The sequence below is a fragment of the Culex pipiens genome, chromosome 3 (genome assembly GCF_016801865.2).
Source record: "Culex pipiens pallens isolate TS chromosome 3, TS_CPP_V2, whole genome shotgun sequence".
Lineage (NCBI taxonomy): Eukaryota > Metazoa > Arthropoda > Insecta > Diptera > Culicidae > Culex > Culex pipiens.
Window position 1 is genome coordinate 24161380 of NC_068939.1, and position 70179 is coordinate 24231558.

At 38.6% G+C, this 70179-nt stretch overlaps 6 protein-coding genes across 8 annotated transcripts in view; 3 read left to right on the forward strand and 3 right to left on the reverse strand.

Annotated features, from left to right (window-relative positions):
* Nucleotides 1-389: 389 nt before the first annotated feature.
* LOC120420661 (ras-related protein Rab-8A) lies at nt 390-23633 on the forward strand. The gene is made up of 5 exons (XM_039583755.2): nt 390-1111; nt 10370-10569; nt 10634-10726; nt 22192-22305; nt 22361-23633. Exons 1-5 carry the CDS (start codon nt 988-990, stop codon nt 22487-22489), a joined length of 660 nt encoding a protein of 219 aa, XP_039439689.1. The 5' UTR covers nt 390-987; the 3' UTR covers nt 22490-23633.
* A 336-nt stretch (nt 23634-23969) lies between these two features.
* Nucleotides 23970-28295, forward strand: LOC120420682 (dnaJ homolog subfamily C member 22). The gene is made up of 4 exons (XM_039583778.2): nt 23970-24215; nt 26791-27347; nt 27406-27610; nt 27671-28295. The coding sequence occupies exons 2-4, from the start codon at nt 26795-26797 to the stop codon at nt 28149-28151; spliced, it is 1239 nt and encodes a 412-aa protein (XP_039439712.1). The 5' UTR covers nt 23970-24215; nt 26791-26794; the 3' UTR covers nt 28152-28295.
* LOC120420684 (serine/threonine-protein kinase Nek8) lies at nt 28290-31338 on the reverse strand. The gene is made up of 7 exons (XM_039583779.2): nt 30290-31338; nt 29954-30237; nt 29633-29901; nt 28828-29573; nt 28633-28773; nt 28480-28583; nt 28290-28420 (listed from the first exon to the last, which is right to left on the reverse strand). Exons 1-7 carry the CDS (start codon nt 31013-31015, stop codon nt 28306-28308), a joined length of 2385 nt encoding a protein of 794 aa, XP_039439713.1. The 5' UTR covers nt 31016-31338; the 3' UTR covers nt 28290-28305.
* Nucleotides 31339-31461: 123 nt separating this feature from the next.
* LOC120420673 (apyrase-like) lies at nt 31462-33313 on the reverse strand. The gene is made up of 2 exons (XM_039583770.2): nt 32811-33313; nt 31462-32759 (listed from the first exon to the last, which is right to left on the reverse strand). Exons 1-2 carry the CDS (start codon nt 33294-33296, stop codon nt 31488-31490), a joined length of 1758 nt encoding a protein of 585 aa, XP_039439704.1. The 5' UTR covers nt 33297-33313; the 3' UTR covers nt 31462-31487.
* A 704-nt stretch (nt 33314-34017) lies between these two features.
* On the forward strand, nt 34018-38237 carry LOC120420686 (apyrase-like). Its single transcript, XM_039583781.2, has 3 exons — nt 34018-35172; nt 37257-37505; nt 37568-38237. Exons 1-3 carry the CDS (start codon nt 34233-34235, stop codon nt 38017-38019), a joined length of 1641 nt encoding a protein of 546 aa, XP_039439715.1. The 5' UTR covers nt 34018-34232; the 3' UTR covers nt 38020-38237.
* Nucleotides 38238-40815: 2578 nt separating this feature from the next.
* LOC120420678 (uncharacterized) overlaps nt 40816-70179 on the reverse strand; it is a 57496-nt gene continuing 28132 nt past the window's right edge. For 2 of the 3 annotated variants that reach the window (XM_052710271.1, XM_052710272.1), the window contains 7 exons: nt 55123-55303; nt 44483-44612; nt 42583-42723; nt 42419-42488; nt 42167-42345; nt 41900-42107; nt 40816-41483 (listed from right to left, as the gene is read on the reverse strand). In XM_052710271.1, the coding sequence (XP_052566231.1) occupies nt 41327-41483; nt 41900-42107; nt 42167-42345; nt 42419-42488; nt 42583-42723; nt 44483-44612; nt 55123-55303 (1066 nt within the window). In that variant the 3' untranslated portion in view covers nt 40816-41326. Of the gene's footprint in view, nt 41484-41899; nt 42108-42166; nt 42366-42418; nt 42489-42582; nt 42724-44482; nt 44613-55122; nt 55304-70179 lie in introns of those variants that run through there. The other variant, XM_052710273.1, reaches the window with a different exon arrangement.

A 70179-nucleotide genomic window follows, 5' to 3' on the forward strand; every position in this document is an offset into this window, starting at 1 on the left:
GTTTTGTTTAGCTGGCTTTTGTGCGCATTTTTCCAGAAATTTGGTAGAAATCGTTTGGTTGGTTGTATGGAATGTTCAAATAAGTACACATAAGGTTCTATGGATGAACCCTTTACAAGTGGCAATAAATCAAGCCCAATCAAAACAGTTTACAATCAATTACAGCAACAAACTATTCACTACAGTACCCTGTCTACGTTTGGAGGCGTCTACGTAAAGGCGAGCAAACATCAGGAGTCCCTTCAATATCCCACCGCGAAAGCACTGCCCCGTGAGAATCTACTGCCAACAGATGATGTAACGCATGCGCCCCGGCTTCGGGGTATCGATTTTTCCGTAAAAATTGTTTGTTGAATCATACCCTGCCCTGTTCGGAGAGATCCCACACACGGGACACTCATTCGCTGCTGGGAAACCGAATCGGACGTGTGTGTGCAGTTTTTCGCGTTTTCGCGATTTTTTTCCCCCGAGAAGGATTTTTTTGTGTGGGTCTTTTGGGGCAGTGTGCAAACAAGTTGTGACTGGATTTTTCCTAGGATATTTTTTTCTCTGACCATGTAATCTGTCCTCTGGTCTGGAAGCTTCGCGGGCTGCATTATTCATGAATTCAATTTGGGACCAGAATTGGTCGTGACTTCAGTGTTAAACAAAGAACGGTGGAAATCCTGGACTCGATCCTGAAAATTGTTAATCGATTTTGCAGCTTCGAAGAACATCAAGCCAAAGGGTTAAACTCTAGAAGCAGTACAAACTAGTAAAAATCAGTGACTAAATTATTGAACATCTCGTTCAGTGAGTTAAGAGTCGTCTGCGACGCAATAACAGAGGGGAAATTCGTCGGAAAAGTGAATCCTTTTGCACTTCAGTGCGGAAAAACATTCGCCAGACGACGTCAAAGGGAGGCTGCGATTAAGAAGAGAGAAAAAACAGGAAAAAGGACGAATTCATCCCTCAACCTGGTGGTGGTGAAAACATCAAGGATTAAGGATGGCTCTGGATTTCGCGGCCACGTACAAGGTCCTGGTGCTGGGGGATTCGAATGTTGGCAAGACCTGCATCGTGCACCGGTACTGTGACGAGAGATACTACGATACATACATTTCTACCATTGGTAAGTGGACCCCGTTGAAGGACATGGAAAACTTTAGGTTTTTTCATTCAACTAGTAATCTTCACAAGACATTGAGTGAAATTAAAATATTATTCTTTTCGATATAAACCCACCTAACACTTTAGGGGTGATGAGATCATTTAGCAGCTGCTTAGCGGAATTTGCGTAAAATTGTGTTACACACGTTACTAAACCAAACGAGCCAGAACCGGGAAGGGCCCGCAAAGTGGTTTGTATGTGAGTGGGTGTGGGAAATTGATTCACCCGGCCAGGGTCTCCTTCAACGGCAAATCAGTGATGACAGGAGGGTAGGATGGAGGACAGGATAATTGGCTTTCCTGGTTTTGCGTGTGTTTGCGATTTCAGTTGCTGAGAAGATGAGGAAAGGATGAAAGCATAGACTGGATGTATTTTAGAAAGTTTATGGTGAGAATCAGAATGGAATCGATTTTGCAATCAAACCATTGCAAAATTGACACATCCAAAAGTTCTTAAAATTGTATTAGATTTTGGTAATATTATTCTGAGATTATAAGTGGTTTTCAAATGAATAATAAGGTATGGAGAAATTCTCTACGTTATCTAAGATCGATTGTTTTGTACTTTTGTTATTTGGATGAGACTTTGTACATGCAATTATTATGTCAAAATAACCCAATTTGCCTTATTTTTTTTTGATACAGGCCTCCATACGATTTTGCGGGCTGATCATAAAAAATGGCTGTATCTGTATCTTGATGATGAATTTTTAGATTTTTGAATTTAGAGTAGGGGAACAGCATCTAATTCCAGCGTGCCTCTAATGCACTATGGTACATTGGGTGGCCAAGTTTCAAAAAAGTGACCTTCTCCAAATATTTTTTGGTATTTTTTTCTCGAAAGTAAACATTCTAACTAAGAAAAATCCAAATTTTCAAAGCTCTAAGTTTGTTCATTACGGAGATACGCAAGCTGAAAGTCAAAAAATGGAGTAAAAATCTAGCGTTTTTTGTAAAAAAGGCTGATTGTTTAATTTTAACATAGCTCAGCCATTTTAAATATTTTATTAGGACAATTATACATCGTTGGAAAGGTAATGAGATAAGCTTTGAAACTATTGATAGATAAAATGTTGTTTCCAAACCAAAAACTGAAGTTTTCATCGAATAACTGGAGCATTTTTTTGACAAAACTTATTTTTTTGTGTTTGTTAATCGAGTACTTTTTTTGCTAACCGATGCTAAACATGAAACTAAGATCACTTGAAAGATTGGATCATAATCTAACATTGCTGAAATTTCCAGCCTGCGATTTTTTTGCGTTTTCGGAGATATGCCATTTTGAACATTTACGTTTTATCAAAATTTGCTGCAATCTACATATGCGCCCGTTTATTTCACTTGCTTTGCTACCTACTTCGTGGGCATCGTCGCTTCAAAAATCAATACCTGTTTTCAAAAAGTTCGAAATGATTTTATTGGAATTTTCTGTTACCTACATTTAAAATTGAGTGCCTTAGTCAAAATGAGGTATTCGTACCGAAATTTCTCAAGCGAAACTGGAGAATCTCAGTTTGATACCGAAAAAAGTATTCAGCAAAATATTGAGTTAGCATGATGAATTTCTGCGATCAATCCATGAAACTGATCCACATTTAAGTTCTATGTTGGTTAGTACAAAACATCATAAAAAGTACCTTTAACATATCCTGAAGCTGTCAGAAACTCTATAATCATATGAATTTTCATGAACAAGAACATTAGGATTAGTAAGAATATGGTTTGTATTTTATCGTTTTACTTCATAATTAATATTTTGAATGAAATCAATTTTCTGTTATTTGATTTAACAATTAAAATTTTCGAAATTTATGCCTGTAAGGGTGGGGGGGTCTCAAGTTATATGGCATGGACTCACAAAAAGAAACACACAGCAGTAAATAATAAATATTTGACTTAAAATGAATTTATTACGCTTAACAAAATTTTGTTGGGGAGGAGGGGAGGAGGGGAGGGGGGGGGGGGTGAAAGACAGAGGAGGGAGGGGTTGTGTCCTTAAAGTGGGGATGCTAGTAGGGATATTAGCTTATCCATAATTTAATAATATAAACTTGCAATACAATATATACCTAGATATATACGCAATTCTGTTGCACTTGCTAATGTATGAAAAGACTATTTATTATAAACAATCAACTATTGAAAAACATGAAAACTCATAAAAATCGACGTATATCATTTCAATACCATACAATTACCCAAATTTGTATGAAAAAAACATTTAAAAAGCAAAAAAATAATTTGGCCGCCTGTTTGTATGGAGATGGCCCATAGTGTAATGTTGGCAGGTCAGAACTTTGACATTCAATTAAAGCTACTTAAAAGCGTTTTCAACTGAAATCGAGTGATAAATAGCTCAATAAGAACTGAGCATGCAATTTTCTATCAAAAGTTTTGCCAAATTAGTTGTTTAAATAGTGAAAATCAACAAATTGGATGGAGTTAGGAGCGAGTGCTTAACCTGCCAAAAATACGAGAATTTTCCCCAAATCAGTAGTCATCAAGTAGACACTTTTGGTTTTTAACTTTTAAAGATATTTGTAATTTTTTTTCAATAACATATATTGATGGTAAGTACTTTACCGTAAAAAATAAAGGAAATATGAGTTTGGTGTAATGCCAGCTTACGAGCAAAAATTTAGTTTTTGCCTTCATTGTATGTCTGATCGCCAAAATCAAACTCAGAAGGCTGAGAGCCATTTTATTATTGCTTGCCTTGTCTCATTGATAACTACTTTGTTATAGGACTTTTCATGAAAATTAGTTTGCTGGTTTTTATTTGACTCATTTTCACCCCTAAAAATGTATGGGACTGAAAAGGCATATTTGTATTCAAATTTAGGATGGTGCATAATCTGGGAAAGGCACCCTTTCGAAAAATATTTTCAATTTTTTTACAATTTTTCATTTCAGATTTTGTTTGTCGAACTGCAGGTTGCGAAGATACAGCCTCTCGATGTTAATGTTTGTAAAAAATCTTTTTCAGCTGTCAATATGTTAGAACTACTGGTGGGTAGCCATAAATTTTGAAATATCCAGAATGTCCAGAAGGCTTTTATGATGTCAAATTCAACATTTCTAAATTATTTGGAAAGTACAGAAATCATTAGAAATGCTTAATTCTATGAAAATCGACCCAATAGTTTCCAAGATATTACCAAAAATGATTCTAGTTCCATTTTTCAATATTCAAAATTGAACTACAGTTATGCCCCAGTTTTGCACGTCTCGGATTTGCACTGCCCTGGTTTTGATTCGTTCAGCTACCTCCATCATTGTCATGATTTTTTGTTCAAAGATATAAATTTTGCGTCGCTTTCAATATTTTGACAAAATTCCTTCAACAAGTTGTTTATAATAGTGCCCTACACATGCTGATTCCTTTTGGTAACGATTATTCCCATTCGTCATTAATCATTGATAGCCAACTAGGACGTCAATTTTGAAGCACTTTTGATTTAGATCAAAAATTCTTTCAGTGGCTTCAAGAAGGCAACAACCGGCACATGCTGATTCCTTTTGGTGCTGAAGTTCGTTAAATTGAATTTAATACATAATATTTTATAGTGATGATCAATTTTATTCGAAAATGATCAACGGCTTCACCTTAAGCACGGCCCATTGTTTAACTGAAGCACAGAGCTTTTGGGATTTTGGCTATATGGGAGACATTGGCTATGATCGTATGAAAAATCATAGAAACATCAAAAAATTACAGTGTTTTGGAATCAGGATGATGTCAGCTATCGATTGCACTTATAATTACATGAAAATTTTCACAAAAATACGTATTTTTCCTGTATTTTTAAAATGCAATGTTTCTCGCAAAAGTACTCAAAATTATTGTTAGCAATTTGGGCATCAAATGATCGGATTTTTTCGTACAATTCAAAAGTTATAACACATTTTTTTTAAATACACAATTTTTTCACAAAAACTACGTAATTTTGAAAATAAATACTCAAAATTTTAATTTTTTACGATATGGATATCAAACGATCGGGATTTTTTCATACATTTCGAACGTTATGACACAAATTTCTGAAAATACTAAAAGTTTTCATAAAACTACGTAGTTTCGAAAAAAATACTAAAAATTTCATTTTTCACAATGTGGTTGTCAAATGATCTGATTTTTTTTTATACATTTTGAATGTAATAACAACATTTTTTGAAAATACTAAAAAAAATCACAAAACTACGTGTTTTCGAAAAAAAAACATTCTAAAAAATTAATAAAAAATTCAATATAGGTATCAAACGAATGAGATTTTGCCATACATTTCGTATATAGTACCTTTTTTTAATAACTCAAAACACCCGAAATTTCAGTTGTTTTTACAATATAAAAAGAGTTTTTTGGATATCAAACGATCGGGAATTTTTCATAGATTACTAAAGTTGTAACAATTTTTTTTGAAAATATTTAATTTTTTCATTAAATTTCGTATTTTTGAAAAAATGCTCAAAATTTTAGTTTTTCACAATATGGATTGTGATTGAGGTATATTAATAAATTTCAAAAGCTATAACATTTTTTTCAACAATATTCAAAATTTTTTGGTCTGATTGAGCGTTTTAGCAGAATGCATTACTATGAATACAAAGAGACGGAATTAAAAGGCACAACTCGTCTCTTTGTACGCAAAATTTTCACAAAACTACGCATTTTCTAAAAAAAAACACTCAAAATTTCAAAGTTTCAAAATTTATTGACCGATTCTTAGCAAAGCTACACCAAAATGTCACATTTTTCAATTTTCAATATGATTTTTAATATGAAAAAAATCATTTTTTTTATGATGCAATAATTGTGCTTTAAATGCGTTTTCTTACCTTAAAAGCCAAGAACATTTACCAAAAGTGGTCTGCATGGCATTGTACGGGAGAGGAGTTTTTTCATAAATCTGCTCCTTTCGTTGTCCCGTCACGAAAAGAAATGGCTGGCAAAAACTCAAATTTCATCCAATTCTTTAAGTTCAAAGAGCAAAAGATTCGTTTTTTAATTTGTGATAATGTGTAGAAGAGCAAAAGTTTTTAAAAATCAAACTGGCAAAACTGTAGCGATTTTTGTAGTGTGCCTTTTAAAAGTCCAGTTTTACGATGTTGTCCCGTCACGCTACATTTTTATTTCAGGGGAAACACAGGTACTATATGGTTCATTCTGCATGATATTTCTTTGTAGGAAAATCAATTATCTTTCCAAATATGTAATAACATTGGGGGGTTTCTTCTTTTGTTTTGCCACTACAGCCAAAACGCTGAAAAAAACTTGGATTTTTTTTGAAAAGGAGCCGAAGAATTGGTCATTAAATTCGAAATGTTTGAAAAAATTCGGATCATTTGTTACCCGACTTAAATTTTGAGTGTTTTTTTAAATACGTAGTTTTGTGAAAATTTTGAGTTTTTTCCAAAAAAAAAAAAAATCCGATCATTTGATACCCGTATTGTGAAAAACTAAAATTTTGAGTTTTTTTTCCGAAAATACGAAGTTTTGGGAAAATTTCGAGTAGTTTTGAGAAAATGTTGAGTACTTTCAAAATATTTGTATGACTTTTGAAATGTATGACAAAAACACGATCATTTGATACCCATATTGCATTAACAAATATTTTGAGAGTTTTTTCAGAGTTTAAAATTGCAAATTGCACTAGCCAATATCTCTCATATAGCCAAATCCCATAAGCTCTGTGCTTCAGTTATGCACGCCTCGGTTTTGCATCCCCATATCCGGTGCTAAACCGAGGCATGGCTGTAGTAGTTTTCGAGGTATACAAAAAAAAATCAAATTTACAATATGAGTCTTGGTTTTAATATGTCAATGCAATAAAAGTTTATACTTCAGTGTAATTGTATTACAGCCATCAATTTTCAAAAATCTACGTTTTTAGAAAAAATGTTGCATGAAAAAAATGCACTTGCTGTTTAGATTTAGAAACGAGCATTTTTCACATGGTTTACTCTTTGTTTGACTTCGAATTAATTTTCATATTTTTCGAGTCTGCGATCAGCAGAGAAGCGAGTCAGACGTGCGTCCCTCACAAACCAAAAAAGTGCTAAAAAGTGCAAAAAATGCCTCACGGCAAGAAAAAGAGGCGGTCCTCACCAGCAGGATCGGCAGATTTGAAGAAGCTAAAGAATGCCGAAGCGCTACCTGCAAAGCCAGGCAGTTTGAGCAAGGACGCTCAAAAATTGTCTGGAAACCAGTTCGCTACCCTCCCTGTGGACGTGAGCGAGAAGGAAGAATTTGAACGACGGGAAAAGTTGCCACCCATTTTTGTGAAAACATCGTCATCGGATTCGGTGCGAAAGTGGCTGACCGGGTTTATCAAATCTGGTGCTTTACGAGCTTCCATTCGCTTGTGTGCTGATGGACTCAAAATTCTGCTACCTACCAGAAAGGATTACAACTACGTTCGGGATTTCCTGAACAACACAAAGATTGAATACTACAGCCATGACGATCCAGGTAAACGCCCCATGAAACAGGTCCTCCGAGGCCTGTACGACATGGATGTGAGTGTGCTGAAAGAAGAGCTCAAAACTCTGAAGTTGAACGTGATCGAAGTCTTCAAGATGACGAGACACAACAAGGACATCAAGTATCGTGATCAACTGTACCTGGTTCATCTCGAGAGAGGATCGACAACGCCGTCTGAGCTGAAAGCAGTTCGGGCAATTTTCAACATCATCGTGACTTGGGAACGTTATCGTCCAGTGCACCGTGACGTGACACAGTGTTCGAACTGTTTGCAGTTTGGACATGGTGGAAGGAACTGTTTCATCAAGAGTCGTTGTGCAACCTGCGGAGGTGAGCACAAAACTCAAGCTTGCGAAACAATCAACGAGAACATCGAAGCGAAATGCTTCAATTGCGGCGGCGACCATTCGACCAAGAATCGAAGCTGCCCAAAACGTGCTGAGTTTGTGAAAATTCGGCAGCAAGCGACGACGAGGCACCAACCAAATCGACGCAAAACATCACCAACTTTCACGGACGTGGATTTTCCTGCTTTGGCGTCACCTGGAGCGGGATCTGCTCGAGTGGTTCCAAATCTGCAGCCATTGCCGTTGAATCAGTGGCAAAAAGTTGCAGAGAATACAACACCTCCTGGCTTCAGCCAGCAACCGAGGGAAAACCAACCAGCATCAACGGATGAAGGCAGCAGTGACCTGTTTTCACCACAAGAACTTATGAACATTTTCATCGAGATGACAACAACACTGCGTGGTTGCAAAACTCGTGCGGAACAAGTAAGAACGCTTGGAGGATTTATCTTAAAATACAGTTCGTAGTTTACTCGTTCTAATGATTTTGAATATTTCAATGAATTTGCTTTTTTAGTTTTAAGTTAGGATTAGTTGTTAAAGTGATTTTTTTTTCTTTTTTACCCAAATGTATTCGATTCAATGCAAAAATGTAAAACAATTTGAAGTAAATAAATGAATGCGAACAGTTAATAAGAAAACGAAAAATAAAACAAAGATGAAGAGCATTTAGCCATACCACTTAGAATGTAAATGAAATGTAATTATTATAAGAATGTTCAATAAAGACATATTTAATTTCAAAAAAAAAAAAATTCATATTTTTCTTAGGTACACTGTACACTGAAAATCGCACTTTGCTGAGTTTGTTTTCGCACTTTTTCATACGAATTTTTCAGTTCGACGAAAATCGTATGAAAAAGTGCGAATACGAACTCAGCAAAGTGCGATTTTCAGTTACAGTGTATACGAATATTGTGAGATTATGCTGTTTTGCATGCTTCGTTAGAACCCTTTCAAAAACGAATTAACACATTTCCCGTTGCATAAATCCACTCAGACGCTCGTCGTTACGGCTGGAGTGTAATTTCGCAACAAACCACCTCCAAGTTATGCTTTCCTACGTCGAGCTTTGATGTAGGCGTCTGCATCATTGGCGTGGGTGTTCATCTCAGTGGTATGGGCTTTACCAGGTAAATTCATCACGGTTTTATTTGATTTACGCAATGCTGAAAATCTCTGAACTTGAAAAATACCAACCAACCTCAAATACTTGGGTCAACATAATTCTGCAAAACTCGACCAGACAGAATTTACGACGTTCTTGTAGAATTTTATGACTTTGGGTTGTAAACTTCATTTTGTCGTTTCGCGAAAGTTGAAATTTACAGACGTGGCTCTCCTCATAAAACCGGAAATGTGACCTGGCCACGATAATGCTGGATGGCAAACATGGCTGGCTTTTTTTCAGGAAAATGTCAATATGCTGTACCCGCAGCAGAAATGCAGCCTTGCAAGTGCACATTTTTTCCAAAGACCATTACATCTTCAGAGCATGAGAAGGAGAGAACCACTAAACTGACTAACGAATGGCTGCACATATCTCATACCCTGAACTTAGTAGTTAAAGTTAAGAGAAGAAAAAAGAGCTGCTCGAGCCTTCCTGGAAGGATTGTGAGTTTTCTGGTTGATGCCGCCGAGATGTGCCAGGGAAGGGTCTAGTGGGGTTGTGCTTTGTCGAAGTCAGTTTTCCAATCGTGACATGGCACAGCAGCAGTGACACAAATAGTTTTCTTTGTGTGACAGGGCACAGTGTATTGAATGCTTACGAGTTTTCTCTCTGTGCCTGACAATTGAACAGGTGAGGTTCAATCAGGATATTGCATTTTTCAGAAGTCAATTTGAAAATTGTTGGAAACAAAACTTGGAAAACAAGTACAGTACTTGTTCGGTAACTAGGCTGAGAACGTAGCCCAGTCACCGATTGCTGCTCGCTAACTGGGCTGAACAAAAAATAATGAGGGGACCACCGATGCATGATATTTTTCTGATAAAATACAAAAATAAAAGTTACTGAAATTTATTTACAATGCTTACTTTTCATATGTTTTTAATTATGACTTAAAATTAAATAAATGTATGAAAAAGTATTTTTTTATTTATTGAACAGGCTTTTGGCATCCATTAACCCCTCGGTCATTTCGGTTTGTTTTGGTTTTTGACGTTTGTCTGATTTTTAACTGGGCTACGGCTCAATTATCGAGCGACCAGATAAAAAGCAGCCCAGTTAAACAACGCTCAGTTACCGAACAACAACTGTGGTTGCCTTTTTTCATAAATCTTGGAAAATATTTTTTTCAATCGATTTTTTGACAATTTAATATTATTATAATACTATTTTGACGTTCATTTTAAGTTGATAATAATTTTTAATAATTTCGTTCATTCTCAGGTATCGACTTCAAGCAGAAACTCATCAACCTGGACGGAGTGCCGATCAAGCTGCAGATTTGGGACACTGCCGGCCAGGAGAGGTTCCGGACGTTGACTACTGCCTACTATCGGGGAGCGATGGGCATCCTGCTGATGTACGACGTCACAAATCTGGAGTCGTTCAATAATCTGTCCTATTGGCTGAGGAACATCCAAGAGGTAGGTCACAATTTTTAACAGTGTATTGATTTGATAATTTTAAACTTTTCTTCTTCGTGTACAGAACGCTTCACCGGATGTGGTAAAGGTCCTAGCTGGCAACAAGTGTGAATGTAATCCACCTCAACGAGCTGTCGACAAGGAGCGGGGCGATAAGGTAGGTGTCCTTATTTTGGATCCTTCGAATTTTAAATGTCTTTTGTTTTCGTCAAAATTAAACTGCTGTAACGTAACTCAATGAATCACCCAAACCACACAAAGTAGTTCGGTTTAAATTAATATTTATTACATGGTTGGCCAATCGGGGCGTCGCGACGCCAATCGGTTGTGCCCGATGGGAGTTGGGTAGCCTGTGAGACGCCTTCCCGTTTGTTTTTGTTGCTGTTGTGGAAGGGTGGTTGTATGTTTTGGCGTGGCTTGAGTTTCCTTCTTTGTGCATTGATGTGTGTTCTAAGCAGCTAAAATTATGCAGTCGATTGAAGCCATTTATTTAAACGATGGTGTACGACTGCTATTGCTCATGTAGGAGCAATGAACTGGATTACGTGAGTTTTATTTTTTTGATGCATCGATTGTTGCTAATCCTAATTTGTTGAAGATTTATTAATAAAAAAAACAAAGACATAAAAATAAAAACAAAAAAATGTGACTTGAAGTAAAGTAAACGTAAATCATTCCCTGTTTCTAAGGGGAACACTCGTGGAGAGTATCGGGGTCGGCATTTACAAAGCGGATTCAGTTTCAGTCTATTAATCAACTTAATGTTAACATGTTAAGGTTAATGTTAACATTCCATAGGTTGTCTTCGTATGGTGTCTTGATCAGGTCCAGTTTGTGACGATACACTATCTCTACTTTACTAAGCAATCGAATCTAGAAGGGAAAAGATCACCAGTTGTGTTGGTCCGAGCCGGGATTTAAACCCCGACCGAGGCGGAAGCGTTACGGTTGTGACTTGAAGCTCAGGTTTGTTTTGTTTAAAGACAACTGGATGAAAATGCATAATACAAGGATGAAAAATAATACAGATTTTTTTTATTACGATGTAATTGAGTTGAGGCGGCATTACATAAACTTGGGAAAATCGCGTATTAAAAAACAAAAAGATAACAAAAAAAAAATCCATTGCTTAAATATTCATAAACTATATTTTTATTGAGATTATCAGAAAATTTCACAATTTTTTTCATTTTCAATATGGAAATTCAGACCAATAGTTTCTAAGATATCGTCAGTTGAAAATAACAAGCTAATTAGATGACACATAGATAAATTCATCTTCATCGATTCAAATTCTTCGTGAGGATGTACCTCAGAAACTAGATAATTGACCGATTTTTAAAGTTCCAAAGATAAAACTATATAAATTTTCTCAGCCATAAAAACATAAAATTTCGATGGTGATTTTCCTTCAAGATTTTTTTAAATGCATGAAAAAAGATATTTTTTCAAATGCAGAAAAAAAAAGAAATGAGAAATGAAAAATAAATACCCTGAAGCAGTGCTGAAAATGTCAGGGGTCATGACGCGAAAATCGGCGACGCTTACACGATTATTTCATATGGGTAATTCTCCGCCAACTCACACAGCAGTTGCCCCGACCCCTCTTCGATTTGCTTTTGTCCTAAGGGGTAACTTTTGTCCCTGATCACGAATTCGAGGTCCGTTTTTTGATATCTCGTGACGGAGGGGCGGTACGACCCCTTCAATTTTTGAACATGCGAAAAAAGAGGTGTTTTTCAATAATTTGCAGCCTGAAACGGTGATGAGAAAGAAATTTGGTGTCAAAGGGACTTTTATGTAAAATTAGACGCCCGATTTGATGGCGTACTTAGAATTCCGAAAAAAACGTATTTTTCATCGAAAAAAACACTAAAAAAGTTTTAAAAAATTCTCCCATTTTCCGTAACTCGACTGTAAAAATTTTTGGAACATGTCATTTTATGGGAAATTTAATGTACTTTTCAAATCTACATTGACCCATGTTTACACACAAGACGATGATTCTAGTCAGAAACTTCTGTACTGTACTGTTTCTTGTAGCTTTTACCGCAGTTCATGTTGGTCAAGTGTTCACGTCTACGCAGAATGTAATCACACTTGTATTTGTAATCTACAGAACACAATCTGAGCAGAAAAGGTCAGTGAACTTGACCTGACTGTACAGTTTCTTCTAGGAATGCAAACCGAGATCAATTCTATTCCATTTCTGACCGCACAGCAAGACGAAAGTGCTTCTACAGCATCTGTGCAGACCAGCTACGGGCGGGTTCTGTACCGACTGACGAATAAACCAGAAGATTAAGTTAAGTTGTTGTTTCAAAATACATTTTCCGTACTGCTAAACTTAAGAATCTGTGTAATTTGTGCAATAAACTGTTTTCTGTGTTTGACCGCGAGATTAGTTGTTCACTTATTAGCAGAAACGACTTACAGTTCGGATTACGGTTTTCGATGAACCACAGACGTTAGAGTGTGCGTTAACATTTATGGTCCTTCGAACCGGATTTGGCACGTCGAAAAGCCAGATCAAATCGGAAACCGCGCAGGAAAAATCCGTGTCGTTTGTCGTCGTATATCCGCATTCCGTTCAGTTTACAGTTCCGTGTCGTGTTACTGCACTGAAAATTTGCAATGGCGGCGTCGCGCGTTTGTTCGCAATGTCTGCTGAAAATTCTCGATGGCGATCGGTCCGCGAACAGTACCGCAAACGAGCAATCAAAATCGCGACGGGCAACAACCTTCCGAAGTCAGCAGAAACGTTCGTAGAAATTCTGTATTGTCTGCTGAAGAAAAACCAAACATTTTCCCAACAACGGTTAAAAACTGATGAAAGTTCGGACCGGACCGCGAAGAAAGCTGGAATCAAAACAAACTGGTGAAGAAAAACTGACGGTGTCAACGGTGACAGCCGTGACCATCGTGAAGTTGGCTGCAATGCAGCGCAATTCGGTAGAGAAATCTACCACAGGGGAAGCGTGTAGCTAAGGGTGCGTTTCCAATGCACGTCCGTAAAAAATAAAAACCACCAAGTGAAGTGTTGTAAATTTGTGAAATAGTTTCCTCTAAACGTGAAATTTTGTGTCTTGAAATTTAACTAAAACGATCCTGGCATCTGCACTGCCAACCACTCCACATCCACATCTGTCTGATTCTCCAATGTCTGCACCAAGTCTGCACTGCTAGAACAGAAGTCTGCAAGAAGTCTGTCACACACTGTACGCAGTTCACCACCAGGGCAAGAATGACAGCTGAAGGAAACGTCAAACGGACGAGCGACACAGAATCATTCCCAAAAATTCATGGTGGTGAGAACACGTGGAGCAGCAAACAGGATGGCAGCGAAATCGGCGATGAAGTTAGAGGATCGGTGGCTGCTGGAGATGGCCGGAGCGCTGGCGCTTCTTGTCGAGCCGTCCGGGCTGTTGGCGGAGAAGAAGCTGCGTTGGCTAACGGAGACACGCGAGCTTGTTAAGGCGTTACGCGACCAGGTGGTGAAAGACATGCCGGCGGCTGAGCACGCTTACGAAGAGCGTGCTGCCGTAATCGGACCGATGGAGACGCTCCTGCTCGACATCGGTCGTAAGATAGCAGTCGCGGAACCGGACGGTAACGGACCGAACTCGACGGAAGCAGACTCAGACAGTGCAGATTCAGCGAAGAACGATGCAGAGGCGGAAGCAACCGGAACAGCAGGAGAAGCGGATGTGGACGGAACAGAACGAGCGGATGTGGACGGAACAGAACGAGCGGATGTGGGCAAGGCAGAATTAGAAACAGTCGAAGGTAGGAGCGAGATGAAGGCAGGCAGCGGCTCACTGGCGCGGAACAACAATGATCCTGATTCGACCACCGCAGGCAATCTACCGCCGCGTGCTGCTATGGTGCGGCAGGCACGAGACGCGGATCGGAAGCCAGCTGTATTGTGCTTTTACTGCCGGGACCCATCAGATCTGCACCCGATCTGGTCGTCGGTGTGAATACAAAATAAACGTTGAGAAACAGTAACACGGTGTTTTGAGATGACCGAAACTCTTGGGTTTTTTGGTGGTTTTTTCTCCCTGAATCTCTCTGCTGAATAACAACTCTCTGCTGAACAATGTACTGACGAACAATGGGACCAGATTTGTCAGAGTTCGTCGACTGGGGACGTCTTCCGATCGATCTGACTGAACTGAATTGAACTGAACTGCACTGGAGCTGATCTGACTGACCACTCGCGAAGCAGTCACACCGACTGTCAACATCTACCATCTTCGCACGGGGAGAACTTGGACTCCTCCAACGGCGGAGGTCGGAAGGCCTCCGCAGACCAGGGAAGTCGTTTATTTCTTAACCTTTCAAAAAGCTAACGGAATGTCTTTTACAGCTTCATCTTCCCTGAGTCTGGCCGGTGACCTCTCACGCAAGAGCAGGTCATGTCAATCCAAACCCACAGCTGTTCTACTGTACGGTAATCTGTGTTGTTACTGTCCCGTGAAGTCCACATGTATCGGATCAATGTTCACGTTAAGCAATCAGCTGTGCAGCAGTTCGTTAGCTGGACTTTATCAAAAAAAACTAAAGTCATCAAAACTTTGGATTCTTTCGAGGTTGTCGGTCGGAAATCTCAGGTCAGCTCAACTCACACTACGATCACAGCAGCAGAAGAAGTCGCAGATCCGCAGAATCTGCACGCAAGGGTGGACGCAAGTCACAGAACAGCTGATCACTAATCGTTAACGGAAGATTCAGCCGGTGCATCCAAGCATCGGACAAGCAGCCGCAACCTGAAAGCCAGAACATCATACCCTGTCCGGCAAGTCAACTTGTCGGAGATTCATCGCCTACGAGCAGCGGCAGCAGTCGCTCAAGTATGCAGATGTTCGTGGTTCCAGCAAAAAGCCTAATGGGGTGGCACGGTTGTGGTCGGACGGGCCAGACCAGCCACTCCAAAACGGCTCCGAGTTAAGTAGCCCTAATTACTGACCATTTGTTCAGACAATCAGCCGTCCTCAATCTGTCCCCAGACTTCAACGCCCACAACAGTACTGCATCCATCTGACGTCAACTCCAACAGCAGTGTGGAGTACTACTGACCACTCAACCGAGTGTGGACGGTCATGTCGTGTCGTCGTGTACAGCAGCATGATACGTACAGGTCGCTAGGCCAGCGGCAGAAACTTTCGGTGCGCCGACCGAAAGTTTCATGGATGTTCGCCCAGCTTTGGGGAACAATCTCCACGTACAGTGGTGGAGACACAACTACAGGCGCAAAGATGACGTCAAGTATGGAAGGGACACACTGGTCCCACCTCACATTCCAGTAGAGACGCAGTTCTCTTTGGTTAGCTGACGCTGATCCGCTAACACCGGTACCACGAGGTGCCTACAAACTGAAATGGAGTAGCAGTAGTTGAAGCAGCGAAGAAGAAGGAACCCAACAGCAGTGGGACAACAGTACACATCTGGGAAACAGCAGAACGGACGGAGAAGAACAGAAGTTGAACAAGTCTGCAGCAGATTGTTTCGTCAGTTACGGATGGCCTGTGGCGTCAGACATCAACGTCAAGGTGAACACATACGGACAGGCGAGTTTGCAAGAGGGAGAAGGTCTGCCCACCCTGGGAGACAACAACAACAAACAGTACAGCAAGCGCAAGTGGACGAAACAATTCAGCAGCAGTTCTACAAACAACTACGGGTAACTTATCGAAAAGTGAAGCAGATTATGGCGGGCGGCACAAATGTCGCACGCACACACAACTGAACAGCACTGACAGCATACAAGCAGATTCGAGTAAGTTCCAAAGGCAGCAACATCGGCAAGCGGCATTTAAGTCGCTCGGGAACTTAACGACATCAACAACAACAACGTTCAGCAAGCCAAACGCTGACAGCAGGTTCCAGCATAAAGCATCAGGGGTGGCGCGTTCTTGTGATCGGACGGGTCAGAACTGCCCCCCACCACAGCCTCAAGCTAAGTACCCTCTGATTTGTGACACGAAACAGAAAATTTAGCACACGATTTCAGCAGGTACAAACGGTTGGAAACTCTGGCAACGACGAAGCACGGCTAGTGCAACAGCAACGGGAGGAAGATTCAACGAAGAATCGACGCAGCCAAGAACACCGCAACTGCAGCAGCAACAGTACAAACGGTACGTGAGGTGACACCCTAGTCACGCGTACGTAAGCAGCGGTCGAGAGGCAGTCAAAAGCAGCAGCAGGTCGGACAACAGCACATCAACAGCCCCGTATCAGCATGGCGGGCGGCATTTTATGTTTGACAACATCACGCAGTACCTGAAGAAAGAAGAAGAAAACATTCGAACCACTGATCGTATGATCACACACAGACATACACAAAAGATGTAGTATTTGTTTACAAACAGTTTTGTCAAAGTCAGTACAGAAGTACACAGGAAGAGCCAAGTAGGAAGATATTATGTTGAAAGCACGCTCAGAGCCGCCGTCTTTCAAGGCGGGCGGCATGTTTACACACAAGACGATGATTCTAGTCAGAAACTTCTGTACTGTACTGTTTCTTGTAGCTTTTACCGCAGTTCATGTTGGTCAAGTGTTCACGTCTACGCAGAATGTAATCACACTTGTATTTGTAATCTACAGAACACAATCTGAGCAGAAAAGGTCAGTGAACTTGACCTGACTGTACAGTTTCTTCTAGGAATGCAAACCGAGATCAATTCTATTCCATTTCTGACCGCACAGCAAGACGAAAGTGCTTCTACAGCATCTGTGCAGACCAGCTACGGGCGGGTTCTGTACCGACTGACGAATAAACCAGAAGATTAAGTTAAGTTGTTGTTTCAAAATACATTTTCCGTACTGCTAAACTTAAGAATCTGTGTAATTTGTGCAATAAACTGTTTTCTGTGTTTGACCGCGAGATTAGTTGTTCACTTATTAGCAGAAACGACTTACAGTTCGGATTACGGTTTTCGATGAACCACAGACGTTAGAGTGTGCGTTAACAACCCAGAAGGGTCATTTTTTCATTTAAAACAAAATTTTTCATTTTAAAATTTCGTGTTTTTTCTAACTTTGCAGGGTTATTTTTTAGAGTGTATTTTTTAGACAATTACAAAAATTTTGATATATAGACATAAGGGGTTTGCTCATAAACATAACGAGTTATCGCGATTTTACGAAAAAAAAATGAAAAAGTTGGTCGTCATCGATCATGGCCGTTCATGATCACCCGCGACAGACACGGACGACGAAACAAAGAGAAATGCAAAAAGTAACTTTTTCAAAACTTTTTTTTCGTAAAATCGCGATAACTCGAGATGTTTATAAGCAAACCCTTTATGTCTATACATCAAAATTTTTGTAATTGTCTGTTCTACAACTTTGTAGAACATTGTTACACTCTAAAAAATAACCCTGCAAAGTTAGAAAAAACACGAAATTTTAAATCGGGGAAACTTTTTGCAGACCTGCCCTGAAGTGGCTTTAACTTGAGAACGGTATATTTTGTAGAAAACATTCTAGTACATTTCGATTGATTTTGCTTTCAAAATGATTTTATGTAAATTGTTTGTCCAGATTTTAGTAATTAAAAAAACGAGTTTTTCAAAAAAATCATATCTTCTAAACCTGTTTTTTTTAATACCCTTAAACATAGCAAAAAAAATCGAAGATCAAAAATTACGTACATTGGGAGTTGAACTTTTAGTGATACAAACTAAAATAAAAAATCGGTTTTTTTTCGTGAACCTACTTTTCTCCGAAAGACTCCGAATCGATCAGGAAATCCCTTCCCAAGATATAGAAGTTTTAACTTTTATGTACCCATTTTTTATGACCAGCCCCCCCCCCCTCCCTAATATTGCATGGAGACTTGTTGGAAATACTAAAGATGCCAAATAACTTATTTTGACATAGTGAATACATAGACAAAGTGAATGCAGTGACAAAATGAAAATTAAAAAATCGTTCATAAATTTGCGAAATAGTAGAGAACTACTCAGTTATTTTTTCAACGAAAACTGTCAACTTTTCCTGTCCTTCTGGAGAAACGAATCGGCCTACTTTTCCCTACCAAAAATAACAGAAAGGAAAATTAATACCTTTCAAAACCAGTGTTCTACTTTTTAGCACTGAAATGGGTGCTGAAAAGTTGAACTTTTCAGCACTATTATCGAAAAGTAACATTTTTGAATATATTTTTGTTTTGAACGGTGAATTTGCTAAACACATGAATGTTTGACATAAAATTCCATTCAAGAAGCGTTTTTCGGAATTGCAAAAAATGTTGTAAGCAACTCGTTGCAAAACTTGATTTTTTCAGCACTCGTCGTATTTATCCAACTCGGTAAACCTCGTTGGATGTACGATTCGTGCTGAAAAAAACTTCTTTTTGCAACTTGTTGCATAAACTACTATTTCAGCATCAGTTTTTGTTCTACAAAGTCTTTTCATCACTTGTATCGAACAATGTATGGGTCATTCCAGGTCAACTGGGTACACTTTTGGACTCGACCTTCACCGATTTGGGCCAAACTTGGAGGGAACGTTCATCTATCGATAGTTTACAGAATTGCCAAGTTTGGTCCTGATTGGACCATCCCACTATTTTTGGCACCGCTCTCTTTTTGGAAGATTTTCTAAAAAACTGTTTTTTTCTTGTAATCATAACTTTGCAACTATTTGAGCAAAATTATATCTAGAGAATGCATTTTATAGAAAATTGTCTGAGGAATTTGATAAAAATAAAATTTAAACCCTCAAACGCCCCCTAATATTATTTTGTTTCAAGTATTAAAACTCAGTTTTGACCAATTCCTATTTTTTTTATCGTATTACCATCGTGCTCCCCGGACAATTTTACATAATAATTAATGTAAACCTCAAACTGGCGAGTTACAGCGATTATGCTGAAAAAAGTTTGATTTTGCGCAGCACTCTGTCCTATGAGTTCAAATCCGAAATAAGTTTCTCACATGTAAAAACCGAACTATGCGGGATTCATCCCTTTTTGTCAAAAAGTACACCATGTACTTCCGAGTGATGCGCAATATCAAACTTTTTTCAGAGTAATCGCTGTATCTCACCAATTGTTCATTTTAGTTTGAGGTTTGCATTTATATTATGTAAAATTGTCCGGGGAACACGATGGTGATAAAATCAAAAATGAAAATATAAGGAACTATTTAATACTATGTATAGCACTGTCTTTCTATAGTGATGAAATGGCTTACTTATCATCAGGGTTGCGAATGAGCGAGCGCTCACGGAAAGCGTGCTCGCTCCAGCTGGAGCGTGAGTTTTTATCAGGTAGCTCGTGCTCGCTCACGGTCACCGGAGCGTTTTGCGCTCACGTGAGCTGGTAAGCCAAAGTAGGTAGTTGTTTTTCCTTGTTGAAGCATCTGCCTGTTTTAAACGAAGTTTCTAGAACTATCTCAGCACAGGCAGCAAAAACAAACAAGAAAGTGGTCAAACAAACAAAAGTAAGCAATAAAATGAATTTAGTCGGCGAACCGAAATGTACGTTCTATTTAAATTCAGAATTAGCCAAGGGGCAGAATGATTCACTCTTGAGTGTGCTAACAAAGAGCTAACTCATTCTAAATGTAAAAAAATCATTGACGTGAAGAGATGCACTAATATGTACAAAAAATTGATTTAATTGACAAATGTTTATTTTAAGTTTTTAGAATCCGGAGTTTTTACTCAAGGCGGTTTTAAAAACATAAAAAAATTGTTTTATTGGACCTTTAAAAAACAGCAGTGAGCTTTATAAAAGTTATAATCATCCCTCATATTCTGAACATTTTAGAGAATGTCCATATTCAAAAAAATCATTTATTGAATCTGTAATTGAATATTTTCAGAGGCTTGGTAGTGGAAGTGTTAGACATAATTTACTTGACGGAAGAGGGACCACCCTTTATGTGCTAAAACATAACAATGCCATTTTTTATTATTTCATTCAAATGGGTTATTTCAAACACTAGCAATTTGGAGGCTTTTTGTAAAAAGAGAACTGTTTCAACAATTTTACCCAGTTTTATATTTTAATCAACCAAGCATATAACATTGAATCGAACTTACCCCAACATAAATCTTCTTGAATTATTTCATTGTTTTGTAAGTTTTTCTAAGGATTACAGTCCTTTTTGTTCACGCGCTCATACCCTTCCCTTGTTTCCACTGACATGCTGCGCCTTAAGTACAAAATCAAACTAGGATTGAAAAACAAAAAACTGTCTCAAAAAGTAAAACGATTCGCGATACTTCCAAAGTGAGCGCTCCGTGAGCGAAAAATGAGCGCGAGCGCGAGCGTGGGGCAAACGCGAGCTGAAAAAATCGGAGCAAACGTGAGCTAGCTCGCGCAGCGCTCCTCCTCACGAATGAGCGAAAAGTGAGCGCTCACGAGCGTGTGAGCGCGTGAGGAACGCAATACTGCTTAGAAAAAAAAATCAGCACTCTTTAGTACCACTCGTGCCGAAAAAAATTGTTTTTTTGTTTTTCAACTTGGAGCTTAGAGTACAATAAATGGCTTAAATACTGGAATGTTTTAGTAATGCTGGAATTTTTTTCTGTTTGAAATATTTAGGTAGGATAAAGTATGAAATGATAAATGCAAATTAAAATACTATAAATGAAACAAGAAAAACATAAAACAAGAAAAGTAAAGTTTTTCGTAGAACAAAAGTTGCTCAAAATGACCTCCTGAACACGGGAAAAATAAATATCTTCGAAAAAAAAATTTGGGCAGTAGAGGGTTAATCTAAATGAAAGCTTTATCTAAAAAGGAATGTTTGAATTCTTTTGAATGTTTTTAACGCTTCATGTTTAAACCATACATTTTCTCAAAACTGTTTCACGTTTCTCAGTATTTTAATCGACTAATACTTAAATTCAGCAATGATTTTGTGTCTATTCAGAACAAAAATTGAAAAAATCTGCCTGTGATTGATTTTTTCTTGTAATGACGCGATAACAAAGTTTTAGACTTTTTTAACTGCTTGTAATTTGAGACCAAAAACGATATTTTAAAATGTTTAGACTAAATTGATTATTGTAAACGTTTTATAATCGCGGTAAATCTCCGTTAAAAAATGAATTCTTTTGTATGTTTCCGTACCTGATGGGAATCAATGAGGAATATAAAAAAACAAATACATATAAAAAAATCTACGGCATCTAAAAATTAAAAATTAAAACAGCACAAATTGAATATACTGTTCCAAAATGTAGTTGAATTCAACATATTTAAGATGATTTTCCAGCAAACGTACTGCACCCGTTCAAGTGTTATTGTATTGTATAGCACAACCCAAAACAAACCTATCAGGTGGAAAACTGCATACATTGGGAGAGGCCAATGCATATTCTGGCCAGACAAACAGGCGACGCACGGAATATTTAATAACCTTTATTTGCCACACTCACACTCACACATTGTTCAGCAGCAGTGGGTTATGGAAATAAGGTAATTGTTTAGTCCTTGTCCTCTAGTCGCCACTTTGGGGGGGTTTGGTGGGGTTGAGTTCATGATTCATCGCTCCCCCACAGTTGGGAAGACTGAAACTGCTTGTTGATGTTTCTGTATTGACGGCGGGTAGATTCGTCAAATTGTAATGAGTTATTTTGTTTTTCATTTGTGATTTCCAGATTGCGGAAAACTTCGACATGCCGTTCTTCGAGGTGTCCTGCAAGCAAAATATCAACATTGAGGACGCGTTCCTAACCCTAGCACGTAAGATTCGAGAACAACGAGAACATCGGGTAAGCTTAATTGAATCGAGTGTACTGAGTTGATATTTACTAAAATTGCTTCCAGGGAGAAAACTTTGACGACGGCGAACGCCAGAAGGGCCTCCAGGACATGATCAAGAACGGACCGGGATCGAACGGGCTGGGGCCGTTCACGTTAGGCAGCGGTGGCGAGGGTGGCCGATGTTCCTGTTAAGCACGAGCGGATCGCAAGGAGGCCAGATGAAAAGACTCGAACTCTTTTAAACATAAATTGATATACGTTTCCGAGTTAGGTTTGGGGTTGCCGGGGGATGAATTTGAAAGGGGATTTTTTAACATTTTAGTTCGATGCGTTCTTTTTTCCTCGAGAGGAAAGTGCACAAAACTACCGAACAGGTGAAAGAAATGGCTAGCAGATCGGAATGAGATATTATAAAAAATACTCATATCATAATAAGTAGCGAAAAATATTAGTCCGAACTATTGGTACTTTGTACAATCGTAGTTGTATTTGTTCTGTGTTCATACAGTATGCCATATTTGTTACGTCGATCTCTAAAGCATCTTGTAGGTTATCCACTTTTAAGTTACAGTAAGTGTCTACACTACCGAATCAAGTTAATCTTAAAGTAGCGTAATTTAACACTCAAAGTAAGGAAATCACAAAACAAAACATAATAACTGTCTTTCAGCAGCCACGATCGTTCACGTGCTAGTTGCTTATTTCAGCAGAAACTAGCCTTGTTCAAAGCTGCTAAACAAACCAAAAACCCATAGTTTTTTTTTTCTTGAAATTAAAACTGTGCCTGTGCTTTCATCCCGTACGGATAAAATTGACAAAGTGTTCGTGCTTTTGCTGGATTGATTCATTTTTTATTTATTTTTGCTTTAAGAGTCATCTCGAATTCATGTAAACGATGTCAATGTGATACAGGAAGGGCAAAGCGTTTAAAATGTTGAGTTAGGCAATTGGTTTTAAAATCTACATGAACGCATCAAAACAACCAAGTATTTGTAACAGTTTCGAATTTCAAACGAGATTTTAAGGGCAAATCATCTACTAATAAAATTTACTTTAGAAGCAAATAAATCGAGTGGAATTATTGGACAGTTGCTATACATAAAAGTTCAGGTAAGGAAATGATGGCGGCGAAGAAAAAGAAAAAAATAAACCTGTAGAAAGTGTATGAAAAAATAACGCGTAAAGAATACAGTGCAATTCAACTGAATCAAGATTAGGACGTCTATGTTTAGCGAACGAATAATATGAGCTGAAAGTGAAGAAAACTGCAATTAAATTGATAGTTTCCTTTCAAATATTTGGAAAAATAAACATTGGAGTATTATGCCAAACCAAAGACATGTTTTATCATAAAAAAAATAAAGTTGATCAAAATATCTTGAGTGACTTGGACGAAATCGGCGGGGAACCTGCCTCCAATTTATCCATCTGATAAAATTCACAACGAACAGCCCAATGGATCATCCAAACTCTTACAACCGTCATCTTTTGACGTTTCTTTCAGCTTTCTTTCCACTCCTCAATGAATCATTCGTTCGTAGTATAAAAACGCGAACGAGACGATCACAACAAACCGCTTAAAAAGAGAGTCTCACGACGATCTTTCTCTCGCCGACTCTCCAACTGATCCGGCTTGAGAGGAAACGCTGCTTAGCTCTGACGTAGTCTTTCGCGGTTGGTCAACGACGACTCTACCTGCGCGAAGCCAGCAAGTCAGCTTTTTTTATATCTTCTTTGGAGATGCAGTTAGTTCAGTATTGGAAGAGGAAGCAACCAGTGGTTTAGTGTAGGGAACTGTCGATTTGGGCTACTTTCTTGGGCCGATAAGAAAGCACAACTCAATCGCGATTAGTAGACGACCTTTCGAGCACTTAGATTAGAGAGTCTTAGCTTATTTAAAGAATTTCTTCAGAAACAGGTAAGAAACGGCCACTTTTCCAAGTTTGCTCGATGTAACGGTATATAATGATCCGCCTGGAAGCGCTCAGGTATGAAAGAATGTCGGTCTGGATAGAGCAAAGATGGAGGATACGTCCCCATAAATTATACTCAGTGGAACAAATTCTGAGTGGTTGCAAAAGCTATAGTTGCAATGCTTAATAGCGTTGCAAACATGGCTTTGTAAATCAAGCCATTAAAATCAGGACAAAGTATATGACGCGTCGTACGCTACGCCTCACGGTGACACAGTTTCGCTCTTCTGGGTGACGGACCAAGTGAAAGTTGTGAAGAAAGGCTTCGTGTGCGTGGTGATTTGCGTATGAGACTGGAATAGTGATTCTGTTTAAGTTAAAGCTACCGTGCAATTAACTATGCATTATTGGCATAAATAGAGCGGTATCTTAATCTGACTGCGTCACATTGCTTTTTTTAATTTGGTCAAAGATAAAAGTGGGATGAATCGGGTGCCTCAGTCCAATTCACCCTAGACGATGGTATTTCTATTTATGTTTTGGTCCATTTTATGGAATTCAATAAAAATATGCCTGTTTATGTGTTATGAATAAGTTCGAAGAGTGTGAGTGTGTAATGTAGTCACTTATATTTTTTTGATTTGAGATACTACACTAAATTGATCGAACAATGGAATCTATTACTCCAAGTTATTAATCCAATCTAAATAACTCAATACAGACGCTAAAGAAAAATGTTGTTGAAACTGCTGATTGTTAACTTTCAATAATAAATTATATAGCGTTTGCTCTGCTTTTTATGTTCACTTTTCAAATCAAATAGTGCATCTTTAGAATCTTTTGGAATTTTTGAATATAAGATTGGAAAAAGATACGTGAAACTTGGGAAAAATAGCGCTTCTTTAGCTTCTTCAAATCTGCCAATCCTGCTAGTGAGGACCGCCTCTTTTTCTTGCCGTGAGGCATTTTTGCACTTTTTAAGCACTTTCCAGGAGCTAATATCCAGTAACACACTGATTGGTGGTTCACAAAGGAATGATTTGTTGATTTACAATTAATGATTTATCCATATTTGGATTCTCATTTTACGAAAGAAAATAATTTGGAGCAATGTTGTTGAAACTGCTGATTGTTAACTTTTAATATAAATTAAAAAGCGTTTGATCTGCTTTTTAAATTCGCTTTTCAAATCAAAAAGTGCATCTTTAGGATTTTTTTGAATTTTTGAATATAAGATTGGAAAAATACGAGAATTTTGGGAAAAATACTTGTTATCACAAATTAACCGTTATTTTGCAATATATTTTACAGAAGCGTAACTGTACTAATGAATAAAGCATTTTGCGCTACTCTTTGTTCTAAAATTTTGAAAATTTTGCTTGAATTTTGGCCTTTTTTGACTAGACCTCAGACCGAAATAGTATTTACAGAGTAAATCCTTCCAAACATTTTTAAACCTAAAAGTACTTTATTCCGAATTGATCAATCTATCTAAAGAAATTTGGGCCAAATTGAGTTAGGAACGCCATTTTGTGCAGCTCACAGTGCCTCACTTTTTGACCTTCACAGATCCCCAAAATTCGATTTCAACCTTGAGGTACTCAATAAAAACCGAAAAAACTCCGTGCATTTTTGTCACTTTTCATATGAAAGAAGTTTCAATCTTGTCGTGCTAGCTTGGTACAGCCTGAAAATTGCTTTTGTCAGAACGCGTTTGACACAGGAACGAGCTCGCATACTGTAAACATATTCAGTTATAACCCGGGTCTCCAGCAACCAAAGAAACTTCAGGACGATGCACAGAATGATCAACCAAGTCTGGAGCAATATTTGAAAAGGGCGCATAAGCATTTTGACAGCCAGCACTATTTTGCAAATTCCGAGCCAACATGTAACTATTTAACAAAACGCGCAGTGTTAAACGGTAGCTGGGAACGCCAGCTATTGCTTAACATTTCGAGTTTTGTGAAAAAAATATCTGTTGGCCCGGAATTTTCAAAATTGTTCCAGCTGTCAAAATGCTTATCCGCCCTTTTCTCGTGTTGCTCCAGAAGTAAAACATGTTTGTTATTGTTTACATTGCGTGCTCTTGTTTTTGTTTATTCAAGGTCAAACGTCAAACATTAAAACGCCTAAAAGCGATGTTAGACATGATAGCACGACGGCGTCGATTTGGTCGATCCAATTGCTATTTAATATTTGTTTTCTAGCGTAGGTACTCTATGTTTTATTCCACGTTCTGGTAACTGTAGCAATATTGACATTCTCCAAGAAATATTTTTGAGTTCAGAAACAAATATATTATAGCGCAAAATTCATGAAAAATGACCGCAATACCATGACAGTCCCTCATTTATTTGGTTGTTTAACTACGTTAAATTTTGAATTCAAAGAATAGGATCGATTCATAAAAAGTGTAAAAGTGTCTCATTACTCTTTGGGACTGTGAACACGCACGTGTGTCGTGCCAGAACAAAACACATGTTGCTTATATATTGACACTTTTAAACCGTTCACAAATACCGTGGCCTTTCGGTTTCTGCGATAAACTGAATTACTAATGGTTGATTTTGTTCCCAGCACTATGGGCGAAAAGATATCGCCGTCAGTCGTTTCCAGCGGACCACGCCGGTCTTCACCGGACAGCTCCAAAGAGGTTAAGCCAAAGCAGCAGCGGAAGAGTCGCGAGGAAAAGCTGGACCAAATGTTGGGCCCACGTTCGGTGGAACCGACCTACGCCGCGGACCTTCCCAAGCAAAAGTCCGTCCTGGTCACGTACATTCTGTGGCTTTTCGGGGGATTCTTCGGACTGCACCATCTGTACCTGCACCAGGATCGGCGGGCGTTCGTATGGTGGTGCACGCTGGGCGGATACTTTGGCATTGGATGGATCTCGGAGTGCTACCAGATTCCGGCCATGGTGCGGGATGCCAACGAAGATCCGCGCTTTGTCGAGGAGTTCCGGGAGAAGCTACGAACTCATCCGAAGCCGCCGTTTTCGACACCTCGGTTCGTGATGGCCCTGATGGTGGGATTCCTGTTTGGCCAGATGATTCTGCTGTCCATTCCGCAGGAAGTGTTTGGTGGAATTGACTGGGGTTTCATCCATTGGCTGGTTCCGTTCGGAATTGCGCTGGGTAAGGAGTTTTTTGGAGGAATTTTAGTAAGCATGACTTAACGGGTTCTATGTTGCAGGAATTTGGACCGTCGGCAACATGGGACGCGAGAAGGGAGTGTTCTGGCACTGTCTGGTAGCGGCTTACCTTGCGTATCCGATTCGATACTTTGTCCTCGATGAGTCCTACTGGTTCATGGCGGTGTCTTCGGTGTCTGGATTCGTGTTTGACCATTTTTCCAAGGAGTGGGACACGAAGGTTCCCAAGCGACAGAAGCTTATGAAGTGAGTATCTCTTGAGTTGTTGAAATTCCATTGTCTCACGATACTCCAAATATTTTTCAGGAGAGCCTCCATCCTTGTCCCGTGCATCCTGGCGTACCTTGCCCTCTGGGGATGCTTCCTGTACTTTAACGGAACCATCACCGACTCGGACGGAGACGAAGTCCCAGTGCACGAAGCGATTCACAACTTTATCAAATCCCCCTGGTGGACCGACCTGAAGCAAACGATCCACGACACGATTCTGTTTGCGCAGCACAACGGATGGGCCGAGGTGTGGAAGCAGATCGTGGACTCGATGGACGCCGACGGGGAGCAGAACGCGTACAAGGTGTTGGGCGTTAGTCCGACCGCTTCCCAGGCGGAGATTACGTCGGTGTGGCGTAAAATGTCCCGCGAGAACCACCCGGACAAGGTGAAGGAGGAGAGCCAGCGACGGGCCGCCCAGGAACGGTTCATGGAGATTCAGCAGGCGTACGAGATACTGAGCAAGATCAAGTCCAAGAGGCGCGCTCGGAACAAGAAGTCGAACGAGGAGCTGTGAGGCTTTTTTTACGAATAGAGGTGTTGCTTTCAACTGTATTTATTTATATAATTTTCAAACGTGCTGAAGTGTCTCGAAATAACATGAACTGTAAATATCATTTGACTGAAACAATAAAGATATTCAAAAGTTGGTTTCAATAAACACGAGCTTCTTATATTAAGGGACAAGTTGTATCAACGACAATCAGGACGCTGTGTAGAAGGGGTTGTACATCGATCAATTTCACGTAACTACCTTTGGTTTGTTGATCTTTTGAGGAATAGAGTCTTTTAAGAGGGAAATGTTTAGTATTTTAGATAGAAAATAAATATTATTCAAAACTTACGCTAAAATATCAACCGGATCCAGAATAGTTTCATATTTATAAACTGATGTTAAAAAGTTTGTGAAAGCTGCAGTACTGTTACCAATTGATGAGTGTTCGGACACCTAGAACGTCATATCATATAATTCAAGATAAATAATCAAAATATCTTACCTTGCCACCAAGATAGTGTGTTGCAGACTCCGCTGGAGCGTTGTTGATATCCGTTTCAGGAATACCAAGTCTTGTGCCCCAAAATACTACACAATTGTCATCCGTCGTTGCGATCGTGTACGTTGAGTGACATTTGATTTTCTGTTGATAATTCATATTTTAATTTTATGAAACCATTCAGTCCTCCATACAAACCGTAACGAAACGAGGCATCAAACTCTTCAGCAAAGTGGGTTCCAGCTGTTCGTTGGTGTGACCCAAACCAAGCTGACCACTCGAGTTATCTCCCGCGGTGACCACATAACCACCTTCGATCAGAAACGCTGCAAACGTTTCCGCAACGCTCACGGCCAGCACCTTCTGCGTTATGAACGAAACCTTCTGAAGCCCGTGCAGCTGCGAAAGCTTCGCGCCAAATCCCAACTTATTAAACCCGTTGCTTCCGCAGCAGTAGCAGAATCCACCGTCCGTAAGCACAACCGTGCAATCAGGTCCGCAGCTGATCTGCCGGATGTTCTGTATCATCTGGGAAACAATAAGCCTCCGTGGCTCATTACTGCTCAACATGTGCTTCCCAAGACCTAACGCTCCCTCGTTACTGGTGCCCCAAGTGAACAAATCGCCCTCGTCTGAAAGCGCAACCACGTGGTGCTCCCCGCAAGCAATCTGAACAATCCGCATATTGGTCAGTTTGTGAACAATTTTGGGGATCAACAGCGAAATGGTGTTTCCATGACCTAAGCATCCCTCGGTGTTGTCCCCGCAGCTCAGAACCACACCCAAGTCGGTCCAGAGCAGAGTGAAACCGTTTCCGGTAGCTGCTCCCACTACGTTGTACCTTCGGATGGATTCGATTTTCGTCGGATAATGGCGCCACGTTTCCAGCGCGTTGTGACCCAGCTGACCCTTGTTGCCTTCACCCCAGGTGTACACTGAACCGTCTGGTGAATGGCATGAATGAGTGAACTGGTTGGGAAAGTGATTTCGTTGGATAACTTACCGTACATGACTACGACGAAGTGGGTTCCTTGGGTCGCCAATTGGCGAATCTTGCCAGTTGGTGGTAATTGTAGAGGGCTTAGGTTGGTAGATGATCCGAAGGACTTCAGTTGGTAGAGCACGGATCGTTCTACCAAGGGGAGGTTGTTCATGGTAGCCGTCGAAGCATCCATGTAATCTCGCGTTGCGGTTCCCACGAGGGAGACCGTCTTCGAGTTGTCGTGGTTCATCAGTGACCCGTCGAAGTAATCGTTTGAAACGTATTTAAATCTGTTATGTGGAGAAATTGTAGTCCACAGTTGAATAGAATAACGTTGCTTACCCATTGTTCTTCCCAAGATTCCGGTAGATCAGGGGGATCCAGTACTGGAGCAGCTCCGTAGCTGATGGTCGATCTTGCGGATCAATCTGAAGCATCAAGCTGAGTACGTGCTTCAACGTGTCGGAGTACCCCTCCGGAAGAGGAACATACTTGGCGGTCATGATTTTGGCTACCAGCTCGGACAAGTTGGACGCGGTAAATGCCTTCTTGAAGCAGCAAACTTCACCCAAAATGCATCCCAGGGCCCAAATGTCACTCTTTTCGTCGTATTGCTTTCCTTCGCACTAGAATGACATGATGTAGGAATTGTACGCTAATTCAGGTATACCTACTAACCATTTCCGGACTAAAGTAATACGGCGTCCCAAGAACGGTCTGCGCATGGATCTTGGTATTCATGATCTTGGAAATTCCAAAGTCTCCAATTTTGACGATTCCTCGCTTGTTGAGAAACACATTGGCCGTCTTTAGATCACGATGCAGAATGTTTTGCGAGTGCATATAATTGATCGCACTCGTAATCTGTTCAAATATGTTCAGTATGAACCGTTCTGGCAACCTCTCTCCATGACTCTTCTCGATCAAAACCTGCGAAAGTGTCCCTCCGTCGGCGTACTCCATCTCGATAAACAGAAAATCCCCACGAACGGAGCTTCCCAAGTACGCAATAATATTAGGGTGGTGCAGCTTTGAAAACACCTCCACCTCGTTCATCGCTAAATCCCGCTCCGACCGGGTCAAATCTGACAGGTTGATCTGCTTCATAACCACCAACTGACCCTCTGCCAACCGTTCATACAGCACGGCTATTCCGAACGAGCCCTGACCAACGGTACGAATCCGGCGGTAACCGGCCAGCTCGATTTCACTCTCACTCTCGTTGCCACTGTCCTTGGCGGGATTGTCCGAGTTTTGCAGGGCACTTTCGTTGACGGACTGCAGTCCGGATAGCGACAGGTCCTTGAAGCGGGACAGCGTTGAGAGATCAACCGACGGAGATCGGACATCGCTGGTAGAGGCCGCTACCGTGAAAGTTTTTCCTAGGGGTTTTGGGTGCGACATGTTTACTAACCCTTCCGAAATGAATAATCAGTGAAAAAGTGTAAGTTTGGGCAGTGCATCTCCATGGGTTTTGCCGGCTTGCAATGGCGCATGTGCATCAGTTTGGCGCCAATTTGGAGGTAAATATCCACCATTTAATGACATGTAATGAGTAATGACAGTCACAAGCCACTGTAACAATAGGTTTTGTGGGGATTCCAATAACCCAAAATATACGCTATCTTATCGAAATTAGTTCGAACGACAATGGATTTCAGATTCCGGCTTTGTGACGCCAATGGTTTGAATGACTTCGAAGTGTTGTACCACATGATTTATGACAATGCGATTGAAATTTTTGACTTGCGTCGCGTGCTTTTGATAAATTATGGCTACCACCCGCCAAGTCTCAAGTGTTTGTTTACTTGTAAGCTAATCTATTTTCGGATTAAGTAATCTAATCAACGTCTTTACAAGTACGTTTATTCCCACATCAGTAAACAACAGTGACTCGACCCTCTAACCCGTACAGCAAAGGAGATCGCTTCTGCACGAACCGTTCCAGTGCATTGATGTCCACATCGGCCACCACCTTGTTCCGGCCAAAGTCCTCAAACATTGTGTACCCTCCGCCACCTCCAGTCATATGAGAGTTGGCCGCCACGCGGTAGTATTTGAAGGGATCCAGCGGATCATATCGAGGAACCAAGCAATCACTGCAGCGAACATTGACCGATTGAACTCGGGATCCGCGTGGTTCCGTCATATTGTACACTACTTGCAGTCCGGATATCTGGATGTTGGAGTTGGATGCCCCGTGTTCGAGGACCTGGAGCAGACGATCTCCTCGCAATTCCACTATATCAACAGTATTTTCAAACGGGATAACTTCGATGAGTCCTTTGTATGTGAGCTCTCCTTTAGCCAAGCTGACTCTTATACCACCTGTGTTTGAGAGTCCGATCGCTGCGTACGTCCAATGGCCTGGTTCCGCCAAGTATGTGCACGAATCTACGTATGCGTCCGAGATGAGGTTTCCCAGCGCACATTCCCTAAAGTTGCACCCACTTTGAGGGAGATCTGTCAAAGTTGCTCCAACGATGCGATTACCTAGCTCATCAACTGACTGCTTCCATGGAATCAGCGCTTCGTGAATCTCTCGATCAGGTATAACTTCTGGACCAAGGTAGTACGGATTACCATCCCATCGTTGAATTATCCCTTGATCGTCAAAGTACATCACAATATCCCCTACAAGTTTTGTGTACGCGGCTGCCTGGACAATCAAAACCCTGTGACCTCCTTGTTGTGTCACCACCGTTGGATAGTCTCCATGTATCGTTCCCGGAATACCCGGGTTATCTCCACTGTACAGAAACGAGTGCGAATGTCCTCCAACGATGATGTCAATGTTCTCTCCCCCTTCGGCTGCTATCCTCTTGTCAACATCAACTCCACAGTGCGAAAGCACAATGATGATGTCAATCCCTTCGTCTTTCAACTTCTGAGCTTCAGCCTTAACACTTGACGGTTCGTCGAGGAAACGAAGCTTTCCAGAACTTGATATGCTCGAAGTGCTCTGCAGAATAACCCCAATAATCCCGATCGTTTTCCCGCCACGCTCAATGCGCATCGATTTTTCGTACTTCACAAACTCCGGTTCGTCGCTACTGTCCACGTTGCACAGCAAAATCGTCGAGTTGATCGTTTCCAAGAATGGGACAACGCCAGCAACTCCGTTGTCGAATTCATGGTTACCGATGGTCTAGAACAAAATATCGTCAAATATTGAGTATGTTTTCAAAATCATACCCACCATGGCATCCGCCGGCAGCATGTTCAGAAACCTGGAAGTCACATTCCACCGATACAGATTGTACCACAGCGTTCCCTGAAAGTTATCGCCAGCATTCAGGAAGATCGCATTCTCCCTCGTCGCCAACAGCTCCTTGACGGCCGTTACGGTGCGTGCATAACCACCGATGCAGACATCGCCGACCTCCGGGTTGCAAACGGTCCCGGCGTAGTTGGTCTCGTCGAATCGCGCGTGGAAATCGTTCACGTGGATGATCGATAGTGGGAACAACTCCTGGCTGAACCCGTACGATACCGCCACAGCAGTCAAAACGAGAACAATTTGTCCAACAGACATCGTATTTCGGACGAGTGCAGTTGTAAACTGATTGGCCCGCCGTTGTCTCCGTCTCGGAATGGTGTCCAATCTGTCTAAATTGCGGGGCTTTACGACCTCGGCCGGCGGATGGCGATAATCAGGCAAATTTGAAGAGGTTTCACCCCACATTTGCTACGATTTTGGGCGAGGCTTTCTAAAAAGTGCTTCAGGCGTCGTTTAAATCCAATAAACTCTCAACATCGATGACGATGACAAGAGAATTTAGCGACAGTGATAACGATTCTCTGTTGGCCATTCTGCGGACATCATCGGAACATCACAGAGTGTGACCGATAGTGAATCTTAAATTTGTCCTTCGAACAGTACGGAGAAAGATTGGGAAACCTCCCAAACAGCACGTTGTGTAGGGGGTTGTACTGTTTGAAGAATGTCTCATAGAAGATTACACGCATCGACGACGCCGGAGACAGTTCAGGGCGCCGAAAAGTGATAAACGCGTCATGTACTTTATCTGTCCATTGTCTCTGGATTGATTTCAATTGGTTTCCACACTGTCACGAATTGCCAAAATGGGCGTAATTTGGACCATAGACTGTGATATTCCAGCTTGATTCTTCACTTCAGTGACCTCATGATAAACACACATTATAGAAAAATAAATGGTAAATTGGTAATTGAAGAAAAAATCGTTCGGTATGCAATATAAAAATCATTTTACTTAGAAAGTCTTAGTTTCAATTATGAGAAACACCAAAACTGCCATATTTGTCGTTGCCTGTCGCCAAAATAGACTGGTGAAGAAGTGCTAACCAATTCGCAATAATCAGCTGTAAACTTAAGTCCCCCTCATTCCAAAATTAAGGCTCGTCGCAAATAGTCAGCAGTCTGCTTAGAGAGGTAGGAAGGTAGGTGGTCGTCTTCGTTCTCGCCATTCCCCGTCCAACGCAAACACAATAAATGATAAAACAAGATTGAGCTGAGTTTCCCCGTCTACTCAATCGGTTGGTTGGCTCAGGGCCTCGAAGTTCAGTTGTAGGCTGTCTGCGGTGCGGTACGGGTCGTCATCTCGTCAAAGTCGAAGAGCTAAGCGCTGTAGTTGCGAAGATGCGGTTGTTCGTGTTGCTGGGTTTGGTGGCCCTGGTGCTGGTGGGAACGGCACGTGGTCAGGGCAATTTGTACGAGCTATCGATAGTGCACATTAACGACTTTCACGCGCGCTTCGAGGAGGTCAACGCGGCCAGTGTGTCCTGCAATCGGGAAGGTGGCGACACTTGCGTGGGAGGATACGCCAGGACGATGACGGTGCTGAAGAAGCTGCTGGCGGAACGGAACAATCCGTTGTACTTCAACGCCGGGGATAACTTCCAGGGCACTTTGTGGTACAACATCCACCGATGGAACGCCACCGTTGAGTTTTTAAACATGCTTCCAGCGGACGCTATGACCATTGGAAATCATGAGTTTGATCATGGAGTTGAGGGTGTGGTTCCATTTTTGAACAACATCAACTCCCCAGTGCTTCTTGCAAACGTAGACAACAGCGAGGAACCCGAGTTCAACAAGTTTCAAAAATCCATGATGATTGAACGCAACGGCAGAAAGATCGGCATCATCGGGGTCATCCTGAAAACCACCGACAACATCGCCAATACTGGCAAGCTAAAATTCTCCGACGAATCGGAAACCGTAAAAGCCGAAGCAGAGCTTCTGAAGCAACAGGGTGCCGACATCATCATAGTCCTGTCGCACTGTGGCCTCGACGTGGATGAGATTATCGCCGCCAACGCTGGACCAGACATCGACATCATCGTTGGAGGTCACTCGCATACCTTCCTGTACACCGGGGATCACCCCGACATCCCTGGAACATCCCAAGGGGAATACCCCACGGTGGTCACGCAACAGGGTGGCCACAAGGTGTTGATTGTGCAGGCCGCAGCGTACACCAAGTTTGTCGGAGATATTGTACTGTTCTTCGACGAGGCTGGCATCATCCAGCGCTGGAGCGGTAATCCTTTCTATTTGGGAGCTGACGTAGTGCCGGGTGAGTACGAGCTGTGTGGGTGAAGAGGGATGAGTACCGACCGGTTTTGTTTGGACAGGTTGGCGAGAGTTCAAGTTGAGATTTTTTTTTGGGATGGCAAATTTCGCAAAAGAACAGTTATGATTTTTAACTAGGTGCGTATCAAATTAATATTTTCGATGGATATAAATGTAATTGCTACGTAATATGTTATGAACTATGTTTTAAATGAGAATATATAGCAAATGGTTTTGTTAATTGAATAGGCTGGAGCAAGTATTTTTTAAAGTTTAAGTCATCTCCTTCAAAATTGGCCAAAATAATAGGGGACGAAAAAATATTCTCAAGGAACATAAAAATTTTAATGGAAATAACAGTGTTATCAACTGATAACAATTTGAAAAAAAAAAATGTCTGAGTTTCAGTGATATTTTAGTGCTTTTATGTAATTGTTAAACGACTGTTATAGTTTATAATGCCTGTAAATTCAATTTTCTTTTATCTATTATTTTTGCCATTTCAACCTGATTCACAGTCGAGGAATATAAACTACTAAATATAATTGTAACTACCTCAGTTTGTTTGCCATTAAATTGTGGTTTAAAAAAAGAACCAGCCACATTTAAACACGTCATTTGATAACAGTTGATTAAACAACTGAGGACACAAATTAACAAGCTCTCAATTCTGCAAAATCACTTTGAACGATCGCCTAAGAGGAGAGGTGGGCAAAACCGCTCTTTTTTAGGAGCCGCTCATTTTCGTTCGCTCATAAAAAAGAGCCGCTCTTTTGAACAGCTCTTTCGCTCTTTTTCAAAATTTTGATGAAAATATTGTTTTAAGAATCGTATGATTTTAAAAGTTATTTCACACTGGACTTTTACAAATTATTTGATAAAATTAAAACTGAAAACGAGAAGATGTCCTTGATGTCTTGGCGGTCTCTATGTCAAGATTTCTACTCGAACCTAAACATTCGAGTAATTGAATGGCATCCAAACTTAAATCTAGGATTGGAAAAATTGCTATTAATTTTAAAATTGCGTTTATTTCTGCAAGAATTGAACTAATGCTGATATTTTATTTGGAGAAAACATTCTTTGAACTCTTTTCTACATTCTGATTTAATTGATAAAGTCTATTAACGCTAAAGTTGATTTGGACAGAAGGTTTTTTTTTTCAAAATCTCTGAACTATTCAGAAGATTTTTGATAATATTATGCAATTTGAAATGCTACAATTTGTATTCCAGTAGTACTTTAATTTATAATCAGTTGTAAAGTGAAAAATATTTTCATGTTGTTAAAAAAATCATTTTTTTTGTTTTTTATAGGCATTGAAATATTTGAGATTGCATTTTCAATTCTCAAAAACAAATTTAATACTACATTTTTTGGAAATTCAATAAATTATATTTATAACAAAAATCATGCCATGTTGAGCCGGTTCTTTCAAAAGACTGAAGTTTAAAAAAGAACCGCGGTTTTTTTGTGAGCCACGGTTCTTTCGCTCTTTTCAGTGAATCGGCTCTTTGAGCGGCTCGCTCTTTTTTGCCCACCTCTACCTAAGAGTAACACTTGCATAAACAACACAGTTGGGGGATTGCATTAAAGTAATTCTGCAAATTGGCAGAGTTTGTGTGAACTTACATTTATTTATTTATCATATTTTATGATACACCATTGCTTACTGCCCATTTTTTTTCGAAATAAAAAAAAAGGTTAAATTGTTCGTGCAAACTGGGAGCAAACTAAAAAAGTGACTCATCACCGGGGGTTGAGCGTATTATGAACTGGCTATAGGTTGACATCAAGGTTCTGACACAGGCATGCATTTAACCAGACCTTAACTAATAAATTTGTCTAATTATAATTATAATGTGCCAATGCTAAAGTGCAAACAAGCAGTCTATCCTGCTCACGGCAGTTAATGTTTACACTAGGAATGAGCAGGATAAATTGTTTTCACTTCAGCAATGACCCAACTCCATTTTGTTTTCCTGTATTTTTTTTAAAATAACGTGCTACAGAAAAAAAACACCACGCGTCTCCATTGCGTTCACATTAAATTTTCACAACTCAACTTTCGCTTCTGACGCCACACAGATCCGGAAGTGGTGCAGGCGCTGATCCCGTGGAAGGTGGCCGTCGACGAGCAGGGAAATCGCAGGGTTGGATCGGCCGCCGTTGATTTGCTCAAGTCCAGCTGCAACTACGCCGAGTGCAACCTGGGCAGCTTCATTGCGGATTCGATGGCCGCGGCGTTCGTTCCGCTGGCCGAACCCGGCCACTGGACGTACGCGGCGATTGCGGTGGTGGCCGTCGGGGGCATCCGGGTTAGCATGTTTCGGGGAGGTTTGTTATTTGAAGGTGGTGGGTTTCCCTATTATGGTTTAATGCCTCTTCTTTTTCTGCAGACCTCAACTTTAAGAGTTTAATCGAAGTTATTCCGTTTGAAAATTCGCTGGTTTGCGTCGAGTTGCGCGGTGATCACCTGCTTGGAGTGATGGAGTACGCGGTGGAAAAGTCCTGGGACGAAGATCGGTTCAACGGTGCCAACATGCTTCAAGTGTCCGGACTGCGGGTCGAGTACAACGTAACCAAGCCCATCGGAGAACGCGTACTAGCCCTGGAGGTGCTGTGCGCCGACTGCATGGTACCCCGCTACGAACAGCTGCAACCGTTGAAGTACTACCGAGTGGTCACGAATTCCTTTATCGCTGGAGGGGGTGATGGATTTTCGATTTTCCCGCAACATGGTCGCAACAAGCGGATTGGACCGGTTGACATTCAAGCATTTGAAGATTACGCCAAGATTCGTTCGCCGATTGTGCAGGGCATCGACGGGCGGATTAAGGTGCACACTTAAATTGGATTAGTGGAGAGTGAGGAGAATGTAATCTGATTGTACTTAGTAATACGTTGTTGGAATTGTTTAGGGGTTAAGGAGTTGATAAGATAAATCCTATGTTTTTACGTTATTGAAGAGAAAATAAAAAAGAACTTTATTTTTGCTGAAAATATAAAAACGGAGTCTCACCGATTTTGAGTTTTGGTACACCTAAAGTACCGCCTAAAGTGTCTGGTGGTACTCAAGGTGTACAAATATATAATTTTCGCATGGTCCAAAAAATCATTGGTTTTCGATAATATTAGGAAATCTTTACCCTAGTAACATTTTAAGGTTTTAGTAGGCCAGCCATAATAGTAGTTTATGCAACAAGTTGCAAAAAGAGGATTTTTTCAGCACGAGTCGGACATTTATCCAACGAGGTTCACCGAGTTGGATAAATACGACGAGTGCTGAAAAAATCAAGTTTTGCAACGAGTTTCATACAACTTTTTTTGCAATTTCGAAAAACACCCATTGAGTGAAATTTTAAGTCGAATTTTCATGTATTTTGTCAATAAATCGTTTAAATCAAAAAAAATGTTGAAAATTGTTACTTTTCGAAACAAGTGCTGAAAAGTTCAACTTTTCAGCACCCATTTGAGTGCTGAAAAGTAGAACTTTTCAGCATTTATTTTCATCAAAGTTGAGTCATCATTTTCTTTTTTTTTAACGTTTTGCCTTCCTCACCTTACTGAGGAAAAGCTATGAAATCACTCGGGAAATGAACTTTTTTATTAGACATCCTAGACCTACCTTCATTTGTACATATCGAATCAGAATCACCAGCTGAGCAAATGTCTGTGTGTTTGGCTGTGTGTAGACATGTGTACCAAATCAATGTCACTGGAATATCTCGACACAGGCTCAACCGATTTTGACCGGAATGGTTTAAATCGATCCGTCTTAACGTCCCCTAAGTTGCTATTTAAATTCATGCAGTTTTATCATGTATTTAAAAAGTTATGTTAAAAAAACTGATTCATATTAAATTAAAATTATAGTAAAAAGGGTGGTTTTTTCATGAAACCTTCACATGTTACATACTTTTAGAAAGCATATGAGAAGACCTTTTAGGTGGAGTAAGAATTTTCAAGATCTGACTTACCTATCTTAAATTACAAGCAGTTTAAAAAATGGTCTGAATTCACATAACCTCAACTGGTCGGGTCTGATCGCCACGAAAAAGCCGTGTAGAGGGATGCCATTTTCCTCAAAGGCCGTGTCTGTATAATCTTGTCAAAAAGTCTGTAGGTAGTCTGTTTTTTTTACTCATCGCTTGTTTTTATTAGGAATTCTTAGTTGCTGCGAACGTTAGGGGAGATCCATAAACATGTGGACACTTTAGGTGGGTTGGAATCACTATAAATGAGAGGAAGGCACCAACCACCTGAAGGTGGATTAAGCTGGGTGATGAATAGAGCGAATGCGTAACGTGATTTTCGAATGATCCCATTTTGTTTACATCTGCAAAGTAGGAAGCTGTTCATGCACAAGCATGACTTTTTTTCTTACTGGTAAATGAGCTGTTTTATAATCAGTTGTTTGTGTTTCATTTTTACTAGTTTTCGATATTTTTGCTGGAAAATTTTGTGTGTTTTCAAGTTTGGATCGGTTAGAAGAGGTTTTTCTTTTTTACGGATGACGAAGAACTGCGGCGAGAGTGTCATTCTGCGATGTCCCAGATAATTTTCCTGGCTGATTTTGGATTCCTACAGCTCTTCCTGGTCCAGCGAAAAACATCGCTAATTCTACTGAAGCTGATGCAACAAACAGAGATGATTTTTACTAAACCAGTAGGTTGTCAAACAGAAACAAATTAAGATTTTTTTTTACGTCAGCTTCAGGTTCTGAAAAACCACAAATTTTTCATTCTTAAAAAACATTTTTTCCATGATCGATAACAATACTCTCTACTTTTGGCGAACGGTAAATTGGTTCCACTTTGACAGTTCGAAATTGAGGCCGTTTTGCGAACCACTATTCAGCACCCAGGGATTAAGTAACGTTTTTGAATATCAATTCATGATTTTTTTTTTATTTTACGTTTTGGACCGATTTGAGATCCCAACATAAAAAAATTGTTAAAAAAAAGTCTTTATTCGATTGAGAATGCATAAATTAGCGTTAAACATTGTTTCAGAATAGTTTACAATCGATTACAAGTTGAAATCATTTTATTGTCCCTCATTTTTTGGGAATGTTTTGAATGGAAGAGGGGAGGGAAGGGGAGTGGGAGGTGTTACAAATATTAGAAATAATTTTTGCAATAGCCTAAACCGATTATGGAAATTCGGTTCTGTTTCTCGGATATCGCAATAGAGATCTCCAAGGTTTCTCTCACGCACACCATGATTCTGTGTTAGTATTCGTATTTGAAGTATTGTTTTGGTTTTGAACGATTGTGATTGGCTGAATTCCAAGCAGCTGATTTTGTTTACACTTTTTTTACGCAGACATAGGCAAATCGAGTAGATCAATCGTCTGTAAAAACCAGCTGTTTACCACGTGCTCGTGGTATAACAAAGAACACAGCTGATTTTGACAGACGAATCATTCTACTCGATTTGCCTAAGTATGCGTGTAAATTTTGTTAAAACTAACACATTCTCGCGCGTGGATATCTCTATATACTCTTTTGACATAGACCAATTTCGAGATATTCAAGATGGCGCCTAATAAAACGGCTTTGCTAAAAACAAAAGTATCACTGTATGATGTAGATTTTCTCACAGGTAACAAAAACTGCCTTATTTACTAATTTATTCTTAAATCAATTGGTATTGATGCTGTTTATTTCACATTTTAACATTAATCCTAGGTAAATTACATAGTAGATATCATGTAGTATATAAAAAAGAGCACTGTTTAGCACACTGGCCTCTAAAGGTCAAACAGCTACTGCCGAGCAGAATGATGAATTTTTGTACACAAAGAGAGAGATTCTTGACAAATTGGTTTAGAAAGTAGTCTTCGGCTAAGTGTTTGTTTGTTTTCCACATCTAATTAGACTAACATTATTCTTATCATTTCAATGCACTTGATGGTACCAACTAGAATTTGTTTTTTTTCTTGTAAAGATAACGATTACAAACATACATAACTCAACGAGAGATTTCCTTCACGATGCACTTGGTATTGTTTTAAACCGCGACTTTGACCTCGTTCATCCTGCGATGGCGGTGTGCCGGAAGTTGTTGGTGTTTGATTTTTCGCCACACTCACACGGAAGTCACACATCATTTGCATACACACAGACACATACAGTCACGTACACACGCGCTCATTAGACCTTGGCCCGCGGTGGCAGCGGTGGTGGCGCCACCGTCGGCGCTGCTGACTCGTGCTCGTCCAAGGGGTCATCGCTTGGTGCACTTCCGGCTTCGGGCGACGCCTCGTACTTCTTGATCAGTGCATTATTGTGGGCGTAGGTCACTTCTAGTCTGCGGAAGGACATCATAGGGTGGATGTTTGAGTGTTGCTTAATGGGTTTTGTTTGGCATAGTTTTATACGTGGTAGGTTTTATTTATTTTTTTATTTTTATAGGTTAGGTTAGGGCTAGGTGTGCTGTTAGTACGTGTTGGCTTACTGGTTAGTAGCGGGTAGCGTTTCTTTATGTTCAATTCCTCGTTAGTGATGATCCTATACAGCGTGAGCTAAGCGAGTTTGTTTTGATCATGGTTCAGGATGTTTTTCTAGGTTATACTTGTGGGACTTGGTAGCGTGAGTACATGAGAGTTTTGGACTCGAATCGTTATGGCAGGCAGAATGTGGTTAGTAAGCGGAGATGAGCAGCTGGTTCTGGGGTGTTTTGGGAAGCGGCACGTAATGTCTCTAGGCTAGAGGCTAGCTTCTTACTTTGGCACTTCTAGTGGTCGGATAAGGCTCTGAATGATCTTCCGGTTGGCGGACAGCGCCGGTCCACTTACGCAGATCGTGGCCGATTTCAGATAGTTCACCAGGTCCTTGGTGTAGTTTTCGTCCACGCCCTCCTTCGACGCGGCGACTTGTTTGTCCTTGGTGGAGAAATTGAAGGGAAATACTTTGCGGAACTTGGAGCGTAGTCCTGAAACCAAACCAAGTGATCAAATCTTCCCTCCAAAACCTGAACTAGACGCTTCAAACCGTTCTGATTGGTGGTGCTGGATGTCACGGCGATGCTGCTGCTCCGCGTAGCCTTCAGAGTGGTCGCCGAGCCCTTATCCCCGGGCAGATTGATGTCGTGGGACCACTTGCCACAGGGGGCGCTCTTGTCCAGCAGCCGAGCCCGGGCGCACTGCTCTATCGTTTCGGCGCACGTGTGTCTGGAACGTTCAAAAAGTCACTTCAATCACACGTGGTCACACGACAACCGTCAACGCTTCGATCGGTTCTTACCTGCCACAGAATCGGGCCCACTGTTCCGCCCTAAAGCCCCGACCCGTGTCGGTCTCGACCGGCGATGCCCCTGTCCGCAAAAAGACCGAAAAAAGCAGTCAATGGAAAATATCTCCCGGGAAACGCGGAGGAAATGCAACTTCTATAAGGTTAGAGCAACTTACCAGCGAACAGCAGCAGCTTGGCGCACCGAGTTCGGCCCTGCAGGGCAGCCTTCATCAGGGGAGTGAAGCCGAGATTGTTCTTCGGGTCGATGACCAAACTGCGACACTTGGTGATTAGCATGTTGACGATGTCGGATAAGCCTGCGTTGAAGAGATTAGAATGTTTCTGAACATTTTTATCATGTAAAACATTGCAATTTTTTTTTGGGATACTCTACTTTAGAAAATAATTGTATAAATAATAGGGAATGTACCCAGGAATCATCCACTTCATAGTGAGAATGAAAGGAATTTGAAGACAATTCTTTTTTTCGGTAAATTAAAAATAAAACAGCTAAATTTATTTTGTGGGGAGTGCATTGTATTTTTGTTAACACCAATCAGATTTATTAATAGTAAGAAAAATAACAAAATAATAACGAACAAAAACTGATTCTTGCCTAAGTGAAATTTTTACGAAAGCTTCCGATAATTGAGTCTGTAGTGTATTAATGAAATTTTAAATAAAACCGCACCAAGTAGTTTCTTAGCTTAGCTCTTCGAAAACTTATTTTTACAACTTAGGTGTAGTCGTAATGTTAATAAGTATGATTCGCTATAATAATTGTTAAATATTTAGTCAACTTTATCATACCTTCAATTGAAAAAATATTGTCAACCAATCAAAACTTTCCAGATTTTTAAGCGAAGATGGCACTACAAATGGTGCACGTCAGAAATTTCAAAATCACGCGTAACGCCATCTTCGCCTGGAAATCTGGATACTCACACATTTGCAGAATAACTATAGATACTAGCGTGCACAGAGTTGAGCAAGATGGGGCAACCGCCCAACCATCTTCAGGAATTTGTGAAATTTTCTGATCATTTTGAATCAACACTAACATTTCAAAAGGGCATATTTTTTAAATTTGGTCTTTTTGAAATGTTAGTCTTGAATTTGTGAATTGTGTGAATTTTCCATTTTGGAAACAACATTTCAAAAAGGCGTAATAATACAATTTCGACACCAATACAACTGCAGTGGTAAAGTTTCTTTAACACCTAAACTACCAAGAGAAAAAGGGAGAAGTACAACGAAAATTCCCTCTTTTTCTCGGATTGGAAGTTTAGGTTATAATAAAAACAATAATAAAACGGCATTTCTGTAATGTTAGTTTCGGCATTAGGGTGACCATTTCAAGCGTTAAAATGTCCACCAGTGTTGCAAAAGCTCACCGTTGCCCTTAAAATATGGACCGACAGTGTTGCTTCAAATAACTCATTGAATCGAAACAACGACATTACAGCTGACACGTGCTAAAACTAAACAATTTAAATTGCGGATTTCCACATCGACATGAATTAAAATTCCTCCGCGACACCTTTCGATGACTTCCTCTTCCAGGCAAACATTGGTTGGTCACAAAAATAAAACTTATCAATGTTAAGTTGAATGCATCTATAAATAAATAAAACTAGATTTTGTCAAGCCACATAAACAAACCGATGACATTGGACCAAAAATGAAACATGACGGCTTCACTGCAGTCGCTGACAATCATAAAATGATTCTTTTTTTTTGCGACGGGAAATAAATAATATTCGATTCAAACCCAATTGCAAGTCATTAGTTATTCATAGCTCATCATCGAGATCATTGGCTGGTGTGGTGGACGGTTTTTGACTGCTTGATTAACAAAGTTTTAGAATATTGTTGACCGGCGTGGCACGTGACCTCAGTTCAGCCGAACTGCGAATTCTTTCATGGGTTTGATTTTAACAAAACAAAAATTTGAATCGAACTCAACAATGCGTAAATGACTTGTTTATAGAATAAGGCACGTTTTATTGACAGTATTACCCCTAAATTTATACGTTCACGCCGAAATGTATGCAAACGCAGTAAAAGTCTACTCACCAGCCTGTGCCGCAAAGTGGAGCGGGGAGTTGCCCTCGTTGTCCGGCTTGTTTACGTCGATTCCGGGCAGCTGGAGGAACAGCTCCAAAAAGTTTGTCAAGTTGGTCGAGCAGATGTACGAAATGGCCGTCTGTGGGGAGAGAAAGTGATAGAAGAAAAAAAAAAGGTTAGCATAAATTCAGGCAAATACTCGGTACACCAGAATTGTGACACGTGTGGTTCCTCACCACGATGAATAAGTGATTCGTCTGCAGTGTGGCGCGGCCATGAAGGGGACGTTCTTTTTTTTGTTTCGTCCTGGTGGCCAAAAAGTAAACCCGGCAGATGCAAATATTTGGATGATGACCGGGTGACATTTGGCGGTGGAATTGGCATCAAGTGTCGTCCAATAAATGTCGCAGATGCTGGCAGGTTACGTTGCAGGGAATTTGAGAAATTTCAAAACTGCACCAATTCCACCCCCTTCACGTGACTCTGTTGCCTAAGTTTCACGTGTGCATGTAGGCAGAATGGAGTCCAGTCATGTCAGCAAATCATCATAATTTTCACCTTTATGCAGCCAGAGTGACATGCTGACAATAATGGTTTGCCTTCTGTCATCGGCAGAAAGTGTGACCTCGTTGGGGAAGGAAAAATGGCCACAAACACACAGTGATAATCATCTGTTGCCATTTACACATACGGCTGGTCGTTTATCCTTGCAGATGTGACTGTAAAAATATTAATGTTGTTTTTTGTCAGATTCGAAAACTTCGCAAAGATTTTTGTTGTTTTTCTTTACAGTGCACTTCTGTGTCATTTACAAGGATATGATTTCCAAGTAAACCTAAAAAATCAGCTGACATGTGCATTGCATGCAGCACACTAATGGATACCCATTTGGGTAGGTAAAAATTGCGATGTCGTTTCACATTTAGATAATGCAAGATCGAACATAATCGCAATCAGCAAGATTCTCGCATCATTGAGCTTGCATGGTTTGCAGAGGGTATGACTCCGTTTGATGCTGGCTTTCAAATAGAGGCAAAAGGCTTTAGATTAATATTTTCTAGTTACCTTCAGTAGGGAAGAATGATGAATAATAAAAGTTATTATTAAGGCCGTTGCAAATATTTTTCAATGTTTATGTCGCACCCCCCCCTCCCCCCGCTTCAATTTTTTCCAAAAAATAAGGGGGCAATTTTTTTTTTCAGAAAACTTCTAAATTTGAATGAAAATAGAAGTAAAATCAACTGAAAAAAAAATAATCTAAAATGCATTTTTCTGCATTGATAGTCATATTTAGCATGTTTTGGCTGGATTTAAAATATTCGGATTTTTTAATGAAATTCCAATGCACAGCTCCGCAAAAACTTTTTTATTCGCAAAAAATTTTTTTTTTGCCAATACTTAGATACTTTGGAAACTAATGATTGCAAAACAACTGGAAAGGTGTATAATGAATTTTAAAACACTTTTCATTCTATATTTTATTTTTATTATGGAAATTATGAATATGCTTTAAAAATAATTGTTACCCTATATTTTTTTAAAGCAAAAATGTGCAAAGAACTGAGTGTTTTAACTAAAAAAAAATATTTCAGTCATCTGTTCATATTTCAACATTCAATAAAAAAAATGAAGAATTTGATTTCTATTAAAGAACTTCTCATATATGACCTGACGGAAATTTTTGGGGTTGCTTCCTAATTACAAAAAAAAAATGCATTTCTAATTGTTTTCGTCTTTGTAAGGCTCCATACATTTTCTAAATAACTTTAATTATTCAGCTGACGATAGCTCGACAACTATCGGGTCGATTTTCAATGTTTAAAAATTAAATCTCTGTTTTTTTCCAATTTTTGGTGCATCAATATTTTTAAAATATGATAATTAAACATAATGTTTCAGAAGAGCTTAAATACAAATGTTGTTCAATTTTTCTCAGCTGCTTGAAAAAAATATTGTTTGAATTCTAAAATATGCTTATTTTTACCTGAATTTGAGCCTCAGTTAAAACTCGAATGGCTATACATTAAAAACGCTTCACTTTATTGCAAATAATGTGCAGTATTTGTAGATTGCTTTGGATTTTTACACATGAATTTTGGAAATGTTATGGATAACATTTTGGATAAGACAGCGAATGACTAAGAAAGCTGATAGAAAAAAAATAATCGTCGTTGTGTTTTTTACAACATTTCCATATTCTTTTTGAATAATGATTTTCAAAAGGTAATTTATTTTGTTAATGTTATTCTTAATCCAAGAATTGTTTTTTTTGGCTCATTCAAACACATTTATTTTTAAAAATACTGTATTAGAGAATAGATTTTGTTTATGGATAAGAAAATAAATAAAAAATGAAAAAATAGATCTTTTCTACAGAAAATATTTTTTTTCGAAAAAAGATAAATATTTTTTTAAAAGAAGCGGATAATTTTATAATGCTTTGATAATGAAATCAGATACATTTTTATGGTGTTACCATCACTTAAAACATCTGCGCTTTTTGATGATGTTTTTAAAAAACTTCATTTTTTTTGTTTTCTTCTCTTTCAGAGGCTGTATTTCTTTAACCATTGGACTAGTCTTCAATGTCTTTCAACCATATGTATAGGAAATTGTCTGATCATTTCGAAAATAATATTTTCAGACAAAAAATTAATTATGATTTGCAATAACGGGACCATCAATAAACCACGTGGACACTTTTTTGGAAATCTCTCCCCCTTCTCGTGGGCAATTGTCCATACTCACCCTCCCCCCCCCCTAAAGTGTCCACGTGGTTTATGGATGATCCCTAACTGGAAAACGGTGCAGTATTTTTTTAAAAACGAAGTTGACTTTATAACTGTCGGCCACCATTGCTAGTACCAACCACTAGTATCTTCCTTTTATCTACAAGGACTTCGCCGCCCTGGGCTACAAAGTGTATGAAAGTATGGGGGTAATTCTCTACCAACTCACACGAAATCGGGAAAAGTTGCCCCGACCCCTCTTCGATTTGCGTGAAACTTTGTCCTAAGGAGTAACTTTTGTCCCTGATCACGAATCCGAGGTCCGTTTTTTGATATCTCGTGACGGAGGGGCGGTACGACCCCTTCAATTTTTGAACATGCGAAAAAAGAGGTGTTTTTCAATAATTTGTAGCCTGAAACGGTGATGAGATAGAAATTTGGTGTCAAAGGGACTTTTATGTAAAATTAGACGCCCGATTTGATAGCGTACTCAGAATTCCGAATAAACGTATTTTTCATCGAAAAAAACACTAAAAAAGTTTTAAAAATTCTCCCATTTTCCGTTACTCGACTGTAAAAAAATTTGGAACATGTCATTTTATGGGAAATTTGATTTACTTTTCGAATCTACATTGACCCAGAAGGGTTATTTTTTCATTTAGAACAAAATTTTTCATTTTAAAATTTCGTGTTTTTTCTAACTTTGCAGGGTAATTTTTTAGAGTGCAATAATGTTCTACAAAGTTGTAGAGCATACAAATACAAAAATTTTGATATATAGACATAAGGGGTTTGCTAATAAACATCACGAGTTATCGCGATTTTACGAAAAAAAGTTTTGAATAAGTTGGTCGTCGTTGATCATGACCGTTCATGGTCATCCGCGACAGACACGGACGACAAAACTTTTTTTTCGTAAAATCGCGATAACTCGTGATGTTTATTAGCAAACCCCTTATGTCTATCTATCAAAATGTTTGTATTTGTATGCTCTACAACTTTGTAGAACATTATTGCACTCTAAAAAATTACCCTGCAAAGTTAGAAAAAACACGAAATTTTAAAATGAAAAATTTTGTTCTAAATAAAAAAATGACCCTTCTGGGTCAATGTAGATTCGAAAAGTACATTAAATTTCCCATAAAATGACATGTTCCAAATTTTTTTACAGTCGAGTAACGAAAAATGGGAGAATTTTTAAAACTTTTTTGTGTTTTTTCGATGAAAAATACGTTTTTTCGGAATTCTGAGTACACCATCAAATCGTGCGTCTATTTTACATAAAAGTCCCTTTGACACCAAATTTCTATCTCATCACCGTTTCAAGTTGCGAATTATTGAAAAACATCTCTTTTTTCGCATGTTTAAAAATTGAAGGGGTCGTACCGCCCCTCCGTCACGAGATATCAAAAAACAGACCTCGGATTCGTGATCAGGGACAAAAGTTATCCCTTAGGACAAAGTTTCACGCAAATCGAAGAGGGGTCGGGGCAACTGCTGTGTGAGTTGGCGGAGAATTACCCATGGCCGAATACCCATTTTTCAATGCAAATTTAATTTTAAGTGTAAAAATAAAGCCATTTTATCTTATTTTTTCCACGTCTAAAAAAAATTTTTTTTCCTAAATTGGCAACACTGCCAAATTAATGTCGACTATGTTGTGCTAAAGCTCAAAAGATGTTCTGATTCTAAATTATCAATCTTTTGAATTTAATTAAGCAAATTTTTGTTTAGTAATTTAGTCAACGGTAAACGATTTTATGTTACTGACAAATCAATACAATATTGCATAACAAAATCGGTAGATTATTGGTTTAATAACAAGTTTTATTTTTCGAACTAATCGCATATGATTGAAAATAACCTCAATAAATTTGTTAGTGCGACCCCTAGATCATCTAGTTGCTCAACAATCTATTTCGCTCCCTTTGACATTTACAGATATTCTATTTTGAACAACAAACAGCATCATTGCCGAGTAGAGCTAACCTAATTTCGTTCCTCTTGTGTCTTCAATGAAGCTGAACAAATTTCATTCATCTCCTGGCGCTCTCGCGGTGGTTGTCCCGCGGTGTCTTTTTTTTTGTTTCAGAAACCGCAACCTATCAATCGACCGTGAGTAGGTTAAATTTAAATTAAATTACTTAAACTCAATCACTGACGTGGCTGGTTGTTTTTCCTCTGCTCAACCGCTGCACACAACAACGTTTGGCGTGGTTCAGACCTCAGCCAAAACAAGTCCATGATTCACGCCAACGCAGCCAACCCGGGCCCCGGGTGGCAGTCAACATTTCGGTTGGCCATTTCAACCTGACCTGTGGCAGCTGCTGCCACGAAATTAGCACTTGCAGTTCCCAAACCATGCATATGTGGTATTTACCCCCTATTTGAAGTTGTTTTCAAATCACGGTAGTTTATTGTAATTGACTCAAATTTTGACCTTGGTTAAACCTTCTGAAGACATTTCCAGATTTTAAATAACAATTATGATTTCAAGGAAAATACAATTAGAGCAGACAAAACTGTTTACTCAACATGAACAATAAAATTCTGCCCACTACAAGCCCATCCCACTGTTCGTAATAACAAAATTTCCGCGAATCGTTCAATCGGACGTCCCTGGACGTGAAACTCGCGCGGGTTCTGTTCGGGCACCGATCACAGAGACGCCACACACCGTTCGACCTTTTTCCCGTGCCAATTGAAAAGCGCCGGTCGGGAAATCGAGACGTGAAAGTAAATAAATCAATTTTCGCCTATCACGAGGTTTTCACCGAGGAATGCAAGCCCCGGGACTTGTGAGTAGCGCAGCGGTTTTAGTGGTGTGGCGATATGGAAAATAGGAAGGGAAAATTGCCGGGGAAAACTGCTGCGGAAAATCCGCACACTTCCCACGCACATTTGTGCAATATGCGCGATAGGAAATTAATACTTTTCTGTTATGTTTCCATTATTCCCAGATCTTGCAAATTTTTGCAGTTTTTTTGGGCCATAATAGCAAACGGAAAACCTACACGTGGAAAATGTAAAAGAAAATAATCGTTTCTGTTTCCGTTGGACCAACATTTAGGGATTTTCAAGTGGAACTCTCAACTTAATTCATTTTAAAGTAGACTTATGTCTTACATCTTGAATATTTTTTTTTAATTTCAATTAGAATGGAAATCGATTTTTTTAAAGACATGCATAATATAATTTTTAAACTAAATTAATCAAAAGTGCATTTCCTGCGTAGCATTTCAAAAAAATATGTTAATTCTGATGTAAGGTTGCGCAAATAAATTATGATTTTTCACATAGCATAACACTGTTTGAATAGCTAGAGTAAAAATGAAATCGTGTTAAAAATCAAAATTATTGGGTCCTAAAGCCCTATGTTAATTTTTATGTACAACGGTAAAAAACACGATTAAAACCACTACTGATCACTTTTTTCATTTTAATGCAAAAAATATAAATTAAAAAATATATATTAGATTAGTGCGCTGACCACGGGGACGCGCTGTCTTGTTTTTGCATGCTCATTTTCATTTCTATTGTGTCGCTGTTTGTGTGCTTGGGTGTGTGGTTATTATATATAGGTGAAGGGATTTTATTAAATGACCATTTTATTGCATTATTATATTAAATTGATTATATAACCACACTATATTTTACACTTAACACATTATACAAAACACATATGAAACTGTAAACAGGAGCATTTGGTACGGTATGTCCACGCATCCTTCCTCCACTGTAGATTCTGTGAAATGTGTTCCGTTCTCAGAATCCTCTCTGCGGTAAACACAACGTAGTAGGGCTGGCCGCTTTAATTTTTGCAATACATTTTCGGGTGGTCTCGGATGTACTGCAATTATTAATAATGACAAGAAAAGTGCTTGTAGCGTAATCTAATCACAAGACTTTCCAGCATGCTTTCATCGGACTGGCTGCGTTTGTGTTATATTAGATTAGATTAGATTAGATTTAATGCAAAAAATATATATTAACAAGACAACATTTGTTCAATGGATCAACTATTATCCCCTTGAAACCGAGTTGTCAAGTAGGACCTTTTCTGTCAAGAAGGACCACGATGTTAATTTTAAAAAATTGCATCGAAAATCCATCTTAAATCCTTTGCGATCGTACAAAAGGTCATTGTTCCCAGAAAAATAAGCTTTATCGTTGAGAGTATATCACAAATTTAAGCTTAATTGATATCTAAAATTTTGTTATATTTTTATATTTCGAAATTTCGAAAGTAAGCCTTAAAATTTGATTTTTTTTGTTTTATTCCAAACCCCTCGACCTTGACCAGAGCCGTGGAATGAAAACCTTAAATAAAATTTGTACCAAACTAAGGCCATTTCAAATTTTATTTCAGGTTTTTGACTAAAATAAAGAAAATAATCATTTTTATGCATTTTTCTAATGTGAAATAGACTCAGAAATATGAATATGATAAAATTATCACCAGAAAATTGGATCCAAGTAGTCTCCTGAGCAAAAATTTACAACCAAAAAATCACTAAAAGAAATATTGTTTATTTTATATGGTAAACTGCCATACCCAACGCGTTATCAATCTTAGATGGTAGTCCCAGATGTCCCTTACAAGCTCCAGGTCGAATCTAGTTGATATCTGGATGGAACACTTTTTTATTTGAGTTTGAACATTGCGCTATTTTTTCACATAACTGCCAGTAACTCCTTTTCGATTTAATCGATTGGAATGCCGCACCCCGCATTTTGTTGCATTTTTCAAGCCCTTTCAGATGTATTTTGAATTTTGAAATTTAATTTAATTTTGTCTAAGTCAGATTTTTGACATTTTTGAACATTCAAACTTTGTGTCACGATTTGTCCCACTTCCCATTGAACTAGAGTATTCATATCTTGGCCAGATGCTAGTTTGATATGTACAAACAACCCCTGGAAATTTCAGGCAGATTGTTGAGTTCGATGCGAGATGGGTATGCTTTGCTCTTGGACTCGCTCTTTACTTTTTTGTGTGGAAGAAACTTGTATAGTCGATTGAAAATTATTCAAAATAAATTAACGTAATACACGTTTATTTTTGGGTAATTCTATACCAACTCACACGAAATCGGGAAAAGTTGCCCCGACCCCTCTTCGATTTGCGTGAAACTTTGCCCTAAGAGGTAACTTTTGTCCCTGATCACGAATCCGAGGTCCGTTTTTCGATATCTCGTGATGGAGGGGCGGTACGGCCCCTTTAATTTTTAAGCATACGAAAAAAGAGGTGTTTTTCAATAATTTGCAGCCTGAAACAGTGATGGGATAGAAATTTGTTGTCAAAGGGACTTTTATGTAAAATTAGAAGCCCGATTTGATAGCGTACTCAGAATTCCGAAAAAAACGTATTTTTCATCGTAAAAAACACTAAAAAAGTGTTAAAAACTCTGTCATTTTCCGCTACTCGACTGTGAAATTTTTTGGAACATGTCATTTTATGGGAAATTTTATGTACTTTTCGAATCTACATTGACCCAGAAAGGTCATTTTTTTCATTTAGATCAAAATTTTTCATTTTAAAATTTTGTGTTTGTTCTAACTTTGCAGGGTTATTTTTTAGAGTGTAATAATATTCTACAAAGTTGTAGAGCAGACAATTACAAAAATTGATATACAAACATTAGGGTTTTGCTTATAAACATCACGAGTTATCGCGATTTTACGAAAAAAAGTTTTGAAAAAGTTACTTTTTGCGTTTCTCTTTGTTTCGTCGTCCGTGTCTGTCGCGGGTTACCATAAACGGCCATGATCGACGATGGCTAATTTTTTCAAAACTTTTTTTTGTAAAATCCCGATAACTCGTGATGTTTATAAGCAAACCCCTTACGTCTATATATCAAATTTTTTGTAATTGTCTGCTCTGCAACTTTGTAGAACATTGTTACACTCTAAAAAATAACCATGCAAAGTAAAAAAAACACGAAATTTTAAAATGAAAATTTTTGTTGTGAATGAAAAAATGACCCTTCTGGGTCAATGTAGATTCGAAAAGTACATTAAATTTCCCTTAAAATGACATGTTCCAAAAATTTTTACAGTCGAGTAACGGAAAATGGCAGAGTTTTAACACTTTTTTAGTAATTTTCTCGATGAAAAATACGTTTTTTTTTAATTCTTTGACACCAAATTTCTATCTCATCACCGTTTCAGGCTGCAAATTACTGGAAAAACACCTCTTTTTTGGCATGCTCAAAAATGAAAGGGGTCGTACCGCTCCTCCGTCACGAGATAGAAAAAAACGAATCTCGGATTCATGATCAGGGACAAAAGTTACCCCTTAGGACAAAGTTTCACGCAAATCAAAGAGGGGTCGGGGCAACTTTTCCCGATTTCGTGTGAGTTGGTAGAGAATTACCCCTATATCTTCTTTGAAAAATAAAAATTAAATGATTAATTATAATAAAAAACTTAAAATAAAATAAAGTTCCAATGAAGGATTTTTAAATTTTTAAGTGTTAAATTCGAAAATGTGTTCTAAATTTTCGTCAATGTTTCACATTTACATTTCAATGAACGCTAAAGCAAATTCAATGTTTGTTTTTGTTTTGCTACACTCTCTCCTCTTTGCACTTATCCAAAGTAATACAGTCCAGGCTCGATTATCCGAAGTGAAATTTTTCCGAGGCCTTCGAATAATTCGAGTCTGGACTGTACATTGTAAAACGACAAATTTGTTCATTTTGTATCAAAAGCTTTTTTTTAGTTTTCAAATAATGATGAAAAAAGGCTGTGAAACTCAAGGGAAAAATGTGCATTCATTTCAAATCAGTTTGCAATTTTTTGACAGCATCGTTCAAAGCAATCATGTTCAAAGCATTTTATGATACAGATTTTGAAGATTTAGCTTGGAATTTGAAAAGCATTGATTTTTTTTGTATTTTTTTATCAAAAGTTTCAATAAATAGAGAAAGAAAAATAAAGAAAGCATTAGACAAAAAAAAAATCAAGGAAAATCATTAATATTGATTTAGTTTCATTGAATTGAACAATTTGGCCAACGTCCCGTAAGTTGGGCAGACCTGGTGTACAGGTATCCCATTTCATAAAAAATGAAGAGAAAAAAACGTTCAGTAATATTCACATCAGTTTTAAATGATTTGAATTGCCTTTTCAAAATATAATAAAAAATATTTTATAGTTGTTTTTGTTGACCTTATCAAGTTTCAATAAAAAGGTTGTTATTTTTGAGAAAATTATTAAAATGACATTTAATTGACATTTGAAGATACAACATCATGTGTACGATGGTCTACAACTTTACAGACAGGAACAAACAACGTTCCACTGCGGCAATTCCCACGCCAAATCAGTACTAAAGCATACTTCATCGCATCATCATCATCACCACGGCCGATCACAAACTTCCTCGACGGGAAAGTTCGTCCTCAAAGCTGGCAAAGTTGTGGGCTGAGTTGTAACTGTCAGCCTAGTCCCGCAAATAAACAGGGCCTAGCCAAAAGGTCATCATCCACCATCATCAGACAGTAGAACGTTGGATGAACTATAACACAAACCAATCAACTTTAGTCGAGTTTACTCGGTAGCAACAGTTGAGTGGCCCTTTAATGAATGAGATTGATACCGTCACACGGGATTCACTTGGTTTGTTTTGTATTGGTTTTGCGAAAATAAGTAATCTGATCAAATTAACCCCAGTTGACGGTTGACGGAGTCAAACTCTGTCCACGCGTCAATGCGCCACCGCCAGGACCTAGTTATTTTCCCACATGCCATCGTAAACAGCTCATCGTCCTCATTTTTTCGGACATAATTTATCCGTGCATGGTTCCGGATTATATCGCCGGATTAACTCTCTCTCTCTCTCTCGCAAAGGATGTCATCGCCATGGCTATCACCATGGGAGTCGGATTAATTAGCCCGCAAATAATGCACACTCACCCGTCCGCTGCGATCCGTCGAGTTGAGATTCTCGCGCGAGATGCCATTCTCGAGGATGTCCCGGAACACCTCCTTCAGCAGGTACTCGTTGGCGTCGCGGGAGGCCCGCAGCAGCGTCGTCACCGTCGGAACCTGCTCCATGCTCATCCTGAGCGCGCGGATCCGGGAGCTGAGGGTGGGGCTGGAAGAGGAGGGGGGAAACTTGGGTTAGAGTTTGGTTGAAGAATTTGTCTTCGAGTAAATTTTTCGAGGATAACTGAGAAATGAATCATTTCACAAAAGCAACAAGTTATTCTTTGTGAACTTTTTCGTTTACCCCAGGGGACTCCACCGAGTGACCCCAAAAAAGCTTCTTACAACAACCCACACTGCTGGTGTTACTGGCCAAGTAATTTATGTCTTACCATCGTGGTGCGAAAATGGATTACCGCCCCATTTTGGTCACTAACTCCGGGGGCTAATGAAATCCCTTCACACAATTTCCTGTCCATTGGATTCTGCCACATCCAAGAAAACAGTTGTGTAAAAATTAGCCCCGTTTCGTCCCATGTGGCCAAAGGGCAAGAAGAAGACGCCCGTAGACCAGGATGCTCCAGCTGAACCAGCTGAACTGTAGGGGAGAGTGGGGAGACTTGATCCCCTTTTTTTGTATCGCACATAACTCTATCAATTTCTCACAAAACTATAAACTTTTTGTATGAATTGAAAGCTTAAACATTCATCTATGTTTGGCTAATAAGGGTATTTCATCAGATGAACTCCTCGAATCATGCCAAGCGTTTTAAAAAAATATTTTAAACCGGCATTTTAAAAATGTTAGGGGTAACTTGATCCCCCTTTCAACATTTTGAAGAAATCTTAAGCAACATGTTTCTTATTCATCCAAACTTTTAATTTTCTATAAGTTACAGCAATTTCCCATTAAACCTGTACGTTTGTGTTCAAAATATAACAAGTTTAGTATGTAAAATATTTAAAAACCTAAAATATTATTTTTTAGACCAAAATGAAGCATGTTTGCAAAAGCTGGAAATTTTTGTTTACAAAACTTTTGAAAAAAGGTTCAAACTGCAGTAAATTATGTACATATATACTAAAGGAAACTATTTATGAAAACCCAGCCCAATTAATTAATCTTGAGGCTGATTCCAGTGACTGTAAAAATGCAGGGATCAAGTCTCCCTAAACGCACTTTTTTAAACAATTGATTGTAAAAATAGTATGACGATAAATTTAACAACAAATGCGTAAGGGTTTTGGAGTTGATAAGTTTATCAAACAATTCATATATAAAAAATATTTTTTTGAATAATTTTTGAGTGTATTCTATGCATATCAAAAAAAGGAAAAAAGATCTCTTGGAAGTTTTTTGCAGCTCGTTTTAGAAAAATGTGTGTAACTCCATCTGAACATTTTTTAATTTTTTTCTTTGTTTTCTACAATGAGTTTTAGTTAATTTCGCACAACTTTCTAGAACAAAGCTAATTGTTTTACCCACATGCTGACGAGATACAGGCTTGGGATCAAGTGTCCCCGAGGATCAAGTCTCCCCACTCTCCCCTATATACTGTGTGGTGCTTAAGTTTGTATTTAGTTCGTTCGTTGGGGACTAAAAATAGAGCTCGGCGGTATGCCATAAATACACGCACCATAAAAGCTGCTCCTGGTGGGAATCCACCTAGACCTGCAGGAATTGGCCAAACATTGTGTGGACCAGCTGGCAGACACACCCGTTTGGTCGTGTCTCTGCTTTGGTACACGCAAAACGGAATTTATGAACGCAAAATGTTCAACTTGGAACATGAACACTTCATGACTCATGTCCACTGTTACCAGGTCAAAATTTTAAAAATCTGGCACAGTTTCGATAATAAATCAGGAAAAAAATCGCAGACGAAAATCTAACAGTTTTGAATAGTGAAGGGGAAGGAATACATGGATTAATTAAACAGTTTGTAGAATTTAGATGGATTGACTGATTTTATGGCCAAACAATTTATGAATTGCCATTTTCTTTTAGAAAAACACATGCTAATTTTTTCGATTTTCAATTAAATTCGTTAATTTTAATCAAAAAGTTGTTCAAAAAGGCCATAAAGTGAAAAATCTGGCCAAATCTGTCAATATCTGGCACAGAGAAAGATGAATCTTTATTCTGGCTGACACTTGAAAAATCTGGCATACCCAGATTTATCTGGCAACCTGGCAACCCTGCTCATGTCTGAGTCTGAGTGTTCAAGAAATACACTATTTTCCGAAATCCTGCAAAAAGAACCACATTTTGTAACACCATCCAATTCTGGGTGCACACTCAGCTATCACCTACCACTATGCTATGTTTATACTACACCCGGAGTTTATTCCCGGGGAATACTCTGGACGTAACGCGCGTCTCTGCCGCAAGTATCTATACGCTCTTTTGAAGAAGATGATTAAGTCGCACGTCATTGATTTCGCGCGCCGAGTTGGAGTTTTGCCTGATGGGCCTGTAAATAAAACAAACCCCACTGCTAACTACTACCGCACGTTAGTGGATTTATGCCGGGCGGGCGCCGCCATCCAGTGATCAGCGTTTAGCAACAACTTTGGAACTTCCTTGCATACAGATTGCCCGATTAGCCTTGTAAGCGGGCGCGCCGTTGTGGAACCGTTGCGATTTCTTTAGATTACAATCTCTTGGCTTGACGTAAAAGACACGGTTTTCCTTTAATTGTTTATGATTCGAGAGTGTGTTTGAGCGCGGCGTTACCGGAAGACCTCAATTCACGATTTTTTTCTGGCTTCAAAAATAAATTTCAAAAATCGAAACTTTTGAAGTGCCTGCTGGCTGGAACTGGAAAAAAATCGAGCTCAAACTCATTCTGGAGAGGTGTGAAATGGCAAGGTGATGCCGAATGGTCAATAGACGCCGCCGGGGATCGTGCGTAAGAATGGATTCCATGTTGATTGAATCAATTGACGTTGAAGATCGATTTCAACGTGCACGGTGGGGTGAAGAATAAACATTGACGTGGAATCGGTGCTTCATTTAGGTTCTAAAGAATATCAGTAACAAAGAATAAAATGAATAATATTTCATGTTAAATTAAAAAAAATTATTTGGAAATTTTGAAGACATCATAACTATTATGCCAAATGACCATTTACTGGAATGAATCGAATTTTTTCTATAAGAACTCTTAATAAGTGAAAACAATGGCCAAAATTTTAACCAAATTGATTTATCTTGAAGGCTAAAACATGGCCTCAGTCTCATGAAAAAAATCATCATATGTCGATGATTTCGCTGAAATTTACAACAGGGCAGACATTCGAAATGTTGGACAGATTCACACAACATTTTGCAAAACAACGTTCTGTGAAAAAAATCTGTGTAATTTCGCTACTCTTCTAGCAATTTCTTTTCCAATGCAAAGATCAGACTGTCACATTTAAAATATGGAAATTTTACGAAGGTGTGGTTTGTCACACTTGTACGTAATGCTACTGTTAAAATTGTTCATTTTTTGCCAAACCCTCACAACGATTTTTATTTATTTCAAGCGATTTTTGCTTAATAACACAGTATACAACAATTTCTCATTACTGAATTCAGTAAAATTTACTGAAATCTGTACTACTGAAATTTTCAGTAAATGAAAACTTGCTGAAATTTCAGCAAACTTTGACAGCTCCATACAAATTTTAACTGAAAATCAGTGAAAAACTAACGGAAAATTTCAGTAGTGCAGTTTTCAGTAAATATTTACTGAATACGAACATCAGAATTTGCTGTGTAACAAATGGTGTAAAATTGGAAGGGTTTAGGGTGTCCAATTTTTCCGGGTTTTGAATTTCCCGGGAAATGGGAAAAATATTTTTTGAATACCGGGAATTCCCGGGATCACGGGAAGTTGTCCCAAAATCAATATTTTTGTTTTATATGTTGTTGTTTTTATGCTTAAAATCAAAGAATTAGTTAGTGATAATCTACCATCAATCTTAACAAGGACAGCAGTTTTAAGGTGGCAAAAAGAAATAAAAAATTGATTTTATTTATGCTCTTTGTTTTGCTTTGGATTTTACATGAAACTTATTCAATAAACCAATGTGATTTAAATTAAATAAATCTCTTTTAAATATATTTTATTTATTTTGATACATTTGGCATAACTTGAAAAAGCTTTAAAAATTTCTTTATTTTTTTTTTCAAAAACGGCATCGACACCAAATAGAGTGATACCAGTATAAATCACTACTGCCAACTAGGGGAAAATCAAGACAAAAGTCTGAATGGCTAAAACAGCTGTATTACTTTGTTACCTCTGTCCTGATTAACCCCAGGCGGTGGTGTTTGATGAAAAATAGTTAAATATGGTATTTTTTTCAAATTTAGAATAATTAATACCCAGTCTTTGAAAATAGTATAAAATTAAATAGAAAATATGGCAAGTGCTAGACACTTTTTGAATTTCTAAAATAAGATTTAAACAATTTTTCATAATATGACAAATTAATGCTGAAATATGTCGAGTACAAATTTTGAATGCTTTATAATAACAATCGATTATTAAGTAGTCAAATGTTCATCTATTTCTACATCCTAATCAGAATTTCCAGAACAAAATTAGTTTTTTCTCAATTTCGGGAATTCTTGGGATAAAAATTGAAAAATCCCGGGATTCGGGAATTCCCGGTTTTAGAAAATTCACGGGAATTTTGTTCCAGGAATTCCCGGGATGGACGCGCTAGAAGGTTTAAAATTACCTCTTTAATGATGTTATATTTCCTCAATTTAGACTGAAAAAAGTGGAATTACAACGAAATATTGGTTATTTAACACATTTTTAGATGTAATATTTTTTAGAAGTAAATTTTTTTTACTTTTCATTGATTTTTTTACTGTTTACCAAAATTAATATTACATTATAAAAAAAAAAAAATAAGTTCTGAGATTGGAGCCAGAAAGCGGCTTTAAGTTGTCTTTCAGTGATTTAGAAATCAAATAAAATATTTTTTCGAGTAAATGCAAAAAAATCCAGAAAATTAAAATCGGGTCAATTGATCCCAAGATATCGTCGATTGAAAATGAGCATTAATTGGGTAGCACTTATAAATATATTTTCCCCTAAATCACATTTTTTTTTCAAAGGCCAAGTTACCAAGAGTCGGATCAACAACAAAATTGCAAAGAATTTTCCAAGTTTTTCAAATATATATTTATCAGCAAACAAGGGTCCTGATTGCTCCAAAAAGACCCATTAGCTTGCGATCACAAATTGAACGCGGCGAAAAACTGATCTGACCGTTTCCTACCGTTTGTCACTTCCACACCAATCGCTACTGAATACTCTCTCTCTGCTCTCCTTCTCACTTCAATCGATTGTGCTTTGTTGCTCAAAGCATGAGCATGAGCATGGTTGACTGCCAATGAGTTGCTACTCCGTTATTGACAGATCAGCTGAATTTAAACAATGAATCAAAAATGATCAGTGGGAGCCAACCATCCGTTCACTGTTTAACCCCTGAAGACCCCGACTTTATTAGTCAATACCGGCGCCCTCCCAAGAAGCCTGCAGTTCAACGAAAGGGAGGAATGTTAGTCCGATAGTTGAAGTTGCAGACTCATCAAGCACATAGTTTTTCGCTATATACTTGTTGATACCGCTTGAGACCGTTGAATCCACAGCATCTCCTTCAAGCATCACGTGATTAATTTATTTTTTTTGGGTTAGTAGGATAAGGTATTGGCTTTTCGATGCCTCCCGAGCTACGATGCTATGGGGAGGACTTTCATAACAAACCCGTCGGCGAGCCTTCCGAGCAACGATGCTATGGGAAGGTCTTTCTAATTAGCACACCAAAACACTCGCGCACAGGTATTTAAATACTAAATAAATGTAATTTTTCATCACGATTACCCAGACGACATTGATGATATAGGAAGGACTTTTTTACAGTCATTTACAGTAATACATAAACTTATTTTAATGCAACAATTCACACGACGTCGTGCCTCCCGATCAACGATGATGTAGGAAGGACTTGAGCAAGCCAATCAGGATGAAACACGAAATAAAATTCTTTTCTTTTCACACACAATGCCACATAATTGACCGCGCATCACCACCCAACTAATTGAACTGATTTTCTTCTGCTTGTGGGCAAGCCAACCAGGATGAAACACGAAATAAAATTCTTTTCTTTTCACACACAATGTCACATAATTGACCGCGCGTCACCACCCAACTAATTGAACTGATTTTCTTCTGCTTGTGGGCAAGCCAACCAGGATGAAACACGAAATAAAATTCTTTTCTTTTCACACACAATGCCACATAATTGACCGCGCGTCACCACCCAACTAATTGAACTGATTTTCTTCTGCTTGTGGGCAAGCCAACCAGGATGAAACACGAAATAAAATTCTTTTTCTTTTCACACACAATGCCACATAATTGACCGCGCGTCACCACCCAACTAATTGAACTGATTTTCTTCTGCTTGTGGGCAAGCCAACCAGGATGAAACACGAAATAAAATTCTTTTCTTTTCACACACAATGCCACATAATTGACCGCGCGTCACCACCCAACTAATTGAACTCAGTGATTTCTGATCTTTGAGCCGAAAATCAGGACCCTTGTCAGCAAATTCAATTTTGGTTCAACAGATTATTGAATAAACAAATTAAGTGCTTTATTCGAATCTTTTTGAAAATCGCCTGTCTACACAACCCTTTAAACATATTTAAGTTTCATTCACCTTCACCTTAGCGATCCCTAGCAGGATCCAGATTAAAAGTTCTCCGATTTGACTCAAATTCTGCATGTTTGTTTTTTTGTCTTATTTTTGTTTGGCGATTAGGGTGGTCTTAGAAATTGTGTTTTTAATGAATTTGATTTTAGCTTAGGATGGTGATTAATTTGACTTATAATACAATATACGAAGACATTTTATAAACATACCTGAATAAACTGTTTTTTTTTTGTCTCGGGAGTTTTTTTCTATGATTTTTCAGAATGTTTATGTTACATATCTAAATATAGAGAATTTCCCTTAAGAGGATTCTGAGATATTAACTATAGAATAAAAAATAGGATTTCGGTATATCTAGTGAACTCAAAGTATCGAGGCCTTGTTACGCTCCATACATTTTTTTTTTAAATTTGTATGAACATTTTGTTGCGAAGTAAACAGAGGGGATTCAAAAATTCAAATTTTTGCGTTGCGCAATAAAAGAACGCTCCCTAACAGATGTTTTCCAGAATTAAATTATCCTCTTGATCAGTTAGACATTCCCGTACACAATTTTTCCGTGATTGAATCAAGCAGCTGCCTGCTGGCCCCTCGCGACCTGTCGTCATCTTCGACATGATCGCAAAGGTGCAAAATGACGGCGTGTGTGTGTACATTTTGGAATGTTAAATTTTGTTACCACCGGCGCGAAGAAAGTGAGAGTGTTGCACAAGATGTTGCACACCGGTAGCACTCCCGATGATGTTCTAAAATTAGTAGCCCCCAAACAGAGATCGGAACGCAACGCGCACGCAGTTTCTAAGGGACGACACAAAGTGAATGACTTCCGAGATATTTTCTCCTGGTTTGGGGAGGAGAGAGAAAGGATGGAGGAAAGTTGGGAAAGGTTTGGAAATGGGGTTTGAGAATGTGACTTTGTGAGAGAAACCAACCGGTCGGCAGACGGTTGACTCAGAATGTAGGACAGCGAATTTTGTGTCTCTGAGGGAAACCTGTTGTTGAGCTGGTTGGTTCTGTAGAAAACGAAATAAAAGTGTGAGGATATTGCGTTTCTGATCTAATTATACTGAATTTGTTTACTCAACTCAAAGTGGTTTTGAAAACAAGGGACACTGAAAATCTGTAAACATTGCTTGTTGATAACTCAAAACGTACTGACAAAATGAATCACCTGATCATGAGAATATTTGAGAATTTCTGAAACATTTAGTTTTGTCCATATTTCGTTGTTTACTTGATGTATTGTTACGACACACATTCGACGATCTGCCAATCGCTATTGTTTTAAAACGTTTTTCAGAACAGTTTAAGCTGCCAAAATTTCTATACTTTGTATATTGACGTTACGGTTTTTATAGCCCACCACCAGCTAGTGACCGTACCGCCATAAACACAACAAAAGCCATTTGGAGATCAAAAGCTCATCTGTCTGAAATGGTCCACATAATCATGGGCAAAATGCCTCGGTCTAGAGATTTTTTGCACAAACAAACGGCGATATAATTTCAAAGGTAAACAACACATTGCCGCGCACCGTTAAATACCACGAAAAAATAAAAACCACCCAAAGGAAAAACAAAACACTTTGCGGAGAAAAATCTCACCTCACCCAAAAACAAACATGGCGGCCTCTGCGAATTTGAGTAGAGTCAATACTCATTGATATTCATTGGCAAGCTTGCACGACCTGACGAAGTAACAGGTACTTTATAGAGTTATTATTTCCATTCAATCTTCCAAGGTCTGCTACTGTCCAGAGAAGTTGTCGTCATCCAGCGATCAATTTTGTTGTCAAAACAAAACATAATGAATTTAATCAGAAAACTAAAAATAAATCCTTTACAAAAAAAAATGCCCAGAAACGACCAATGAAACAGAAAGTAAAGCAACCTTAAAAAATCAAAACACTGCAAATTAAAAAAAAAGAGTCACAACAAACAAAGTAAACAAAAAACAAAAACAAACCACGCGGCGTGGCGACGGTCGCGATCCGGTTCAGGCTCGGGGAGCGTTCACCTTGAACCGTTATCGGCAATCGGGCCCGGAGAGTTTTATATATTTTGCAGGCAGGGTTTTGGCGTCAAATCGGCGCGGAGGAAGTGATTTTGGTGCGTGCGTGTGCGAGGTGCTGCCTCTCACTTGCAGTTCTACTGCAGTCATGTTATGACTGCAGCCTGTTGCATGTGGCTCGGATCTGGTTACTCAAAAAAAGAGTCGAAGTTGTTAAAAATATTGCTTAAATTACTTTCATTATTTGATTTCCCGAAATGATTTTGTTGATTTCCAGATTTTTTAATATTAATGAACAGTATACAAATTTTGAAAAAAAAATATTTCAATTTTTAAAGATGTAGAAAGACAAATTTCAAATTTGGTCATGTTAATAACAGAAACTTAACCACATATGTAATTCAAATCTAGTTTTTTTTTTTAAAGGATCCTATAAAAATATGAAAGACAATAGCTTAAACGTCCTTTAACAAATCTTGAAATGAACATCAAAAATGAAAACACGCATTATTTCGATTCGGAGAGATAATTTGAATAATCAATGAATAAAAAATATGTTTTTTTTACAAAACTTAAAATTTCAAGTTTTTTTTTAAACAAACATAAACATTTATCTCCATCCCTGTCTAACATCTTTGTTTCAAAAGAAATGGGGTTGGTAAATAGTTGATATTTAAAATTTATTCTTGAACATATTTTTTTTCGATAAATATTAAAACAAGACTACAGTTACCATTGAAGAAAAAAAAATTGATTTGTGTTACGAAAATGTTTTCAACAAGTTTTTTTTTAATTTCATAGATTTTAAGATTTGTGATTTCAATTTGATATTCAATAGCTTTTTTGTAGTTTATTGAACGGTTCCTTTTTTATTTATATTATATGACCTAAGTCAAAAATTTATTCAAAAATGTATTTATGCTTAATATTGTGAAAATGTATGTCAAAAGTATGTCATCATAATCATTCAACTTGAATTAGAATTTTTTAAATAGTGAAATAAATCGTATATTTTAAGTTAAGTGTTTAAACGATTTGTGTGCAATTCTACAGTTTTTTATGAAAAGGTCATATCAAATATGAGTTTATCAATGTTTGCAGGTCCATTACAAATAAAACTCTTGAATTGAATTGACAGAAATACTTCAAAATTATTTAAGAATAAAACTATATTTCTCAAACGAACATGCTCGAAATGCCCATTTTTTTTATACAAAAACCAAAAGCTCACTACTTTTTTCTCGTTATTTTTTTGCCGATTTTGACAAATTCCTGACGTTTTTCGACTTTTCCGACTTCTGGGAATGTTGACAGTCATCAGATATTAAGGTGTAATACTAGCTCACAAATGAGTAAATTTACATCTTTTTTATGCGTAATGGAAAGTTGAATAACTTATTGGATGAAAATTTCCTTCTTTTCGTTTTGATTTTACCGCCAAAATGATGTAAATTTTCATTTTGAGAGAATATATTACATATATTTTGTTGGTTACAAAACCTATTAACATTTTCAGACGTAATATAAACATGTTTTATCTCAATTTGAGGCACGGAAATTATGGATACATATTGGGAGCAAACATTTAAAATATTAGAGGAATGAATTTTAATCGAATATCATTTTTAGCATATTTTTGATACCTTCCACCTCTTCTTGTTAGATTGCCAAAGGTGCTCGTTGTGCACAATACTTAAACCAGGGGTGACCAAAGTATGGACCGCGGACCAAACGTGGCCCGCGAGGTGATTTTTGTGGCCCGCGGACCCATTTTGAATGATCATGTAAAATGGCCCGTGGAACACTGGTAAAGTGATTTCATACTTTTCCAAAATCAAGGCTGATTAAAAAATATGAGGATTTTTTTATTTTTGTAAATACAAAACTAATGATTTATTCATATTTTGATCCCCATTTGACGAGAGCAATATTTTGTTAAAAAACCTTAACAATAACGTTTAAATGTGAAGTAGTCATTACACTACCGCAAACAAACAAACAAACTCGCACTATTTCGTGTTTGACAGTTTGCAAAACTCGCAAACAAGGCAAAATGTATGCTGGCTGACGTTTGTGCAAACAAATCCAAGCAAACTGACAAACTGTCAAAAAATGCGAATTTGTTTGTTTGTTTGCCGTAGTGCCGTAGCCGTAGTCAAGGAGCTATGAGCTACACTAGTAAAAATCGTTCAAAAAATTATCAAACATTTTGGAAATGTTTAAAAAACATTTAAATCTGACTTAGTTAAAAATCTGTAACAATTGTAATAAATATAAGTTATTCCTTCAAAAACATTGAGCACCCTTGACTTAAACCGAAAATGAATTGCTTTGATTATTTTCAATTCTGTACCATAAAACAAAGAAAATTCCCTTGTTGCCTTCCTCACTTTACTGAGGAAAGGCTACAAAATCACTCGAAAAATGAACTTCTTAATTCGACCTCCTAGACCCACCTTCACGTATACCTATCGACTTAAAATCAAATTCTGAACAAATGTCTGTGTTTGTGTGTATGTCTGTGAGTACGTGCCCCGAAAAATAAGCACTTGATTATCTCCGGACTGGCTGAACCGTTTTGGGCCGTTTTAGTCTCATTCGATCCGTCTTGGGGTCCTATAAGACCCTAGTCAATATTATGAAGTTTTGAAAAGTATTTTAAGAGCTATGCTAAAAAATCTTTTTGAGAAAAGTCTGGAAGATTGTAAACAGGGTGGTTTTTGTGAGAAACCTCGTCATATTATTCATTTCTTTCCCTTTCTAACGAATCCAAAACATTGAAGATTTGACAAACTTTTCATATGCCGGATCTCAAATATTATGATGGCGCTGGATGGCTAATCAAAAGATCTTTCCAATGCGTCTAAAAGTTTGAAGATCTGACAACCCTATCAAAAGTTATGAGCACTTAAGTGTTCATTATACACTTTTTTGAAGCCGAATCTCAGATATTTTTATGAAAATGATGTCCTTATCAATCATACGACCCTTAGTTAGATGTGGAATTAGAAAACCTCTCCAAAGCGTGCAATAGGATCAAAATCAGACAACCTTATCAAGAGAATTTTAATGTAAGGAAGGCACCAACCATCAAAACTAGCTGATCGATTTTTGGGATTTTTTAATTTGATAGAATTTTACAAATAATGATGTTTTTGTGGAAATAATGTCTTAATTGGGTTCTTAAGCGATATGTCAATTTTAATGTACAACGGTAAAAACACGATCAAAACAACAACATTTTTTCGATGGATCAACTATGGTCCCTTTGGAACGAGCTGTTAAGTAGGAACTTTTCTGTCAAAAAGGACCGCGAGGTTAATTTTTCAAAATTGATTAAAAAATCCATTTTAAACTCCTTGTGGTCGTACACAGGGTCAATGTACTCAGAGTTTTATCGCTGTAAAAATAAATATCTGCAATCTAAGCTTCATTTTAGGACCCAATTGTAAACGTCCCAACCGCGTTGAAATCTCAAATCTTGTGAATTTCGAGTTCAACATGCTCGTATTAAAAACTGTTTTTAAATCAGTAGATATTATTTTTAATTTTTTTTTTTAAATGAAAATCAGAAGTAACTGTTAAACATCAAAATTATTATTAGTATCGTTTATTAACTTCAAACAATATATTAATTAACAAATTCAAACGTTTGATAAAAACTGTCCTAAACCAGAAAAAGACATTTTCATGATTAATTAATTGAAGTGAAATGAGGCGTATTTATTGCAATCATTTGAATTATCCCCATTTAAAAAATATTTTGGTATGTTTTAAATTTAACAACAGATAAAAACAAAAAAAAATACAATTAATAATAAGAAGAAAAACACATCCAAAGCAATACTCTTCCCGTTTATTCACTGGAAGTTACTCCATCTGGTTGATTACAATTGCGTAAGACACTCTATATTTTGCTATGTGGCCTCCTGGATTTGCACGTTATCAGTCGTACAACTGCACAGGAACACACAGGAATTCTGATTTTTTTAGCTCTCATTGGGGTCAGCCTCTGATAAGGGCATATTTCCAGTGAAAGTCATACGGTTGGATTAAAATGGCTGGCGCCTTTTTAAAATTGTATCTACGATAAAACTCAAAAACTTAAAAATTCTATAAAAATTCAGCAAAATCGTTTTACTGTAAATAAACAGCTCACCGCATCACAGACACAACTCCACTAGCGAGATATGCGGCTTGATCTTGGATCACCCAGCTGTGATAAGAACTTCAAGATCATCGCCGATTACTCTATGCACTAACGGGTAATCTCCCAGACCTCGTCGGATCGCATCAAACCAAGTTCCGCAGAGCGTCTAGGTAACAGGCATCATCAAGCTGCTTCAACAACTGTCAGTCAGTCAGTCGGTCCTCGTTGTTTACGCACATTTATTGCGCCGATTTCGCCGTTTCAGACAAATGTAAATAAAAAGCAGATTATTCATCCATTAGTAACCGTCGGCCACGAGTGACCACGACTAGAGCGCAGTAATTCGTTTAAGTACAGTTTTCACTGTGGAGCTCGCACCGCCGCGATTTGAGCTCGATTTGAGTTGTGGTTTCAATTAGAACCAGACGTGACCTCCGTCGTCGTTTGAGAGCGCTGCAATCGTGGACCATTTGAGTTCAACTGACAATTAACGGGAGAGATTGCTAGCCGGCTCGAATCTCGGTGGTCTGCTGGGGAGGACGGTCAATCTGAGCCGAGGTTAGGTTCAGTCAGTTGCATTGGAAAACAATTGTTGCGTACGCTGAACCTGCTGGAAGGAATCAGATGTGCATGGTTTATTTGTAAAGTTAAGGTTACAAAAAGGTACGAATTAGACAAATTGACCAAAATGAAACTTGTTGAGCTCATCCCAAATCTGCCCTGAATCTCGCTGAAAAGTTTTAATTAACATGTAGCGTCAAACAGACGTCCCAACGAATGAGTACCCTCGCAATGCAGCTCCACCCCAAATCAACATCTACTAATTATAAATATAAATCAAGCTGGAATAAGACACGAAGAAGTAAAAGCAGAAAAAAACTCGATTCCAACTCTCGTGTCTGGCGACTGCCAATCGATCGTGCGGAAAAACATCATCAACTTTTCCGATCATCGACGTTCAAGCCTTTGCATGACTTGTTGGAGGTTTAGTGTATCGCCAGAGTGGATAACTGATAATTACTTAAAATTTTAATTGGGCGGTGAGGTGGGGGTGATCCGCATCTCGTACCAATTTCTCGCCGTCCTACGTCATTGACGGGTCGCAGAACGCACGCAAAACACTTGACTTGGTCAATTGCCTTCCGGAACGGCGGCCTCTTATCTGGCGGGAGATGACGCAGCCCGGATTTAAGGTCTCGCGCTAAATTGATCAACAACTGTGGTCGCGACAATTTGCAAGAGGGTGGCGTGGAGGGGAGGGGCGCTAAACTAGTATAAATCAAATATTGCCACATCCGAGGTCATAAATCAACCAACTTTACGAGCTGCTGTCGAGCGACGGCCGAGTCTACTAAACTTTTGCGCGATTGAGTCAAGTAGCGTTCTCTCCAACGGCAAAATGTCGCACATGTCTCGGACAGGTCGAAAATGGATTGATGGCCGCGGTGACAAATCTGATTCTCATTAATCGTACCTACACGGTTGTAAGCCCACCTTCAAGGGAATCTTCTTTCCTAAGAAAGTTGGTAGGGTAAAATGTCATCCATGGATCAGCGTTGTTTTTCAACAAAAATTGACGAAAAATGCTAAATTTTCTTTAAAAAAAAATCCAGATGACATTCTTAAATACCAAAAATTAATCAATTACCCTATCAACCTACCTCCGGATAAGCGTGTGGGAGGGCAAAACAGCAGAACCTTTATACATACGTCTGACATTTAGTCTAATCGGCTATAGATCTTACTCGTTAGAGCGCGACTAGTGCAAAGTTAATCTCAATCGCACGGACAACCTCCGGTATTTGCACTTTTAATTGCCAACGGAAGACTTTGGTGTAGGACGATGGCGGTGAAATGTGGTGTCCGGGGCGCGATTTTCGCGCGGATTCCAGAGAGATGCTCGGGGAGTGTTTACCGAATTGGGCAAAAAGATGGCATCAATTAGTGCAGGTGTGGCTGACGCAATAAATGACACCTCGCTAAAAACAACGTTAATTTGGTCTTTACACAAAAATCCTTTGCAGATTTTGGATTTTTTTAAATCGAAAACTATACTTAGTTTGAGCATTCGAATAAGTTCAAGAATATATATTAGATAGTTGTCATAATTATTAAATATCCTATTCTACATAGATTAAAGTATTGTACCTGTATTACTA

Bases quoted from the DNA above. Each gene is read 5' to 3' on its own strand.
- LOC120420661 (XM_039583755.2), top strand. From the start codon at position 988: ATGGCTCTGGATTTCGCGGCCACGTACAAGGTCCTGGTGCTGGGGGAT. The intron at 10,727-22,191 runs GTAGGTGTCCTT...TGTGATTTCCAG, and splicing joins ACAAGGAGCGGGGCGATAAG to ATTGCGGAAAACTTCGACAT. The intron at 22,306-22,360 runs GTAAGCTTAATT...AATTGCTTCCAG, and splicing joins GAGAACAACGAGAACATCGG to GGAGAAAACTTTGACGACGG.
- LOC120420682 (XM_039583778.2), top strand. From the start codon at position 26,795: ATGGGCGAAAAGATATCGCCGTCAGTCGTTTCCAGCGGACCACGCCGG. The intron at 27,348-27,405 runs GTAAGGAGTTTT...TCTATGTTGCAG, and splicing joins TCCGTTCGGAATTGCGCTGG to GAATTTGGACCGTCGGCAAC. The intron at 27,611-27,670 runs GTGAGTATCTCT...AATATTTTTCAG, and splicing joins AAGCGACAGAAGCTTATGAA to GAGAGCCTCCATCCTTGTCC.
- LOC120420684 (XM_039583779.2), bottom strand. From the start codon at position 31,015: ATGTCGCACCCAAAACCCCTAGGAAAAACTTTCACGGTAGCGGCCTCT. The intron at 29,902-29,953 runs GTAAGCAACGTT...TCCACATAACAG, and splicing joins AATCTTGGGAAGAACAATGG to ATTTAAATACGTTTCAAACG. The intron at 28,421-28,479 runs GTAAGTTTTGAA...CCCTCTTAAAAG, and splicing joins GATCCGGTTGATATTTTAGC to ACTCTATTCCTCAAAAGATC.
- LOC120420673 (XM_039583770.2), bottom strand. From the start codon at position 33,296: ATGTGGGGTGAAACCTCTTCAAATTTGCCTGATTATCGCCATCCGCCG. The intron at 32,760-32,810 runs GTGGGTATGATT...ATTTTGTTCTAG, and splicing joins TGCTGCCGGCGGATGCCATG to ACCATCGGTAACCATGAATT.
- LOC120420686 (XM_039583781.2), top strand. From the start codon at position 34,233: ATGCGGTTGTTCGTGTTGCTGGGTTTGGTGGCCCTGGTGCTGGTGGGA. The intron at 35,173-37,256 runs GTGAGTACGAGC...GACGCCACACAG, and splicing joins GGGAGCTGACGTAGTGCCGG to ATCCGGAAGTGGTGCAGGCG. The intron at 37,506-37,567 runs GTTTGTTATTTG...CTTTTTCTGCAG, and splicing joins GGTTAGCATGTTTCGGGGAG to ACCTCAACTTTAAGAGTTTA.